This window comes from Anolis carolinensis, chromosome 2 (assembly GCF_035594765.1).
Source record: "Anolis carolinensis isolate JA03-04 chromosome 2, rAnoCar3.1.pri, whole genome shotgun sequence".
Taxonomy (NCBI): domain Eukaryota; kingdom Metazoa; phylum Chordata; class Lepidosauria; order Squamata; family Dactyloidae; genus Anolis; species Anolis carolinensis.
Genome location: NC_085842.1, coordinates 323,736,689 through 323,808,777, shown reverse-complemented (window position 1 = coordinate 323,808,777; position 72,089 = coordinate 323,736,689). Strand labels below are relative to the sequence as shown.

At 43.9% G+C, this 72,089-nt stretch overlaps 2 protein-coding genes across 2 annotated transcripts in view; one reads left to right on the top strand and one right to left on the bottom strand.

The window, feature by feature from the left end:
* LOC100559690 (C-C motif chemokine 21) overlaps positions 1-942 on the bottom strand; it is a 10,335-nt gene extending 9,393 nt beyond the window's left edge. The window contains exon 1 of the mRNA XM_003227940.3: positions 770-942. Coding sequence (XP_003227988.2) covers positions 770-836 — 67 coding nt within the window. The 5' untranslated portion in view covers positions 837-942. The remainder of the gene's footprint in view (positions 1-769) is intronic.
* A 34,530-nt stretch (positions 943-35,472) lies between these two features.
* LOC103280943 (uncharacterized) lies at positions 35,473-66,566 on the top strand. Its single transcript, XM_008121360.3, has 9 exons — positions 35,473-35,609; positions 47,625-47,671; positions 48,215-48,278; positions 49,360-49,537; positions 50,611-50,766; positions 50,855-50,929; positions 60,397-60,513; positions 63,858-63,939; positions 66,413-66,566. The coding sequence occupies exons 1-9, from the start codon at positions 35,479-35,481 to the stop codon at positions 66,442-66,444; spliced, it is 882 nt and encodes a 293-aa protein (XP_008119567.2). The 5' UTR covers positions 35,473-35,478; the 3' UTR covers positions 66,445-66,566.
* Positions 66,567-72,089: the final 5,523 nt, after the last annotated feature.

Sequence of the window (72,089 nt, the reverse complement as noted above, 5' to 3'; positions counted from 1 at the left end):
TGAATTTTTATATCGCCATTTGTTCAGATATATATATATATATATATATATATACACACACACACGCACACACGCACACACACATACAGTAGAGTCCCACTTATCCAAGCCTCGCTTATCCAAGCCTCTGGATAATCCAAGCCATTTTTGTAGTTAATGTTTTCAATATATCATGATATTTTGGTGCTAAATTCATAAATACAGTAATTACAACATAACATTACTGCGTATTGAACTACTTTTCTGTCAAATTAAGCACCAAAACATGAAGTTTTGGTGCTTAATTTGCAAAATCATAACCTAATGTGATGTTTAATAGGCTTTTCCTTAATCCCTCCTTATTATCCAAGATATTCACTTATCCAAGCTTCTGCCGGCCCATTTAGCTTGGATAAGTGAGACTCTACTGTATATACTTTAGCTCTGTTTTTGGGTTTTTTTTTCTCTCTCTCTCTCCCTTTTTGATCCTTTTTTAATTGCAGTTTTCCTACTTTCTATACAATCAAATGTTCTCACTCTTTTGATGTTAATTTACCCTATCTTATAAGGTAAAACTTCAATAAAAATATATTTTAATAATAATAATAATAATAATAAATATTAATATTCCCACCTTACTTGAGAGGAAGACTCAAAGCTGTTTCCTTGGGGAAAAAGCAGCATCCAATTCAAGCACACAAATAGATGAGCACCGGAAATCAGCCTTGCACCAAGACAGGCACATTCATTTGCAAAGGATATGCCATGGATTTGCAAGAGGCCACCATACCTTGGGCTTGGAAGATGCAGAGGCTGGTAGCCAGGAGGCAGCAGAAGAGCAGCGGATGGAGAGCCATGCTGATCTCTTAGGAAGTCAGGAGCGGATCTGCTCTCTCTTAGGAAGTCAGGAGTCTGGAGAGAGTGCTCTGGCCTGCCTTTGCTGACCCCGATATATATCCCTCTCCCGGGCCTTTCACTTTCTTTTCTGCAGGGGCTTTTTGGCAGATCACCGCCCCTTTCCTGCCAGGACATGTTTGGAACAAGCCTTGGGAGGGTGGGTGTCATTATGTATGTGTATACGGGGAGGATTCCCGGCACGTCCTGCTCTTTTTGTGGAAAACCAAGTCCTGCAACTTGGACCCTGGCCCAAAACAGGCTCGGCTGCATCAACCTGTTGGTTGGAGTTTGCAGCATCTTCCTGCTGCATTTTGCCGTGCCATAGAGTGTCAGGACCCAGGCTGCAGAGCACCAATAACCATGCGCAGAGACCAGATTCTATCTAATATCTTTATTAAGGGAATATATGAAATCAATAAAAACAAGTGTAGAATATAGTTCAGAAGTAGTCCTTTCAGGAAAGGTCAAAATTAGTCCAGGAAAACAATGTCCAATATGTGATATTAGAGTCCAAAATTATAATCCAATAACCGAAACACACACTTTGCCAAGCAAAGTGTGGGGAAATGACAAGGTCCTTTAGTCCAATGGAGCTTGACAACAAGGCTGAGAGCAAACTAGATTCTTGGCGACAAGGCTGGATACGTGGCAACGAGAGGCAAGAAACAAGAACAAGGTCCGTGGAAACAAGGAAAGCTGGATGCAAGAACGAGGTCCGTGAAACAAGGCTTGGAACTTGGTCCTGGAGGCGAGGGCTGGAGTAGCGTAGTCCACACACGATCTCACTCCACAAGGTGACGAATTGACTCCGCAAGGATTTCTTTGCGGGCAAACACCTATATAGGATCTTGTTTTCCCGCCAAGGAACACTTTCCCTGGGGAACAAGAAACGAAACCTATACTGTGTCCAGATGCATGACTCCTTAAAGTTTCCCAAGGGAAACAGACTTAATCAGCTAATTGTCTGGCAGCTATCCTGGCGCTCCTGCGAGTCGCCTCCCGAACGCTTCTATCTTGATTATAATAATCCCGGCGAGAAAATGGGGGAGATTTCTGCTCAAGGCTTGTTTGGCTGACTTCTTGTGGACAAACATCTCGCAGGTGCAAGGGCTCCAATTCTGGCTGAAACGGTTGGAAACCCAAGTTTTCCTCTTCATCAGCCACAATAGTACTAGGAACGGGACTACATGGCCCATGAGTCATCACATAGAGTGCCATTTTCACTATACAATGAATGCAGGTTGAAACCCCTTAATGATGTGGAATCCTGTGAAATACAGTTTAGTGAGATGTTAAGGATGCATCTGCGCCAGGCTGGGCAAACTTGGGCCTTCCGGGTGTTTGAGACTGCAACTCCCACCATTCCTAACAGCCTACTGGCTGTTAGGAAAATGAAAATGAACAAAAATGAACATGAAAATGAACAAAATCTGGCTACCAGTATTAAAAAAACTCAAAAATCAGAACAGTAGATGGGAAGCAACACTCTGAGGGCAGAGGAGCCCCAAGGACAGCTAATGACTCTGAACAAAGGATGCCCCCCAGGCAAGAGACGAACCTTTCCAATGCTAATTAGAGTGATTAACTGCAACATTCACGCAACATTCCAACTGACAACTCTTCTCTTTATGAAACCTGTCCCCACTGGGTTGCTTTTAATTACTCTGATTTTATCTGCTTGGATTTTAATGTATTTGTCCATTATTTTATTTTGTGTATTGTTGAAATGTTTTAAGTTTATGTTAAATATGTTGTTGTTGTTCGGGCTTGTCCCTGTTGTGAGCCGCCCCGAGTCCCTTGGGGGAGATGGGTCGGGATATAAAAATAAAGTTTATTATTATTATTATTATTATTATTATTATTATTATTATTATTATTATTATTATTATTATTATTCTCACACCCTGGACTTCCCACAGATATCTATTAACCTTCCTTGCCTAGTTTATCCATGCCTCATAACCTCTGAGGATGCCTGCCATAGATGTGGGCAAAACATCAGGAGAGAATACTTCTGGAACGTAGCCATACAGCCCGAAAGACATACAACAACCCTGAGATCCCGGCCATGAAAGCCTTCGACAACACAGCCTACCGGCTGTTAGGAATGGTGGGAGTTGCAGTCCAAAACACCCGGAGGGCCCAAGTTTGCCCATGCCAGAATAAATTCATAAACTAGGACCCAGTGGAGCCATGGCTTCAAATTTCAGGAGAGGAGATTCCACCTGAACATTAGGAAGAACTTCCTGGCTGTAAGAAGGGCTGTTCATCAGTGGAACTCTCTGCCTCGGAGTCCAGAGAGGCTAGATGGCCATCTGTCAGGTGTACATTGATTGTGCCTTTCCTGCATGGCAGAATGGGGTTGGACTAGATGGCCCATGTGGTCTCTCCCAACTCTATTACTCTATGATTCCAAGAAAACAGTTGAAGCACTCCTGAAAGATGTCCACTGGGCCTCTGTTTAAAGACCTCCAAAGATGGAATATCCCCCCCCCCCAAATCACCCAAGACAGTAGATTCCAGCTCTTACAGTCTAGAAGTTCTTTCTAAATTTTGTGTTGGAATTTCTTTTCTTGCAATACATAGATTGCTCAACACCTTTCTTTTAGTCCAGCTTAATCCCAAGCAGGAGGTGTATGACATTAAAAGCAGTTCAAGTGGCATCAAAATGGATCAGTTCTACAGTGTAGAGCAGGGGTCCTCAAACTTTTAAAGTGGAGAGCCGGTTCACGGTCCCTCACACGGGCTATGATGAAATAGTCCAAAATTAGGATTGTTGTTGTTGTTGTGTGCCTTCAAGTCAAGTGCCTTCAACTTTCTGAAAAGAATTAAAGACGTGGATGTTCCGTTGTGCTTTCAAATAGACAGCCCTTCAGATAATTAGCCCCAAATAGGGCCAAAAAATCTATCCATGCCTTTGTGATGACTCATGGGCCATGTAGTCCCGTTCCTGGTACTATTGAGGCAGATGAAGAGGAAAACTTGGGTTTCCCACCGTTTCAGCCAGAATTGGAGCCCTTGCAGCTGCAAGATGTTTGCCCACAAGAAGTCAGCCAAACAAGCCTTGAGCAGAAATCTCCCCCATTTTCTCGCCGCCTTTATTATAATCAAGATAGGGGCGCTCGAGAGGCGACTCGCCGGAGCGCCAGGATAGCTGCCAGACAATTAGCTGATTAAGTCTGCTTCCCTTGGGAAACTTTAAGGAGTCATGCATCTGGACACAGTATAGGTTTCGTTTCTTGTTCCCCAGAGAAAGTGTTCCTTGGCGGGAAAACAAGATCCTATATAGGTGTTTGCCCGCAAAGGAATCCTTGCGGAGTCAATTCGTCGGCTTGGGGAGTGAGATCGTGTGTAGACTTCGTACTCCAGTTCCCAGATCCCGGATCAAGTTTCCAGCCCAGCCTTGTACCATGGACTTCTATGGACTCAGTTTTTGATTCATGTTTGCCTTGTTTCAAGTTTGATCTTGCCAAGTTTCAAGTCTTGCCTTGCCTTGCGTTTTAAACCACGGACCTTGCTTCTTTGATTCCAGCCTTGTTTTCCAGTTTCCTTCGGATTTACCTTAAGCCTCAAAGACTATGGACAGTTCCCCACACTATTGCTTGTCGAATAGTGTGTGTTTCGGTGAAGTGGATTATAACTTTGGACTTTAATATCACATATTGGACATTGTTTTCCTGGACTATATTTGACCTTTCCTGAAAGGTCTACTTCTGAACTATATTCTTCACTTGTTTTTATTGACTTTATATATTCCTTTAATAAAGATATTAGATAGATTCTGGTCTCTGCGCATGGTTATTGGTGCTCTGCAGCCTGGGTCCTGACAGCCTTTTATCATTGCCCTTATCTGCTACCATATGATTATGCACTTTATTTATCAGCCTATCCTTTATTGCTGCAACTAGTCCACATGCCCGTGAATGCAACAGAAGCTGTAATCGGTTGCTGGTCGATGCTTTTATTATTGTTATAATGTTGTTGTTTTATTTTGTTTACAATGTGAATTCCATTTTTGCATTTGCAATTGCATTTTTGTTTAATTACATTTTAACTGTGTTGTCGGGCTTTGCCCCAAGTAAGCCTCCCTGAGTCCCTTTCATGAGATGGAGGCGGGGTACAAAAATAAAGTTGTTATTATTATTATTATTGACACAACAACATAGTATGACACAGCAAACAAGATAGATATGCTGGATTTCGTATCACAAAATCACAAGTCAAAACACTTCCCAAGCATTTAGGACTGTGTGATGTATTATTATTATTATTATTATTATTATTATTATTATTATTATTATTATTATTATTTTATTATGACACAGCAAACAAGATAGATATGCTGGATTTCGTATCACAAAATCACAAGTTGAACACTTCCCAAGTGTCTAGGACTGTGTGATGTATTATTATTATTATTATTATTATTATTATTATTATTATTATTATTATTATTATTTTATTATGACACAGCAAACCAGATTGATATGCTGGATTTCATATCACAAAAATCACAAGTCGAACACTTCCCAAGTGTCTAGGACTGTGTGATGTATTATTATTATTATTATTATTATTATTATTATTATTATTATTATTATTATTATTATTATATTATTATTATTATTATTATTATTATTATTATTATTATTATTATTATTTTATTATGACACAGCAAACAAGATAGATATGCTGGATTTCGTATCACAAAATCACAAGTTGAACACTTCCCAAGTGTCTAGGACTGTGTGATGTATTTTCGGATGATGTGTGCAGACATCAATGATCCAGACCTTGTTCTTTTCCACAACTGTGATGTCTGGTGTGTTGTGTTCCAGAACTTTGTCAGTCTGGATTCGGAAGTCCCACAGTGTCTTTGCGTGCTCATTTTCCAATATTTTTGCAGGTTTGTGATCCCACCAGTTCTTTGCTGCTGGGAGGTGGGACTTGAGGCATAAGTTCCAATGAATCATTTGGGCCACATAGTTGTGCCTCTGTTTGTAGTCTGTCTGTGCAATTTTCTTACAGCAGCTGAGGATATGATCAATAGTTTTGTCAGCTTCCTTGCAGAATCTGCATTTTGGGTCATTTGCTGTTGTGGGGGGGGGGGGGGGGCTTGACTGCTCCAATGAGGGCTGTGCTGGCAGAAGTGTAACTACCGGCAGGTCCAACCAAGCCAGAGAGGCCTCAGCTGAGGAGCAGAACTAAGAGCACCTCACCTATTAACCCATTAGCATTATGGAGAATCAAACCCAAACGGTCGTCACCCAGGATAAAAAGGACCGCGGTGGATGCTGCTGATTCTGGACAATCCATTGACAAGTGGGGTATGGAATCAAAATACAAATGAACCGTCACAGAAGCGGCAGAAATATACAATGCCAGAAAACCGCACTATTATTATTATTATTATTATTATTATTGAAGATCCCATAGCAGCCCCCCCCCCAAAAAAAAACCCAATAACAATACCCCTTCCCTGCCTCCTTAAGGGAAGCTGATGGCAATGGAAGGGTACCTTAAAAATGTGATTTGGGGAACGGAGTGGAAGACCCCTAAGCCCCCCAAACAACAACAATAACAATAACAACAACAACAGCCCTTTCTTGCTACCTTAAGGGAGGTTGATGGCAATGGAAGGGTACCCCAAAAATGTGATTTGGGGAACGGAATGGAAGACCCCTAAGCCCCCCAAACAACAACAACAACAACAACAACAACAACAACAACAGCCCTTTCTTGCTACCTTAAGGGAAGCTGATGGCAATGGAAGGGTACCCCAAAAATGTGGTTTGGGGAACGGAATGGAAGACCCCTAAGCCCCCCAAACAACAACAACAACAACAACAACAACAGCCCTTTCTTGCTACCTTAAGGGAGGTTGATGGCAATGGAAGGTACCCCAAAAATGTGATTTGGGGAACGGAATGGAAGACCCCTAAGCCCCCCAAACAACAACAACAACAACAACAACAACAACAACAACAACAACAGCCCTTTCTTGCTACCTTAAGGGAGGTTGATGGCAATGGAAGGTACCCCAAAAATGTTATTTGGGGAACGGAGTGGAAGACCCCTAAGCCCCCCAAACAACAACAACAACAACAACAACAACAACAACAACAACAACAACAACAGCCCTTTCTTGCTACCTTAATGGAGGTTGATGGCAATGGAAGGGTACCCCAAAAATGTGATTTGGGGAACGGAATGGAAGACCCCTAAGCCCCCCAAACAACAACAACAACAATAACAACAACAACAACAACAGCCCTTTCTTGCTACCTTAAGGGAAGCTGATGGCAATGGAAGGGTACCTTAAAAATGTTATTTGGGGAACGGAGTGGAAGACCCCTAAGCCCCCCAAACAACAACAATAACAACAACAACAACAACAACAGCCCTTTCTTGCTACCTTAAGGGAGGTTGATGGCAATGGAAGGGTACCCCAAAAATGTGATTTGGGGAACGGAGTGGAAGACCCCTAAGCCCCCAAACAACAACAACAACAACAACAACAACAAGAACAACAGCCCTTTCTTGCTACCTTAAGGGAGGTTGATGGCAATGGAAGGGTACCCCAAAAATGTGATTTGGGGAACGGAATGGAAGACCCCTAAGCCCCCCAAACAACAACAACAACAACAACAACAACAACAACAACAACAACAACAACAACAACAACAGCCCTTTCTTGCTACCTTAAGGGAGGTTGATGGCAATGGAAGGGTACCTTAAAAATGTTATTTGGGGAACGGAGTGGAAGACCCCTAAGCCCCCCAAACAACAACAATAACAACAACAACAACAACAACAGCCCTTTCTTGCTACCTTAAGGGAGGTTGATGGCAATGGAAGGGTACCCCAAAAATGTGATTTGGGGAACGGAATGGAAGACCCCTAAGCCCCCCAAACAACAACAACAACAACAACAACAACAACAACAACAACAACAACAGCCCTTTCTTGCTACCTTAAGGGAGGTTGATGGCAATGGAAGGGTACCTTAAAAATGTTATTTGGGGAACGGAGTGGAAGACCCCTAAGCCCCCCAAACAACAACAACAACAACAACAACAACAACAACAGCCCTTTCTTGCTACCTTAAGGGAAGCTGATGGCAATGGAAGGGTACCCCAAAAATATGATTTGGGGAACGGAATGGAAGACCCCTAAGCCCCCCAAACAACAACAACAACAACAACAACAACAACAACAACAACAGCCCTTTCTTGCTACCTTAAGGGAGGTTGATGGCAATGGAAGGGTACCCCAAAATGTGATTTGGGGAACGGAATGGAAGACCCCTAAGCCCCCCAAACAACAACAACAACAACAACAACAACAACAACAACAGCCCTTTCTTGCTACCTTAAGGGAGGTTGATGGCAATGGAAGGGTACCCCAAAAATGTGATTTGGGGAACGGAATGGAAGACCCCTAAGCCCCCCAAACAACAACAACAACAATAACAACAACAACAACAACAGCCCTTTCTTGCTACCTTAAGGGAGGTTGATGGCAATGGAAGGGTACCTTAAAAATGTTATTTGGGGAACGGAGTGGAAGACCCCTAAGCCCCCCAAACAACAACAACAACAACAACAACAACAACAGCCCTTTCTTGCTACCTTAAGGGAGGTTGATGGCAATGGAAGGGTACCTTAAAAATGTGATTTGGGGAACGGAATGGAAGACCCCTAAGCCCCCCAAACAACAACAACAACAACAACAACAACAACAACAACAGCCCTTTCTTGCTACCTTAAGGGAAGCTGATGGCAATGGAAGGGTACCCCAAAAATGTGATTTGGGGAACGGAGTGGAAGACCCCTAAGCCCCCCAAACAACAACAACAACAATAACAACAACAACAACAACAACAACAGCCCTTTCTTGCTACCTTAAGGGAGGTTGATAGCAATGGAAGGGTACCTTAAAAATGTTATTTGGGGAACGGAGTGGAAGACCCCTAAGCCCCCCAAACAACAACAATAACAACAACAACAACAACAACAGCCCTTTCTTGCTACCTTAAGGGAGGTTGATGGCAATGGAAGGGTACCCCAAAAATGTGATTTGTGGAACGGAATGGAAGACCCCTAAGCCCCCCAAACAACAACAACAACAACAACAACAACAACAACAACAACAACAACAGCCCTTTCTTGCTACCTTAAGGGAGGTTGATGGCAATGGAAGGGTACCCCAAAAATGTGATTTGGGGAACGGAATGGAAGACCCCTAAGCCCCCCAAACAACAACAACAACAACAACAACAACAACAACAACAACAACAACAGCCACAACAGCCCTTTCTTGCTACCTTAAGGGAGGTTGATAGCAATGGAAGGGTACCTTAAAAATGTGATTTGGGGAACGGAGTGGAAGACCCCTAAGCCCCCCAAACAACAACAATAACAACAACAACAACAACAACAGCCCTTTCTTGCTACCTTAAGGGAGGTTGATGGCAATGGAAGGGTACCCCAAAAATGTGATTTGTGGAACGGAATGGAAGACCCCTAAGCCCCCCAAACAACAACAACAACAACAACAACAACAACAACAACAACAACAGCCCTTTCTTGCTACCTTAAGGGAGGTTGATGGCAATGGAAGGGTACCCCAAAAATGTGATTTGGGGAACGGAATGGAAGACCCCTAAGCCCCCCAAACAACAACAACAACAACAACAACAACAACAACAACAACAACAACAGCCACAACAGCCCTTTCTTGCTACCTTAAGGGAGGTTGATAGCAATGGAAGGGTACCTTAAAAATGTGATTTGGGGAACGGAGTGGAAGACCCCTAAGCCCCCCAAACAACAACAACAACAACAACAACAACAACAGCCCTTTCTTGCTACCTTAAGGGAGGTTGATGGCAATGGAAGGGTACCCCAAAAATGTGATTTGTGGAACGGAATGGAAGACCCCTAAGCCCCCCAAACAACAACAACAACAACAACAACAACAACAACAACAACAACAACAACAACAGCCCTTTCTTGCTACCTTAAGGGAGGTTGATGGCAATGGAAGGGTACCCCAAAAATGTGATTTGGGGAACGGAATGGAAGACCCCTAAGCCCCCCAAACAACAACAACAACAACAACAACAACAACAACAACAACAACAACAACAACAGCCACAACAGCCCTTTCTTGCTACCTTAAGGGAGGTTGATGGCAATGGAAGGGTACCCCAAAAATGTGATTTGGGGAACGGAATGGAAGACCCCTAAGCCCCCAAACAACAACAACAACAACAACAACAACAACAACAACAGCCCTTTCTTGCTACCTTAAGGGAGGTTGATGGCAATGGAAGGGTACCCCAAAAATGTGATTTGGGGAACGGAATGGAAGACCCCTAAGCCCCCAAACAACAACAACAACAACAACAACAACAACAACAACAACAGCCCTTTCTTGCTACCTTAAGGGAGGTTGATGGCAATGGAAGGGTACCCCAAAAATGTGATTTGGGGAACGGAATGGAAGACCCCTAAGCCCCCCAAACAACAACAACAACAACAACAACAACAACAGCCCTTTCTTGCTACCTTAAGGGAGGTTGATGGCAATGGAAGGGTACCCCAAAAATGTGATTTGGGGAACGGAATGGAAGACCCCTAAGCCCCCCAAACAACAACAACAACAACAACAACAACAACAACAGCCCTTTCTTGCTACCTTAAGGGAGGTTGATGGCAATGGAAGGGTACCCCAAAAATGTGATTTGGGGAACGGAATGGAAGACCCCTAAGCCCCCAAACAACAACAACAACAACAACAACAACAACAACAACAGCCCTTTCTTGCTACCTTAAGGGAGGTTGATGGCAATGGAAGGGTACCCCAAAAATGTGATTTGGGGAACGGAATGGAAGACCCCTAAGCCCCCAAACAACAACAACAACAACAACAACAACAACAACAACAACAACAACAGCCCTTTCTTGCTACCTTAAGGGAGGTTGATGGCAATGGAAGGGTACCCCAAAAATGTGATTTGGGGAACGGAATGGAAGACCCCTAAGCCCCCCAAACAACAACAACAACAACAACAACAACAACAACAACAACAACAGCCCTTTCTTGCTACCTTAAGGGAGGTTGATGGCAATGGAAGGGTACCCCAAAAATGTGATTTGGGGAACGGAATGGAAGACCCCTAAGCCCCCCAAACAACAACAACAACAACAACAACAACAACAACAACAGCCCTTTCTTGCTACCTTAAGGGAGGTTGATGGCAATGGAAGGGTACCCCAAAAATGTGATTTGGGGAATGGAATGGAAGACCCCTAAGCCCCCCAAACAACAACAACAACAACAACAACAACAACAACAACAGCCCTTTCTTGCTACCTTAAGGGAGGTTGATGGCAATGGAAGGGTACCCCAAAAATGTGATTTGGGGAACGGAATGGAAGACCCCTAAGCCCCCCAAACAACAACAACAACAACAACAAGAACAACAACAACAACAGCCCTTTCTTGCTACCTTAAGGGAGGTTGATGGCAATGGAAGGGTACTGATAACCGAAACCCCGGCTTTTAAATTAATTTGAAATCGCAGCGGGGAGTTCCGCAGATCAGCCACCAAAGGAACGGAGCGGGACCGCAGCAGACTATTATTAAAAGATTTTTTTTCTTTCTTCACTTTCCCCTTCCCTGAACTATGTAACAAATCCCCCCAATAAAAGTAGCATTTATTTTAACAGTAACACTCTCTATCTGGTTATTTTGTGTCATTCTCTGACTCCTTCCTTTGCATGCAATCTCTCTCTCTCTCATTAACCCGTCTGATCTTTAAAAACCCTAGCGGAGGTTTCTCCGCCATAGATTAATACGGCGGACGATATAAATTGGCTCATATCTCTATCAAAATTACCCCTAGAACGCTCCTCTTTTAGTCCTAACCCTTTCTAAGGCTCCTGACTCGAAGACCACCAACGGAACCGAAATCGGTCCAGTTTTCGGCACCTCAACAGCTGACTGTCAAACGGGACCGACTGCTCTTTTCAAGCCAAACTGCTGCCTTATCCCGGACTTTCCTCTCCCCGCGACCCGCGGAATGGTTTTAAGAGATCCCTAGCCCCTTTCTGTGAACTGGGGATGGGGGATCGCTCTCCCGCTGGGGAGACATAGATCTCCAAGAACCCTTACCCTCTCTGCCGCTGCCAGGGGGTGCCCGGACGGGTGCCCTCCACGTTTCATTCATACCTTCGTAATTTTATGAAGGAGAAGAACACTCCTCCCCAGACCTATCCCTGGACTTATGAAATCTTATACTTCCAAAGACTACAACCCACATGTGCCCCTTCCCCATGCCATCTTTATGAATTCCTTATGAACTCTTTTTCCTCATGTATCCGTGAATTTTCATATTCTATGTACTTGGACATTCTCATGACTCACTATTGTATGAACTTCTAATCGTTGGGCAAACTTCATGAATTGTGAAATCATGCTGCTAGAACTCCACTCCTATGACTTTCCATATTGGGTTCCCCAGATGTTGTAAACCTCGTTCTTATCAAATGTTTTCAATTGTTTATATCATCCATGATTCCCCTTTATGCAATGTAACCCCCTCTATGGATTCCCCCTTTTACTTCCTTGAAATCTGTCTATCTGCCTATATGTATTTGTACTCTTTGGGATCCCCGGAAATTATGTGTTTTTCCTAGCTGGGTTTATGTTCCAACTTTATTTTATTTTTCATTTTTATCTCATATAATTGTCAAATCATGAAATCAAATGGGAAATATTTTGACCCCAACATGAACCCTAGCCCCTATGACCCAGGCCTCCCTTCCCAAAAACAAAAGGATAATCTGCTACAGCTTAACCCAATCTAATTCAGATTGCATGGACAATATAAGGCTGAGTCACCAAATTCGGAGTATAGTCCTAAAGGTGATTCAGCCCCCAGGGCAAACATTGTCATATCTCAGGAAATTCCAGGACGCCCCACGTTGAGCGCCCTGTGGAGCCTGTCAATTTTGGCTCATCAACACCCATCACCACTTCCCGTCTGACACCCCAAGGCATATCTAAAGTCTGTGAATGTGACAGGACCCCGGACATCCTTGATGGGTGCCATTAATTCCTTTAGAAATCGGCCGGGCAAGGATTAATCTGATATTTCCTGTCCTGTCACTTCATTGTTTCAATAGCTCCCGCCTCCTCCTCTCTGATTGGCCCGAGTGGGGACAAAAAGCGGCTCCCCATTGGGCCAGCAGAGCGAGGCGGGAAACGAAAGTCCGCCTCGTTCAGCCTCCCAGCCTATCCGCGATCAGATGGGCGGGGGAGCGGGGCGGGAAATTCAAGGGGCTGTCAGACTGAAACATTGTATAAATATGGCTTTATTTTGGATATATGGTACGCTAGTAGATCGAATGATCGCTATTAGCGTCCTTTTCAGCTGAATTGCTCAATAAAGACTCCTTGGCGGATTTTCTTTCAACTTTGGCGGACCTTCTTCATTTCGGCTTCAGGTTGTATTGCGGCTTATATTCTCCTTTTGGCTTCGCCAAGGTCCGTTCCCTCCGGACCGGGTCGGGTCTCTCCTTAAGGGCCCGATCCCCTAAAACGCGGTCGACAACAGTACCCCAAAAATGTGATTTGGGGAACGGAATGGAAGACCCCTAAGCCCCCAAACAACAACAACAACAACAACAACAACAACAACAGCCCTTTCTTGCTACCTTAAGGGAGGTTGATGGCAATGGAAGGGTACCCCAAAAATGTGATTTGGGGAACGGAATGGAAGACCCCTAAGCCCCCAAACAACAACAACAACAACAACAACAACAACAACAACAACAACAGCCCTTTCTTGCTACCTTAAGGGAGGTTGATGGCAATGGAAGGGTACCCCAAAAATGTGATTTGGGGAACGGAATGGAAGACCCCTAAGCCCCCCAAACAACAACAACAACAACAACAACAACAACAACAACAACAACAACAGCTCTTTCTTGCTACCTTAAGGGAGGTTGATGGCAATGGAAGGGTACCCCAAAAATGTGATTTGGGGAACGGAGTGGAAGACCCCTAAGCCCCCCAAACAACAACAACCCCTTCCTGCCTCCTTAAGGGAAGCTGAAGGGACTCCGGCTGGGTCGGTCGTTGCCTTTCCTGCTTGCGAAACCCTCCTCCGCCGAGCAGAAACGAAAGCATATCCTCGAATTTTTAAAAAATAAACCTATTTTCCCGAGTCCCAGGACTTTGGGAAAACGGGGAGCAGCATGGGAACCGCTGGGGAAATCAAATTCGAGGGGATTTCCAGCCTTTTGCCTCGCAATCTGGGAGCCGCAAACCCCCACCCGGTCCATTCCCATGAAGTTGAGTGACAGCCGCGTCTGTGGGATGCCGGAGAAGGCTGCGCCTTGCAGCATCCAAGCCCATTCTGCCAAGAAGCAGGAAATCGCATTCAAAGCACCCCCGACAGATGGCCATCCAGCCTCTGCTTAAAAGCCTCCAAGGAAGGAGCCTCCACCACAGCCCGGGGCAGAGAGTTCCACTGCTGAACAGCCCTTCTCACAGTGAGGAAGTTCTTCCTGATGTTCAGGTGGAATCTCCTTCCTTTCCTGTAGTTTGAAGCCCTTGTTCCCTTGTGTCCTAGTCTGCAGGGCAGCAGAAAACAAGCTCCCTCCCTCCTCCCTATGACTTCCCTTCACGTATTTGTACATGGCTCTCATGTCTCCTCTCAGCCTTCTCTTCTGCAGGCTAAACATGCCCAGCTCTTTAAGCCACTCCTCATGGGGATTCTTGTTCTCCAGACCCTTAATCATTTTAGTCGCCCTCCTCTGGACGCTTTCCAGCTTGTCAACATCTCCCTTCAACTGTGGTGCCCAAAATTGGACACAGTGTGATTCCAGGTAACGTGGTCTGACCAAGGCAGAATAGAAAGAGGGGGAGCAGGACTTCCCTGGATCTAGACGCTATTCCCCTATTGATGAGGCCAGAATCCCATTGGCTTTTTTAGCAGCCGCATCACATTGTTGGCTCATGTTTAACTTGTTGTCCACGAGGACTCCAAGGTCTTTTCCACACACACTGCTGTCAACCCAGGCCTTGTCCCCCATTCTGTATCTTTGATTTCCATTTTTTCTGCCGAAGTGAAGTATCTTGCATTTGTCCCTGTTGAACTTCATTTTGTTCGTTTCGGCCCATCTCTCTAGTCTGTCAAGATCGTTTTGAATTCTGCTCCTGTCTTCTGGAGTGTTTGCTCTCCCTCCCAGTTTGGTGTCGTCTGCAAACTTGATGATCGTGCCTTCTAACCCTTCGTCTAAGTCGTTAATAAAGATCCTGAACAGAACCGGGCCCAGGACGGAGCCCTGCTGTTGGCACTCCACTCGTGACTTCTTTCCAAGATGAAGATGACACATTGGTGATCTGTCATTGGTGAAGCGACCGAACCCAAAGGGTGCTTCTCCCCAATGATTCCGCTTCACTTTGGAAAGGATTCTTTGGGTGCCATCAAGAAGGTTCCGTCCTGGACCCAGTTATGTTCAACGTCTTTATTCATGACTTGGATGAAGGTTTGGAGGGCAGGCTGAACAAGTCTGCAGATGGGGCCAAATGAGCAGGAAGAGCCAATACTCCAAAGGACAGGGTCAGGATGTGTGATGACTCATGGGCCTTGTAGTCCTGTTCCTATTACTATTGTGGCAGACGAAGAGGAAAACATGGGATTTTCGCCGGTTCAGCCAGAGCCGGAGCCTCTCCACCTGCAGGATGTTGACGTTTGCCCACAAGAATTCAGCCAAACAGGCCTTGGGCAGAACTCCCCCCCGTTTTCCCGGAGGGAAAATTACTCCAAAGATAGGGGAGCCAGGGAGGCTAATCGCAGAAGCCTGAGAATCGCTGCCAAACAAATGGCTGATTAGGCCTGCTTCCCTTGGGAAATTCTAAGGAGTCATGCATCTGGACAGAGTTGGGTTTCGCTTCTCGTTCTCTAGGGAAAGAGTTCTGTTGGCGGGAAAACGAGACCCAATATAGGTGCCTAGCGCCAGGGATACTTTGCGGAGTCAATCGATCAGCTTGAGGAGAGAGATCGTGTGTGGACTTCGTAATCCCAGTTCCTTGCTTCCCGGATCAAGTTTCAAGCCTTGCCTTGTCTCACGTTTTGCCACGGACCTTGTTTCATGCTTCATGTTTGCCTCGTTTTAAGTCTTGGATCAAGTCAAGAATCAAGTTAACTCCAGCCTTGTTGTCAAGCTTCATTGGACTATAAAGACTCTGTTGTTTCCCCACACTATTGCTTGGCAAAGTGTGTGTTTCGGTCAAGTGGAATAAAACTTTGAACTCTAATATCTTATATTGGACAATACATTTCTGGACTATATTTGACCTTATCTGAAAGGTCTGCTTCTGAACTATATTCCTCACTTGTTTTTATTGACTTTATATATTTCTTTAATAAAGATATTAGATAGATTCTGGCCTCTGTGTAAGGTTATTGGTGCTCTGCAGCCTGGGTCCTGACAGGATGCAAAAAGACCTTCACAGATTGGAGAGATGATTGGCCAAGACTAACACAATGAAATCCAACAAGGAGAAATGTAAGATACGACGCTTGGAGAGAAAAAATGAAATGGCAAGATACAGAATGGGTGACACTTGGCTCGACAACAGTCCATGTGAGAAAAATCTTGGAGTCTTCGTGAAGAACAAGCTGAACACGGGCCAAAAGTGTGATGCAGCAGCTAAAAAGCCAATGGGATTCTGGGCTGCATCCAAAGAAGTCTAGTGTCTAGATCAGGGGTCCTCAAACCTTTTAAGCAGAGGGCCAGTCCACAATCATTCAGACTGTTGAGGGGCCAAATTATCATTTGAAAAAAAAAATTCCTATGCACACTGCACATGTCTTATTTGTAGTGCAAAAAAAAAACCCCAACAAAAACAATGACATTTTTTAAAAAATTGTTTTTATTGTTTTATCGTTTTATCCCACTCCCACCCTCCCAGCCTCCCCTCCTTGTACATACAATGTATACAACAAGCTACAGAAGTTACATTTGAAATATCAATCTCAATCTTATTTTTTTCAGCTCCAAATCTTGGTACATTATCTAAATAGTCCTTACCTGGTTCCCACGTCCCCTTAATTATTGCAATCTTTTCAATTTTATCTATATTATTCCATTTGCAATTTGTGATTTCCACATTTAACATATCAACTATATACAATTCGTCAGAGTCCATTTCGTTTTATCTTTCCAAGCCCTCACTAAAACAATTTGTGCACATGCTATTAATTTGTCAACCATTTTTTGTATATTCTTCACTTCTGTTATCCTTGCATGTAGCACATTTCTATTAATGATTACTACAGTAGAGTCTCACTTATCCAACATAAACGGGCCAGCAGAATGTTGGATAAGCGAATATGTTGGATAATAAGGAGGGATTAAGGAAAAGCCTATTAAACATCAAATTAGGTTATGATTTTACAAATGAAGCACCAAAACATCATGTTAGACAACAAATTTGGCAGAAAAAGTAGTTCAATACGCAGTAATGCTATGTAGTAATTACTGTATTTATGAATTTAGCACCAAAATATCACGATATATTGAAAACATTGACTACAAAAATGCGTTGGATAATCCAGAACGTTGGATAAGCGAGTGTTGGATAAGTGAAACTCTACTGTATTTGTAGATTTAGCATTGATTTCTCCTTCAATCATTCTCCAGTATTCTTGCACTCGATCGCACTCCCATATAACAACAATGAAATTACAATACAATATTTAAAAATAAAAACTATTTTAATCAACATAAACCTATCAGGATTTCAATGGGACGTGTGGGCCTGCTTCTGGCCAATGAGATAGTCAAGTTAAGTAGGATTGTTGTTGTTGTGTGCCTTCAAGTCATTTCAGAATTTGGGCGAGCCTAAGTCTAAAACTGAGGGCGGGGGCCAGGTCAATGACCTTGGAGGGCCGCATCCGGCCCCCGGGCCTTAGTTTGGGGACCCCTGCAGTAGAGTCTCGCTAATCCAACATAAACGGGCCGGCAGAACGTTGGATAAGCGAATATGTTGGATAATAAGGAGAGATTAAGGAAAAGCCTATTAAACATCAAATTAGGTTATGATTTATTTATTTATTTACAGTATTTATATTCCGCCCTTCTTTCTCACCCCGAAGGGGACTCAGAGCGGATTACAATGAACACATATATGGCAAACATTCCATGCCAACAGACAAACAACATACATTAGACAGACTCAGAAGCATTTTTAACATTTTTCCAGCTTCACGATTCCAGCCACAGGGGGAGCTGTTGCTTCACCGTCCAGTAGTGGCTGTACTTCCTCATTCCTTTCCTCGTGTTTTGCTGGCAGTTTTATGGTGTTGTAAATTAGCCTCCCGCATAAAGCATCCCTAAATTTCCCTAATTAACAGGTGCAACTGTCTTTCGGGGCTGCATAGGTCAACAGCAAGCCGGGGCTATTAATGGTCGGAGGCTTAACCCGACCCGGGCTTCAAACTCATGACCTCTCGGTCAGTAGTGATTTATAGCAGCTGGTTACTAGCCAGCTGCGCCACAGCTCGGCCCCCGGGCTTAATTTTACAAATTAAGCACCAAAACATCATGTTATACAACAAATTTGACCGAAAAAGTAGTTCACTACTCAGTAATGCTATGTAGTAATTACTGTATTTACGAATTTGGCACCAAAATATCACGATGTATTGAAAACATTGACTACAAAAATGCGTTGGATAATCCAGAACGTTGGATAAGTGAGACTCTACTGTACTACCAGGCCATCTACTTTCAGGATAATGCCGATTCCATAATACACCACAACCAAACCCAACTGCAGGTTTATGCATGGTGAGATAATTTCAAACTATAGTTGAGCTGATTTCTAAAAGAAATTTCACATTAGGCTGTTCTAGGGATTTGGCAGAAACAAGCAGAGAAAGTAAGCTGTGCCCATGTAAAATGTACAGAAGAGACAAAAGGGGAACAAGACAAATAAGACAAAGAAAAATCAGGTAGGCCATCTTGCCTCAGCTCACACTTAAATGACTTGTAACCCACCACCCATCCAATGCAACTCGGGCCCCTTCTACACTGCCATATAATCCAGTTCAAAGGGTGTCATAAAGAGACTAGGATTAGGAGCTGTGGGTTCAAATTACAGGAAAGGAGATTCTATTGAACATTAGGAAGACGTTCCTGAGTGTAAGAGCTGTTCAGCAGTGGAACTCTCCGCCTCAGAGTGTGGTGGAAGCTCCTTCCTTGGAAACTTTTAAACAGAGGCAGGATGGCCATCTGTCAGGGCTACTTTGCTTGTGCTTTTCCTGCACGGCAGGAGGTTAGACTAGATGGCCTAACTCTATGATTCTATGGTATTACCCTGTTTCCCCTAAAATAAGACATCCCCAGAAAATAAGACCTAGTAGAGGTTTTGCTGAATTGCCAAATATAAGGCCTCCCCTGAAAGTAAGACCTAGCAAAGTTTTTGTTTGGAAGCATGCCCGCCAAACAGAACACCACAACATACAGGATCAGTAAATGTACCTACCATATACATGGAAATAATGGTAGTAATTAAAAAAATCTTGATAGGATTCAGAGTTTGTCTAGTTATGCTGGTTTGTGATGACAACTACTGTACAGTATATAATAAATGTTCATTTTTTTGTTCAACAATAAATGTGAATTCTTCTTCATGGAAAAATAAGACATCCCCTGAAAATAAGACTTAGTGCATCTTTGGGAGCAAAAATTAATATAAGACACTGTCTTATTTTCAGGGAAACACGGTATGATCCGTCCCTCATACATGCACACATACCATTCTCCAAAATCATCACGACTATTGCAGCTTGCATTGAGCTGCACATCTGCAATGCTAGAAATTTGGAGATGAAGGGAAAAGTTCACTTGCAGGGTAAAAAGTTTATACCAAGAGCAAAAAAAGGAGCATCTACTCCTGCTTCCTCCAGGTCATACAAACAGGAGCATTTATCTCAGGAATAGGCATGAAGAACGACATGGAGGAGGAAGGGGCCAGCTTGTTTCCTGTTGTTCCAGAGATTGGGACACAATGGAGCAGTGGATTCGAATGGCAGGAAAAGAGATTCCACCTCAACATTAGAAAGAACTTCTTGAACTCAGATGGTGGTAGAGTCTCCTTTTCTGGGGTTTTGAAGCAGAGACTGGGTGGCCATCTGTCAGGAGGGCTTTGATTGTGGCTTTTATTGGATCACTTCCAACTCTAGCAAAATATAGATTGCCTAGGAGCCCAGTGGAGTCTCCTTCTCTGGAGGTTTTTTAGTAGAGGCAGAGTGGTCATCTGCCGGGAGTGATTAAATTGTGCCTTCATGCAGAGCAGAAGGAAATTGGGCTGGAGGGTCCTTGGGGTCTCTTCCATGATTCTATGATTCTGCAGCTGGCTGTTTCTCTTTTTCTCTGCATCTTTTTACAGGCTAAAAACTGAACCACATCCCAGTCTCCAACATCATTGTGAGACATTACGGCTTTGCTGAGCCGTCTGCCAGGTGTGAATTCCCCTTTTGCTCCCCAGAACAATCCATCTTTTCCCTCCCTCCCCAGTTCAACCCAGAATATTTTGCTTCCTCTGGTTCCAAGTGACTAATGTGCTCTTCTAGACATGCAGCTGCGCCTTTGCCATTTTTTCTCAAGTGTCTTCTCAACATATGAGTGAGAAGAAGAGCAAGAAATACTCCAAACAGGAAAGTGATGGGCTTGCAGAAGGATGCCTTCCAGCATCAAGGATTGCTAGTTCAGAAAGTACCCTCAGACAGGATGAGGTTCATCCCAAATCCCCGGGTGCTCTTCTGCAGAAAAGGCCACCAGTCCTGATGCGAGATGCACACAGGTGCACGGGACTGGGATAGACTTCTATGGTACACAAAGAATTCTGACTCATAGCACATACAGCTGAGTTCTTACCAGCTTGTGACACCTCAGGCAGCGTGAGCACTGAGAACCAGACACGGCCAATAAACAATCTAATATCTTTATTAAGGAAATAAAAGAGTCAACTAAAAATAAGCAGAGTATATAGTCCAGCAATAGTCCTTTCAGAAAAGGTCAAATATAGTCCAGTAATGTGAAAGTAGATGTCCAGTATTAGAGTTCAAAGTTTTAAATCCAATAACCGAAACACACTCAAACTTTTAGGCTGTTTGAGTGGGGATTAAAGCAAGATCTGTCAAAGAGCTCCAGGGTTCAATTCCGAGGCTAGGATACAAGGCAAGGCAAAGTTAGTCGTGATAAAGCTGAATCGCTGTCCAGGCGTGACAGGGAGACGAGATGCAACGCCGGTCTACTCGAGAGTAGCGCGCTGCAGAACTAGAGTCGATGTGAATTCCTCAACTGACACGTTGAACACCGCAAAGGTCAGTCGGCGCCCAGAACTTTTATGGGACTACAATCTCCCCTCCAGCCAGGTGTCTGAACACTCTTTCCCAAGGGAAAGTGGACTAAGTCAACAACTTGCCAGCTGCAATCCTCCTGGGAAACTCTCAAGGGAACCAGCTTAATTAACGCTTGCTCTCTCCGCTAATCTAGCGCTTCTTCTCAGATTCTGCTTCTCCGAGCAAGATGTTTCCCAAAACAATCTGCGGTCAAAAGGAGCGCTCTCTGGAGAACCGGGCTGTGAGTCAAGGCCCTTTTTAATTAACTGTGGGCTAAAACTGTCAACAGGGGACATCTTTATCTTTATTCTTTATCTCCCATATCTTCGTTAACCATTGGTCTGTGGTTGGTATCTGGGTTGATCTCCATATTTTGGCAAAAACAATTCTTGCTCCTATGACTAGATAGTTTAGTATCTTTTCCTCGTTTTTATTTAACTTCAAGTTTGTTAGACCAAGGAGATATAGTTCTGGCCTCATTTTGAATTTCTTTTTCATTATTTTCTCGCATTCTTTATGTATTTCAATCCAGTACACCTTTGACTCCAAGATGTTTCTCACATGGACAGGTGTTAAGTCAGGCATCACCAACTCTGTATCTTTGCATTTTATTTTTTCTGCCTGCATTTTATTTGTCTTCCGTGGCTCTGGAGACCGGGAGCAATGGATTCAAACTGCAAGAAAAGAGATTCAGCTGAAACATTAAGAAAAACTGAGAATAATAATAATAATAATAATAATAATAATAATAATAATGAAAAGCAGAGGGGACAATGGCTCACGAATGGGACCCTGAAGAAGGAGACAGAAGGCCTGATCCTTGCAGCCCAGGAGCAAGACATCAGGACAAAGGCAATTAAGGCCAAGATCGAAAAATCAGCTGATGACCCAAAATGCAGACTGTGCAAGGAAACCGACGAAACCATTGATCATATCCTCAGCTGCTGTAAGAAAATCACACAGACAGACTACAAACAGAGGTACAACTATGTGGCCCAAATGATTCATGGGAACTTATGCCTCAAGTACCACCTCCCAGCAGCAAAGAACTGGCGGGATCACAAACCTGCAAAAGTATTGGAAAATGAGCACGCAAAGATACTGTGGGACTTCCGAATCCAGACTGAAAAAGTTCTGGAACACAACACACCAGACAAAAGAAAAAGGTTTGGGTCATTGATGTCGCCATCCCAGGTGACAGTCGCATTGACGAAAAACAACAGGAAAAACTCAGCCGCTCTCAGGACCTCAAGATTGAACTTCAAAGACTCTGGCAGAAACCAGTGCAGGTGGTCCCGGTGGTGATCGGCACACTGGGTGCCGTGCCAAAAGATCTCAGCCGGCATTTGGAAACAATAGACATTGACAAAATCACCATCTGCCAACTGCAAAAGGCCACCCTGCTGGGATCTGCACGCATCATCTGAAAATACATCACACAGTCCTAGACACTTGGGAAGTGTTCGACTTGTGATTTTGTGAAACGAAATCCAGCATATTTTTTCTTGTTTGCTGTGACATAATAAAAATACTTTATTTATACCCCACCACATCTTCCCACGGGGACTCGGGGCAGCTCACATGGGGCAAAGCCCCATGTTCACAAAAGTAACAACATGAATACATTAGCACAATATACACAGGTTAAAACACAATAAGATAATAAAACAAGAGTTAATACATCAGTAATAATATCAAACAACCACCAATACAATTCAGTCAACTTCATAGGTGGGGGAACTGCAGCAGCAATAATAAGAAGGACTTAGTAAAATTCAGAATAGAATTATAACGAGGCTGGACATCCAGTGACTGTCTCCCCAAAAGCCAACCTAAACATCCAAGTTTTCAGTTGTTTCTTAAAGGAGGATAGATGAGGTGATAGCCATTGTATGATATAGACCAGGGGTCCCCAAACTAAGGCCCGGGGGCCGGATGCGGCCCTCCAAGGTCATGTACCTGGCCCCCGCCCTCAGTTTTATAATATAATATTTTTATATCAGTTTTAATAATATAATATATTGTATATACATGTAATATTGATAATAATATTATGTTATACAATATAATACTAATAGTAATCTCATATAATAATAATAATTATATGTTATATATTACATATTATATAATAGTATAGTGGTATAGTTCAGTATAGTAATATATAATGCTAATATTGTGTTATGCTAATAATATAATATATTGTATGTACATACAGCTGCTTTGAGTCCCCTTCAGGGTGGGAAGGGTGGGATATAAATCTAGTAAATAAATGCAGTAAATAAATAATTAATTTTAGACTTAGGCTCAGCCAAAGTCTGAAATGACTTGAAGGCTCACAACAACAACAATCCTAATTAACTTGACTATCTCATTGGCCAGTAGCAGGCCCACACTTCCCATTGAAATCCTGATAGGTTTATGTTGGTTAAAATTGTTTTCATTTTTTAAATATTGTATTGTTTTTTCGTTGTTGTTGTTGTTGCACTACAAATAAGACATGTGCAGTATGCATAGGAATTTGTTTTGTTTTTTTCAAATGATAATTCGGCCCCTCAACAGTCCGAAGGATTGTGGACCGGCCCTCTGCTTCAAAAGTTTGGGGACCCCTGATATAGACAGAGGTCCAACCTGCACCGCAACCAAGTGGGTCACAATAATATGTTGAATTACACCTCTGTAATCCACTAAGAAGATACCAACTTTAGTCCAAACTTCCTTCACTCTTATTTGAACCCATGGGGTCAGGTCCCTTGCTCTGGAGATGTAGGAAAGAAGTTTATGTTCCCAGAAAAGAGCGACTACAATGTCCAAAGCTCTGGAAGTTATGAATTCCCCCTAGGAATGGCCAAGGTAGCTTTAGCTTCAATAAAAGAAAGTAAAGAGAAGGGGACATGGAGGCCATGTTTAACATTGTAAAATGTGTGCCATTGAGGAGGAAGGGGCCAGCTCGTTTTTTGATGCTCCGGAAACTTTGACGTGGAGCAGTGGATCCAAACTCCAGGGAAAGGGATCCCACCTTAACATTGACTGCAAAGGCTGTTTGAGGGTGGAATGAGCTGATTCGGAGGTTGTTGGGCTCTCCTTCTTTGGAGGTTTTCGCCTCCAAAGTTGTTGCTCTTGGTGGCATGGGTTCATCCCCAGGCCACCCTGTTTGCAGGTCGGCCCAGATGTTCTTCCCAGAAAAGAAGCCCGTTCTCATCTCTTCCCTCCTTCCGTTCCATGACGAGTCCCGACGTGCGCCACCCTTGACATCATGTGCTGGTGAAGACACAATGGGGACCTTTGCCCTTCCCAGCTCCCTCTCAGCCTTGCTCTGACCTACTTTCAATTCCTCTACTTCTCCTCAAAAGAGAGGAAAGGATCCATTTCGTGCGTGGAAGGAAAACACCTGGCGGGGAGCCAAGGAGAGAGATGAGCAAATATGGGAAGGCGGAGTTCTGGGGTGGAGATTTGGCAGCGCTGACAGGTGCCAACATTGGGTTCGATTCTGAGGAATTGTGGTATTCAACCTTTGGAAGGAGCTGGCCTCCTCCTTGGTGAAGAAGGCCAAAGCCTCCAAGTGTCTCTATTTGGCAGGGAGATTTGGAGGATGGAGACTCGCCAGCCCTCTTGGCAAAGAAGGCTCAAGTCCTTGGGAAAATTCCAGTTGCCAGGATTCCATAGCATTGAGCCATGGCCGTAGAAGTGGTGGCATGTCAAACTGCATTCAGCCTATGATGTTGATGCACCCTGAGGGAAAGGAAGAGCTGTGGAACTCCACCAAAACCACAATTCAAAGTGTCCAGTCCTGCCAGAAAGGCCTCATCCATGCAAAGCTCAGTCTGCAAACCAAAGAGTGTCACCCACCTGCCTGGGTCCCAGTGGGCTTCCTTGCAAAAAGGCCACAGGTGTGTCCATGTTGTGAGAGTGGCATGCGGGAAAGAATGGCATCAGGACTTTAGAAGCATAGTCTCCTAGAGTTAAAAAGGGCTCCCAAAGGCCATCCAGTCCAACCCTAAAACACCATCCAAGCCCTCCCCACAGATGCCCATCCAGCCTCTGCTTGAAAACCTCCAGAGGAAGAGACGGCTTCACCTGTCAAATCCTGGGGGTGGGATCTCGAGTTTCCTTGGCAACGAGTGACAGAAATCAATCAGACCCAGGTGAAGCAGAGAGTGTAAATGTGCAACTGAAGGGTAAATTGTGCAAACCTAATGCAAAGGATTATGGATTCACAGAATTGGAAGGAAATCCCCACAGCTGCCCAGTCCACCCTTCTGCTGCAAGGCAGGAAGACACCATCAAAGCCCTCTGAAAAGATGACTTCAAGAAAAGGAGGCTCCACCTGTTGTACTCCAGGGCAGGAAGTACCCCTGTACTTTAACCAACACACCCCTATCCAAGTTAAAACAACAAAGGAGTTCAGCAAAAATAGTAAAAGTGTCACAGTCTAAATGCATACAAAGTCCATAATATTCAAGGTACAAGAGTTGTTTCAAAATCCAAGACAAGACATCCAGCATAGAATACAAAAAGGCAGCATAAAAATCCAGTACCGAAATCCATGAATAATCACTTAAACTTGAAAGCATGAACATGAAACTAGAAATCCCTTAGCAAGCTTGCTAAGATTTGACCATGGATGTTGCTTCCCAGACTCCAACGTTGACCAGACTGCTGAAAAAACCCTCTGATCTTTCTAATATAGCCATAAAATAATGCAGTCTGCCCTGATAACCTGATAACAGCTTTTTTTTTTGCTAACAAGTGGTTTGACCTTCATAAACTCTGCTGGGCAGCTCTGCATTCCTGAAAAATAGATCTCCTATCTATCCGCTCATTAGACTGTCCCCTTGGTATTTTCTCCTCCGAGCTCATCTCAGCCTCTGACCTTGATTCCCTAGCGAAAGGCTTCTCAACAATATCTGGGCCTGTTTCTGGAATATGGCCTTCACTGGGTACTGGAGACCGAGACAGCTAAGTTTCAGACCTTAAAATTGTTGGAATGCAGAGCCAGGGGTCAGGGTGCATGTTGGGTGGGTTTCTTCAAACACCATTGATCATCTTCTCCAGATCAGCACCCTGAGGAATTGGTGACCTTCTGCCCTCACCAATTCCTCTCCAATGTCAGACTCAAAGACATCTGAAATCCAAACTCGAAGCTGGCATTTTTTCTTTTGCCTCTCGACAGGGCAAAACACAGCTCAACTGATAAGAAAGCACATTCCACAGTTCATGAGTTCCGGCCAGACAGTTCAAACGAAAACTGTGCCCCATAGGTCCTGTGGGCAATCAATCAAGCAGTCTAGTGATTAACTCCTGCACTGCTGAAATGCTTTGCTGGAAACACAGCTGCAAAACACCGAACAGTTTAACTTGATATAACATTTCAACCTCAAAACATTAACACACATTAACAATTCCCCTCCTGAAATGTTACATCTATGTTTTCACACTTAACATTTCAAAGATTGTTATCAAACTCTATCACAATTCCTCTGCTCCTGGAGTTCCACAGGCTAATGTTACATGTTACATATACAGTCTCTATCAATTACATGTCAAATACAGTTGTTCCAATACACTTTCTTTCAATGCATCTTTATTTTCACACTTTTCACATTACACCACAATACCTTACATTTTTATTAACCCATGGTTTTTACAACCTTTGAAGAAATTCCTTTTCACACTTCTTCTTATTTATGAGCGATTCACCCCTTTTGAATCTCTGATTCTAGTGAATCCTCTTCTTTACTTAACTCTGCCAGGCTTCTAAAATTCTACACAGGCTTGTCTGTTAATATTTTCTTTCTGCATGTCTTGAATAAAAAACACACCACAGACCATGCAACTTCCATTGATACATGGCATTCAAATACTTACATTAACACACACTAACAAAAATCTCCTACTGACTCGCAGGCCCAGAATCCACATGAACCACTTCCTCAGTGACATCAGGTGCAGGCACAATCAAGGGCTGAACTACAACATCACAGAATACAAGACAGTCTATATTCTATTAGAGTAGGGTGGGAGCTGCAAAGGCCATCCAGTCCAACTCCATTCTGCTATAAAGGTAGACACCATCGACACCCTCCTGACAGATACCCATCTAGCCTATGCTTGAAAACTTCCAGAGAAAAAGACTCCACTGGACACCAAGGCAGCATATTCCACTGTCCAACAGCTCTTACCAACAGGATGTTAAGCAGAGCCCTCATGGCCCCTCTTCACCTTCTCCAGGCTAAACACCAATATTGCTATTTGGCAGGTACAGAGCAAAACCAGGCAGGTTTCCTTTCTGCTCCATAAGCTTCCTGAAAACCTGCCTCTAGTCTTCAGAGCGGGGTTCTCATTCAGGGACAAGGAAGGAATAACTTTCCCCAGAGCTCTCTGCCCTTTTTTGAAAGCTCTCTGAGCTCTGCCTGGGCTCCTGATGGAGCTTTCGTCCTCCTCTTCAAGGTGGGAGGCCTACAGAAGAAACCACCTGTGAAGGTCCACCAAGACCTCATTGATTCTCTGCTCTGCTTCAATGTGCTCCTAATGCTATATGTTGTGGTTCAGTCTGATGATGAAGGGGGATTTGGGTTCATGCAGGTTGACCAAGGAACTGTTGAAGGCTCTGAATTGTTAGAAAGGCCGCAGGCTAGCAGGGAAGCTGAAGTTAGTGATAAGGGTGACCTTTCACATGATTTAGAACATCAACAAAGTCCAAGTGGCTAGGGCAGCGAGTCAGAGGAGTCTTCCTTAGATATAGACACAAGGTTAAAGTTGAGTTTGTCCCAGGCGTTCTGTGAGAATAGCTAGTAAACACGTGGGAGCCCAAGGTCAGAGGAATGCTTTCTGAGCTGGTAAGCATGGTTAAATAGGGAGAAACAGGGAAATATTTTAGATGAAGCAACGTTGATTTTGGAAGCTTAATTTCCTGCCTTGTTTCTGCTCATGGAAAAAAGATTCTTGCTTTTGTTCCTGCCTAGATTCTGTGTTTGAATTGTATTTTGGAGTTCGCACTACCTTGTTTTTCAGGACTGGTTTGCTATATTATACACTTTGAACTATTTTCTACAGAGACTTTGAACTATATTCTGCAGATTGCCTTTGCAATTTGATTACTGCTTTCGTATTGCTTTTTATTAAGATTTTGCTATCTTTTATCAATAAACTGCAAAAACCAAGTCTGCTGTAGTGGAGTGTGTGTTAAGAGCAAGGTGAACCAGTGCTGAGGTGCAACACTATAGTTGTTATTATGGTTTTGTTTTTGTTTTTTGTAATTTTTATTGAAAGAAAAAGGTTTTATTACATAAAAAGTAGAGGAACAATTTTTGTAGAAGTCAGAACAATCGAATAACTTAAAAATTGATTAGAGAGAGAAAATGGGAGAAGAGAGGAAAAAAGACAAAGAGAAAAAAGAAGAAAAAGAAAAGAATAATCTTAGGATAATTTAGGGTAATTTGGTCTTCCGTTCTTTGTTCTTTTCATCGTCATCCATCTATTAAATTCATTTCTTTACCTTTTCTAGACTCTTCCAAGTCGTTATGTCGGGACTTTAGTTAATTTTCTAAATTTTTGCTTTCTTTTTGTATTCTTCATATCCCTTCCAATCTGTATATCTTGAAATTCTTCCATTATTTTCTTTTAAAAGGAAGGTTAGTCTATCCAATTTCGTCTAATTTTACAAGCCAAAGTTCTATTTGTTACGGGTTTGTAGAAAAACAAACTGCGTGCAGTCCTGTCCGGACTTATCCAGTCCTTTGTTGTATCCACAATGAGCAAAAGAAAAACAAGCCACGAAAATGGAAGAGAAAATCAAAAATTTACTCTTAAGTAGCAGAGTCAAAAATCATAATAAAACTTCCAGCAACAAAAACTCACATAGTCTCTTGCATTAAATTCATGCAACTTCATAGTAGGCTCTCAGCAAGTATTCAGTAAGTCCCCAAAAGACATTACAAACATTCCCAGATATACCCCATTCAGGGAGTGGCTCAAGCCTGTTAGCCCTGATTGTTCCAATTACTCAACCATGAGTTGTAATTAACCAGGTGTTTTTCTCTTAACACACACTTACACAAGTAGTGATCCCACAGAAACTTAGTCACATACATGCATATACAGTAATACTATTGTGGGTAATTCTTGTACTATCCAGTATCTTGCAAAAGTCATTCTTGCCGCCGTTGTTATAAATGTTAGTAAGATATCATCATTTCTAGTCAAGTCCAGTATGCTTTCCATTAAACCCAAAAGATAATATTCTGGCTTCATCGGGAAGTTTTTCCCAAGAATTTTTTGAGTCTCGTCATGTATTTGTTTTCAGAATTTGGACGTTTCAGGACAAGTCCACCAAGCGTGGTAAAAGGTACCTTCTTGTTTTTTTGTACTTCCAACAGAGGTTCTGGGCGTTTTTATACATTATTCCAAAAAAATTTGGCATTATATACCAGCAATGGAACATTTTCATCCAATTTTCTTGTAAGTCAGAAGAGTATATATATTTTAATTTCTTATTCCATATTGTTTTGGCCCTCTGGGTGTTTTGGACTTCAACTCCCACAATTCCTGGCCTCAGGCCCTTTCCGCTTAAGCGGCTGGGGGAGGGGGAGGAAGGGTCCTGAGGCCAGGAATTGTGGGAGTTGAAGTCCAAAACACCTGGAGGAAGGGCTGAAGTTTACCCATGTCTGGTATATACCCTCCAACACTTCAGAGGTTGAAACTGGATTCAAGGGTGGCTGAGCAACATCAGAGTATGGTCCAGACTATATGAGTCTACACTGCCATATAATCCAGTTTAAAGCAGATCATTTGTATTTTATGTGGCAGTATAGAAGGGGGGCCCAAGTATCCTTGGGAGGCTAGATATGGGAGGCTAGATAATTTAACTAATCTACAACACCATAAAACTGCTCACGAGGAAAAGAAGAGGAAGAACAGCCACCAATGGACGGTGAAGCAACAGCTCCCCCTGTGGCCAGAATCGTGAAGCTGGAAAGATGTTAAAAAAATGCCTTTGTGTCTGTCTAAAACTGAATGTTGTTTGTCTGTTGGCATTGAATGTTTGCCATATATGTGTTCATTGTAATCCGCCCTGAGTCCCGTTCGGGGTGAGAAGGGCGGAATATAAATACTGTAAATAAATAAATAAATATGGACTCCTCCCCCCTGCATTCCAGCTTCTATGTAGAAGATGCCACCGAATGCATGGTTGGGAGCCAAGCCGCTCTGTGAGTTAGCATTGACTGTTCAGAAAGACTCACAACTTAAGCATTTGCAGCAGGCTCTCTGCAAAGTTCCCAGATGTGCTCAATAAAGTGAAAGAACAGACAGACGGAGACGTCAAACTGGTGCAATCTTACCCTGGAATGATTTATCACTTGGATCTACATGGCTGACTAGCCAGATGTTTAGCACAGCTGCCGCATCCAGCAATTGTTCCATGATAGTGGAGCATGGGATTTACTCCGAAGTTTCCTCCAAGCTCCAGAGGGATCCTTCAGAGACAGAGGTGTGGGCAGATAGATTGGATAGCTGTTGCCTTCTCACCTTCTCCTTCTTCCCCTGCTTTCCTCTCTCACACGAAACTCAAAGTAGCTCATGGCATCAAAAACAACCCTTGTCCTGTTCTAAGTTGCATCAACAAGCACATATCGCCCAGTTCAAGGGAAATAAGAGCAGCTCTCTCTTCTGCTTGGGCCAGACCTTGCTTGGAATTATTAGAGCACCGCAATTCAGGAAGGATATTGACCAAGTCATAGAATCATAGAATCACAGAGTTGGAAGAGACCTCATGGGCCATCCAGTCCAACCCCATTCTGCCAAGAAGCAGGAAATCGCATTCAAAGCACCCCCAACAGATGGCCATCCAGCCTCTGCTTAAAAGCCTCCAAAGAAGGAACCTCCACCACAGTTTGGAGCAGAGAATTCCACTGTTGAACAGCCCTTCTCACAGTGAGGAAGTTCTTCCTGATGTTCAGGTGGAATCTCCTTTTCTGTAGATTGAAGCCAATGTTCTGTGTCCTAGTCTGCAGGGCAGCAGAAAACAAGCTTGCTCCCTCCTCCCTATGACTTCCCTTCACGTATTTGTACATGGCTATCATGTCTCCTCTCAGCCTTCTCTTCTGCAGGCTAAACATGCCCAGCTCTTTAAGCCGCTCCTCATAGGGCTTGTTCTCCAGACCCTTCATCATTTTAGTCGCCCTCCTCTGGACGCTTTCCAGCTTGTCAACATCTCCCTTCAACTGTGGTGCCCAGAATTGGACCCAGTGTGATTCCAGGTGTGGTCTGACCAAGGCAGAATAGAATAAGGGGGAGCAGGACTTCCCTGGATCTAGACGCTATTCCCCTATTGATGCAGGACAGAATCCCATTGGCTTTTTTAGCTGCTGCATCACATTGTTGGCTCATGTTTAACTTGTTCCCCACGAGGACTCCAAGGCCTTTTTCACAAGTACTGCTGTCGAGCCAGGCATTGTCCCCCATTCTGTATCTTTGATTTCCATTTTTTCTGCCGGTGAAGTATCTTGCATTTGTCCCTGTTGAACTTCATTTTGTGAGTTTTGGCCCATCTCTCTAGTCTGTCAAGATCGTTTTGAATTCTGCTCCTGTCTTCTGGAGTGTTGGCTCTCCCTCCCAGTTTGGTGTCGTCTGCAAACTTGATGATCGTGCCTTCTAACCCTTCGTCTAAGTCGTTAATAAAGATCCTGAACAGAACCGGGCCCAGGACGGAGCCCTGCTTGTGGCACTCCACTTGTCACTTCTTTCCATGATGAAGGCGACGCATTGGTGAGAATCACCCTTTGGGTTCGTTCGCTTAACCAATTACAGATCCACCTAACCGTAGTTTTGTCTAGCCCACATTTTACTAGTTTGTTTGCCAGAAGGTCGTGGGGGACTTTGTCGAAGGCCTTACTGAAATCCAGGTACGCTACATCCACAGCATTCCCTGTATCGACCCAACTCGTAACTCTATCGAAAAAAGAGATCAGATGAGTCTGGCATGACTATTAGCAATGACCACATTTGTTTCTAAGTGTTCGCAGACCACTTCCTAAACAATCTTTTCCAGAATCTTGCTGACTGGACGGCAATTGTTTGGGTCGTTCTTTTTTCCCTTCTTGAAGATCGGGACCACATTCGCCCTCCTCCAAGTGTCCGAATGTGTAAATTACTCAGCATTTCTTGGCCATTAGCTCTGCTCCCATTTCGTCATCGTCTTAACTGCTTTCAGGGGAGCCACCGGCTTGGTTTACAGTTGGATTTTGGAAGGAATCTGAGCAACAGGATGGCGCCCATGTGTTCTTGTTTATGATCAGAAGCCGCGTTCACAAATGAAATGATTAATTTTCCGCTCAGGCGTCCCATTTCCCCTTACGGGACCCAATAAACCGGCTGCCCCCGGTTTCTTTTCCAAAATATTCACAGATGAACACTGCTCTAAACTTCTTTCTGTAACAAAAAAAATGAATCCCCTTTTTAAAGCTGTACCTGTTAACATAGTAAAATAAGTGGATCATTTATATCAGGGGTCCCCAAACTAAGGCCCGTGGGCCGGATGTGGCCCTCCATGGTCATTTAACTGGCCCCTGTCCTAAACTTAAGATTTAGGGTTGACCTAAGTCTACTTGGTCTTTGGAGGTCACTTTGCTTAGCTACGGCCTTATGAGACCGTCTAGATGGTCTTTGGAGGTCTCTTTCCTTACCTATGGTCTTATGAAACCATCTAGATGGTCTTTGAGGGTCCCTTTCCTTACTGATGGTCTTATGAGACCGTCTAGATGGTCTTTGGAGGTCTCTTTCCTTACCTATGGTCTTATGAAACCATCTAGATGGTCTTTGAGGGTCCCTTTCCTTACTGATGGTCTTATGAGACCATTTAGATGGTCTTTGGAGGTCTCTTTGCTTACCTGTGGTCTTGAGATCATCTAGATCAGGCATCCCCAAACTAAGGCCCATGGGCTGGATGCAGCCCTCCAAGGTCATTTACCTGGCCCCTAACCTTAGACATAGGGTTGACCTAAGTCTGAAACGACTTGAAGGCACACAACAACAACAATCCTAATTTTGGACTATTTCATAGTCCGGCCCCCCAACAGTCTGATGGACTGTGAATTGGCCCTCCACTTTAAAAGTTTGAGGACCCCTGATTTATATGTTCCATGGGTTGCTTTTCCTATTGGCTCTTTGCATCGAAAACATCAGCAGCCGTGGGCAAAGGCATGGCCTCAGAAACCGTATGTGTTTCTTTGGTCCTTGGTTCCTCCGGCCATCCTTCTTCCAGTTGGAAAACCAGGTGAATTCTCTCTCCCAGGATACCCATCCACCTTTAAAATAGCACTCCTTTTCAATGTTTTAACAGTTGTTCAATGTTTGTATAAGATTTATTTTAATTGGTTGCTGAGAGTTTTCCAGGCTGTATGGTCATGTTCCAGCAGCAACCTCTTGTGACGTTATGCCTGCATCTGTGGCTAATGGCATCTTCAGAGGTCTGTTGGCAGTGAGGCAAGTGGAGTGTATATCTAACTGTGGAATAATCTCCAGGGTGGGAGAAATAATTCTTGTCTGAGTGAAGCAAGTGTAAATGTTGCAATTAGCAAGCTTGAATAGCATTAATAATAATAATAATAATAATAATAATAATAATAATAATAATAATAATAATAATAAGTTTATTTGTATCCCGCCTCCATCTCCCCCAAAGGGGACTCGGGGCGGCTTACAGCAAAATCAAAATACAAACAATGATAAAATATAAAACATCAGGACAAAAACAAAACCAATAAAAAATATACACAATAAGTTAAAAAACACAACGCAGAATTAAAACATCAGGTTAAAAACAATGAGGTTGCAATAGTGGATAAGCAAAGTGTACAGTGCACATTATGGGTAACAAATTCATAAATAGATAAAGACCATTAGAATCATTTAAGCATTGAGTAGCCATGAAGCTGCAAAGTTAATCAGTGAGGGTATCTGTATAGAGGTAGCCTGGCTTCTGTTGCCTGGAGTCATCCTCTGTTTGGGAGGATGCCTCCAGGTAACAGAGGCCAGGCTTCCTCTATGCAGATGCTCTCACTGAATGATTTAGCAAGTGCAAGGCTATTCAAATTTGCTAATTGCAACATCCACACTTGCTTCAAACAGACAAGGGTTCTTTCTCCCACCCTGGACATCATTCCACAGGTGTGTGTGTATCATGTCAGGAGCGACTTGAGAAACTGCAAGTCGCTTCTGGTGTGAGAGAATTGGCCATCTGTAAGGATGTTGCCAAGGGGACGTTGCTCAGATGTTTTGATGTTTTGACCATCCTTGTGGGAGGCTTCTCTCCTGTCCCCGCATGGAGCTGGAGCTGATAGAGGGAGCTCATCTGTGCTCTCCCCGGGTTGGATTCAAACCAGTAACCTTCAGGTCAGCAACCCAACATTCAAACATCAGTCCTGCTGGCACAAGGGTTTAACCCACTGCACCACCAGGGGCTCCCATATATATTATACACACTTCACTTGCTTCACTGCCAACAGAACCTCTGAGGATGGCATTAGCCACAGATGCAGGCGAAACGTCAAGAGAGAATGCTACAGCAACCTACTGATTCTGGCATGAAAGCCATTGATGACTCATTCATTTTAATGTTTTTAAGCAGTCTTAAGTTCCAGCCTTGGGGAAAAAGCAGGACACAAATGAATAGTATAAAAATAACAAAGGCAACAATAAAAATAGCAGCAGCAGCAGCAGAGAATCACAGAGTTGGAAGAGACCCAAAATACCCTATTTTGTTTTATGAGTCTAAACACCTGCCACTGCTGATCTTGGAAGCTATACAGGGTCAGCCCTAGATAGTTCTTGGGTGGAAGACCACCAAGGAACATGAGCCAGCAGAGTGATGCTGCAGCAAAGGTGGCAAATGCTATTTTAGCCTGCATCAAGAAGCATAGTTTCCAAGTAATAATCCCATTATATTTCCTGCTGGTCAGGTTTCACCTAAAATACTTTGCTAAGTTTTGGGCGAAGCATTTTAAAAAGAGCTGAGACCTTGTATGATCTTGAAAGCTGAGTGGAAGGTGCAAAAGCATGAGGGTGTTGCTTGGCTATAGGTCTGCAAGAGCATTCGAGTAAATACGAGTACATAAGAATTGTTGTTGTTTCCAGGTGGGTCTTGGTTTCCCTGTGGCCCACTCCCCGCCTCTGTGATGTCATCGGCCCAGGCAATGAGGTCATTGTCCGGCCTCCTGGCAACTAGGGGGTCAGAACTAAAGCAGTGGAAGAAGCGGCCACAGCCTCACCTGGACGTCCACCCCAAGGCCAGCCTTTCCCCCTTGAGGTGAGATGCTTTTGAGGGCGTAGAATAGGACGGGACCCCAATACCCCCACCAAAGCATTGAAGAATCTCCCCACATGCAAAGTTTTGGGGATGCTGGGAGTCCGAGTCCCCAAATGTAACTTATCCCAGGCTTTATTTATTTACTAGCTTGAGGACCTGGCGGTGCACGTGTTAGTAGAAGAAGGCATTGTTTGTTTTAGAATGTTAGGTAATATCAATGAAGTTTCATCCAGATCCGTCGTTGGCTGGGTTCAACGCTATCTAGATAAGGGTGAACTACAACTCCCACATTCCCAGGGCAGTCACCCCCAAATCCTGCCAATATTCACAGTTGGCCATGTTGGGTCTGTGTGCCAAGTTTGGTCCAGATCTGAGGTCAATGTTGCAGTTCAGCACTGGTTCGCCTTGCTCTTAACACACACACTCCACCACAGCAGACTTGGTTTTTTCAGTTTATTTATAAAAGATAGCAAAATCTTAAGAAAGCAGTAATCCAATTGCAAAGGCAATCTGCAGAATACAGTTCAAAGTCTTTGTAGAAAATAGTTCAAAGTCTCTAAAATAGCATATCAGTCCTGTAAAACAAGATAGCATGAGCTTCAAAATACAATCCAAACACAGAATCTAGGCAGGAACCGAAGCGAGGATCTGTTTCCATGAGCAGAGACAAGGCAGGAGTTAAGCTTCCAAAATCAACGTTGCTCTGTCTGAAATCTTTCTCTGTTTCACCCTTTTTAGCCATGCTTACAAGCTAGAAAAGCATTCCTCTGAGCTTTGGTTCCCATACGTTTATTAGCGATTCTCACAGAACGCCTGGGATGAACTCTTAACCTTAATCTTGTGTCTCTATCTAAGGAAGACTCCTCTGCCTCACTGCCAGAGCCACCTGAACTTTGTTGATGTTCAAAATCCTGTGAAAGGTCACTCTTATCACTAACTTCAGCTTCCCTGCTAGTCTGCGGCCTTTCTAACAATTCAGAGTCTTCAACATTTCCTTGGTTAACCTGCTGAAACCCAAATCCCTCTTCATCATCAGACTGAACCACAGCAGTCAACTGGGTTCAGTGTTATCTGGATGCAGGTGAACTATAACTCCCAAACTCTAGGTCCATTCCCACTAACCCATGCAGCATGTTCAGTTGGTCATGGGGCTTCTCAGTTTGGTCCCAGTCCATTGTAAGTGGGGGTCCCAGTATCAGTGAAGGTACTGCAAGTCCCATTATCCATGGCAACTTTGATCCAAATCCATCGTTAGTTGGGTTCATAGTACTCTCTGGATGTAGGTCAAGTACAACTCTTGTAAATCATGGTGAATTCTCCCCTAACCTCTTGTTCAGTTGCTGGTCAATTCCTCTGTGAACTGTATAGCCCGGGGCTGTGGCGCAGACGGGAGAGCAATGAGTCACTGACCAGGAGGTCATAAGTTCGAGGCCCGCTCGGAGCTATGTTGTTTGTCTTTGTCCTGTGTTAAAAAGGCATTGAATGTTTGCCTAATATGTGTAATGTGATCTGCCCTGAGTCCCCTTCGGGGTGAGAAGGGCGGAATATAAATGATGTAAATAAATAAATATATAAATATAATAGGAAAGGGTTAAGGGAGAGGCAGTGGGCAGGGTCATGCAAATGAAGGAACCCTGGGATGTCCATTCTGGAGGAAAAACAGAACATCTAGGAGGAAATGGTCCCCGCAGGAAAGTCTTTACTTGGGTGGGGGGCAGAATGGTGTTTGTGGAGGACTCTGACATGGTGTGAGATACATATTCATGGCACTCACCATAACCTGCATGTCAATGGCGGGAGGACCATGGGTGTCTCCTGCTCATAGGAACTATGGCTGTTTGTGGAGCTCCAGAGTGTTTAAAGGAGGCACGGGCAAACTTGATTATCTGGATTATCTATATCAGGCATGGGCAAGCTTGGGGCCTCCAGGTGTTTTGGACTCCAACTCCCACCATTCCTAACAGCCTCAGGCTTAAGCGGCTGAGGGGGAAAAGGAAAGGGCCTGAGGCTGTTAGGAATGGTGGGAGTTGGAGTCCAAAACACCTGGAGGCCCCAAGTTTGCTTATGTCTGCTTCAGACACAAGTGGAGCCAAACAGTTCTTCTGCATTTGGGATCTCCAGCGTTAAAAGGGAGCCAGTTTTCCACCCGTTGGCTTCTCCAAAACGCTTGCCTGTCTGCATTTGGGGAAGTGCGGAAACCCCCTTGCAAGCGCAAACCCACAGGAATACAAACGCTTGCTTCTCTCCCATTGAACACCTGCTGCTTTGGACAGCTCCCAGTCCATTACGTGGACCTCTTCCACGATTCTTGTACACTTCCCTTCCAGCTGCTTCGACGTGTTGTTTACATTTCATGTCCTTTTTGTTCACCCCAATTATTTCTGTTCTTTGGAAACTGTTTGAAACTGTTTGCACGGACTTTGCAAACCAGGTATTTAAATGTGGGCTAGGCAAGGGTACTTGTTAAGTGGATGGGGAACTGGGGAACTGGCCGAATCAAAGGGTGATTCTTTCCAGTGGCTCCTCTTCACAACAGACAGGCTAGGGGAGGCAAAAGGACCCATCTACACTGCCATATAATCCAGTTTCTGAATTTATTTATTTATTTATTTATTTATTTTGCCGTACAGTGTTCCTTCACTTATTGTGGGGGTTAGGTTCCAGGACTACCCACAATAAGTGAAAATCCTCAAAGTAAGGATGCTAAATATTTATACATTACTAGCTTTGCCCGGCCACGCGTTGCTGTGGCTTATGGGGATCATTTGTTGGCCAGGTGTAATAGCAGTGAATAGCCTTGCAGCCTCAAAGCCTGGGCGTTTTCGGGAGTAGCTGGAGTCGCACCCTCAATCAAAGAGCCACTGTGAAGCCTGGCTACTTCCTTTGTAGGGGAATCCTTGCTTGGCCAGCATGAACTGCACTGAATAGTCTTGCAGTTTAAAAGCCTGGCCGCTTTCTACATAGGGCATCCTTTCTAGGCCAGTTTGAATGGGATGGAGTAGCCTCGTGGCTTCAGAGCTTGGGGGTTTTCTATCTAGGAGAAATCTTGGTTGGCCAGGTTGAATAGCACTGAATAGTCTTGCTGCTTGCAAGCCTGGCCGCTTTCTACCTTGCGGAATCCTTGGTTGGCCAGGTTGAATAGCAATTAATAGTCTCGGTGTGGCAGGTATGAATGCTGCAATTAGCCACCCTGATTAGCATTTAATGGCCTTGCAGCTTCAAAGCCTGTCTGCTTCCTGCCTGGAGGAATCCTTTGTTGGGAGGTGTTAGCTGGCCCTGATTGTTTACTTTCTGGAATTCCCAATTCCCCTGCTTTCAGAGTGTTGCTCTTTATTTACTGTCCTGGTTTTAGAGATTATATTGTTCTGTATTATTATACCACAGTAATTATTTCATATTAAAGTAGAGTCTCACTTATTTATTATTATTTTTTTATTTTATTACATCACTTCTACCCCACCCTTCTCACCCATCAGGGGACTCAGGGCGGCTTACAATATAAACATACACATTAAAAACAGTTGTCATCAAATTTAAAAATCCATCAAGATTAAAAATTACAATAAAATTAAGACTATCCATTAAAATATACATAATTATACATTTAAATATACATTTAAGGCGCTTTCCATGTTCATGTGGGGTCTGTCAGTAGGTCATATGTTCTTATCCAACAATCACTTAGCCAATGTTCTGGATTATCCAACGCAATCGGCCTTTTAGTAGTCAATGTTTTTGTAGTCAATGTTTTCAATACATTGTGATGTTTTGGTGCTAAATTCGTAAATACAGTAATTAATACATAGCATAACCACGCATTGAACTACTTTTTCTGTCAAATTTGTGGTATAACATGATGTTTTGGTGCTTAGTTTGTAAAATCATAACGTAATTTGACATTTAATAGACTTTTTCTTAATTCCTTCTTATTATCCAACATATTCGCTTATCCAAGGTTCTGCCGGGGTGTTTATGTTGGATAAGTGAGACTCCACTGTATATTTATAACCTTATATTGTCTGCTTAGAACTGGATTATCTGAGGCCCCTTCTTCACAGCTGTATAAAATGCACACTGAAGTGGATTATATAGCAGTGTGGACTCAAGATAATCCAGTTCAAAGCAGATAATATAAGATTATAAATGGGTAATATAGCAGTGTGGAAGGGCCTTTGTTGTCGACCGCGCTTTAGGGGATCGGGCCCTTGAGGAGAGACCCGATCCGGTCCTGAGGGAACGGACCTTGGCGGAGCCAATAGGAAAATATGAGCCGCAATACAACCTGAAGCCGAAATGAAGAAGGTCCGCCAAAGTTGAAGGAAAATCCGCCAAGGAGTCTTTATTGAGCAATTCAGCTGAAGAGGACTCTAGTAGCGATCATTCAGTCTACTAGGGTACCACATAATCAAAATAAAGCCATATTTATACAAAATTTCAGTCTGACAGCCCTTTGAATTTCCCGCCCCGCTCCCCCGCCCATCTGATCGCTGATAGGCTAGAAGGTTTCGTTTCCCGCCTTGCTCTGTTGGCCCAATAGGGAGCTGCTTTTTGTCTCTACTCGAGCCAATCAGGAAGGAGAAGGTGGGAGTTATTGAAACAATGAAGTGACAGGGCAGGAAATATCGGATTAATTCCTGCTAGACCAATTTCTAAAGGGATTAATGGCAGCAATCAAGGATGTCCGGGTTTCTGTCACGTATACAGATTTTAGATATGCCTTGGGGTGTCAGAGGTGGAAGCAAAGATGGGTGGTGATGAGCCATATTGTCAGGCTCTGCAGGGCGCCTTCCTGAGGTGTCCTGGATTTTCCTTTGGGTGAGATATGACAATGTTTGCCTTGGGGCGAATCACCTTTAGGTCAACACTCCGAATTTGGCGACTCAAGCCCTATATTGTCCATGCAATCTGAATTTGATTGGGTTTAGCGGTGGCAGATTATCCTTTTGTTTTTGGGAAGGGAAGCCTGGGTCATAGGAAATGGGATAGGTTCTGGGGTTCAGGTTGAGTTCAAAATGTTTCCTATTTGATTTCATGACTTGACAATTATATGAAATAAAATGAAAAATAAAATAAAGTTGGAATATAAACCCTGCTGGGAAAAATACATATTTTCCGGGGATCCCAAAGAGTACAAATACATATAGGCAGACAGATAGATTTCATGGAAATAAGGGAGAATCCATAAAAGTGAGTTACATTGCATAAAGGGGAATCATGAATGATATAAACAATTGAAAATATTTGATAAGAACAAAGTTCATAACATCTGGGGAACCCAATATGGAAATTCATAAAAGTGGAGTTTTAGCAGCATGATTTTACAATTCATGAAGTTAGCCCAACGATTAGAAATTCATACAACAGTGATTCATGAGGGTGTCCAGGTACATAGAATATGAAAATTCACGGATACATGAGGAAAAGAGTTCATCTGTGGTGGAAGGAATTCATAGAGATGGCATGGGGAAGAGGCACATGTGGGTTGCAGTCTTTGGAAGTATAAGATTTCATAAGTTCAGGGGTAGGTCTGGGAAGAGTGTTCTTCTCCTTCATAAAATTATGAAGGTACGAATGAAACGTGGAGGGCACCCGTCCAGGCACCCTCCTGGCAGCTGTAGAGAGGGCGAAGGTCCTTGGAGAAGTATGTCTCCCCAGCGGGAGAGCGATCCCCCCATCCCCAGTTCACAGAAAGGGACCAGTGATCTCTTAAAACCATCCCGCGGGTCGCGGGGAGAGGAAAGTCCGGGATAAGGCTAGAAGAGAGCAGTCTGGCTTGAAAAGAGCAGTCGGTTCCGTTTGACAGTCAGCTGATGAGTGCCGAGAACTGGACCGATTTTGGTTCCGCTGGTGGTCCTTGGGTCAGGAGCCTTAGGAAGGGTTAGGACTAAAAGAAGAGCGTGCTAGGGGTAATTTTGATAAAGATATGAGCCAATTTGTATCGTCCGCCGTATTAACCTATGGCGGGGAAGCCTCCGCCAAGGTTTAAAGGTCGGACGGGTTAGAGAGAGAGAGAGGGGGGGGGATTGCGTGCAAAAGAAGGAGTCAGGGAAAGACACAAAATAACCAGATAGAGAGTGTTACTGTTAAAAATGAATGCTACTTTTATTGGGGGGATTTGTTACATAGTTCAGGGAAGGGGAAAGTGAAGAAAAAAAGATCTTTTAATAATAGTCTGCTGCGGTCCCGCTCCGTTCCTTTGGTGATGGATCTGCGGAACTCTCCGCTGCGGGTTCAAATCAATTTGAAAGCTGGCGCCACGGTCATCACCTTGAATCTACATTGCCATATAATCCAGTTCAAATCTGATAATCTGTATTTTATAGGCAGTGTGGAAGAGGCCTGGTTGAAGAGGCCCTGGGCACCATTAAATGGCTGAGTGGGTTGCTAGGAGACAAAGTGGGTGGAGCTTAGCCTTCTAACCTGCAGCAATGGGAAAAAACAGTTATTCCTCTCCCTCTAATTGGGACTTTATTTTTCTTGTTTTTTTTTTTAAATGTAAAAGCACAGACTGGATAGCTATGTCTTTTGTGGCCAAGTTTTGTGGGTTTTAGGTGTTTAGTTTCGCTGTTTACTTTAAGGCAGAAATGGTCAGAACATTTATATATATATATATATATATACTAGCTGTGCCCGGCCACGCGTTGCTGTGGCAAAGTCTGGTGCTATGGGAAACAAAGTATGGAGGAATTGGTGGGAGTTAAGGTAAAGGGTCAAGGTTTTCCCCTGACATTAAGTCCATTATAAATGGGTTATAAGGCTGTGTGGAAGGGCCTTGAGTCTACACTGCCATATAATCCAGTTAAAATCAGATAATCTGTATTTTATAGGCAGTGTGGAAGAGGCCTAAGTGAGGCCTAACTCTGCCTGTCCCCTGGGCTGAGTGGGTTGCTAGGAGACCAAGTGGGCAGAGCTTAACCTTCTAACTGGCAGCAATTGGATAAAAACAATTATTCCTCTCCCTCTAATTAGGACTTTATTTTTCTTTTCTTTTTGTTGTATGAACGTAGAGGCATGGATGAGGGGTTGTGCTGCCAAGTTTAGTGTTTCTGGGATGTGCAGTTGTTTTGTTGTTTTGTCCTAGGCCGAAATTTCATTACCCTTTTATATATATAGATATATATATATATAGATTTTATTAGTTATACACTATTTTAAGTCTTTATCAACCAATCGTGTGTTGATAAATCGCCTTCTTCTCCTCCCTTTGCCACTTGGGCTCCTTTTCTCTCCCTTCCTTAGGCTATAAATTGCAATTTTTATTATTATTCAAAGTGCATGACATGCTCAATATAGAACAAGCCTGTGTTTCTTATCCAGAAAAGTGCTCTTTTCCCGCCATCTGCTGGAAGCCCATCATACTGTTTTTGAAAGAGAATGATAGACTGACCCTTCGTGTTTATATGGTCCAAAAGAAACATGCTCTGCTTGGACCTACTCCAAGCTGTCCATGCAATGCACAGCTGGTTCTGCAGCAGAAGTTAACCTTTGAATATTTTTCTTTTTAAATATTTTCCCAAAGGGTATGGTAGGGATACGGGGAGAGGCAGGAGTGTTAGGATAGGTGTTAGTCAATTAATAAATCTTAACAAATATCTAATAACTCATCAAGAGAGAGGAAAGTGGTATGGAGGGCAAGGGGAAAACATTACAGTAGAGTCTCACTCAGGGGTCCTCAAACTTCTTAAGCCGAGGGCCGGTCCACAATCCTTCAGACTGTTGAGGGGCCGGATTATCATTTGGGGGGGGGGGGGGGGAATGAACAAATTCCTATGCACACTGCACATGTCTTATTTGTAGTGCAAAACAACAATAACAATGAAAGAACAAAACAATATTTAAAAATGAAAATAATTTTAACCAACATAAACCTATCAGGATTTCAATAGGAAGTGTGGGCCTGCCTCTGGCCAATGAGAGAGTCAGGTTAATTAGGATTGTTGTTGTTGTTGTGTGTCTTCAAGTCATTTCAGACTTTGGGCGAGCCTAAGTCCAAAATTATTTATTTATTCATTTACTACATTTATATTCCCTTCTCACCCCGAAGGGAACTCAGAGCAGCTGTATGTACATACAATATATTATATTATTAGCATAGCACAATATTAGCATTATACTATATTGAACTATACCACTATACTGTAATATTATATGCAATATATAACATAATATTATTATATGGTATTATTGTTAGTATTATATTGTAGAAAATGATAATATTCTTATCAATATTGTATGTATATACAATATATTATATTATTAAAACTGATATAAAAACATTATAAATGAGGGCGGGGGCCAGGTAAATTACCTTGGAGGGCCACATCCGGCCCCCGGGCCTTAGTTTGGGGACCCCTGGTCTCACTTATCCAAGCTAAACGGTCCGGCAGAAGCTTGGATAAGCGAATATCTTGGATAATAAGGAGGGATTAAGGAACATCCTGCCACACCCTGGACTCTACACAGATATATATTCTTTTCTTTCCTTACTTAGTTTATCCATACCTCACAACCTCTGAGGATGCCTGCCATAGATGTGGGTGAAACGTCAGGAGAGAATACTTCTGGAACATGGCCACACAGCCCGAAAGATATACAACAACCCTGTGATCCCGGCCATGAAAGCCTTCGACAACAGATTAAGGAAAAGCCTATTAAACATCAAATTAGGTTAAGATTTTACAAATTAAGCACCAAAACGTCATGTGATACAACAAATTTGACAGAAAAGTAGTTCAATACGCAGTAATGTTATATTGTAATTATTTTTGAATGTATTTATGAATTTAGCACCAAAATATCACGATATATTGAAAACATTGACTACAAAAATGGCTTGGATAATCCAGAGACTTGGATAAGCGAGGCTTGGATAAGTGAGACTCTACTGTATATATCATTTTACTGTAGAACATCCAGTTTTTAATCTCTGTTATCCTAACATCCATTGCTTAAACTACTAATTCCCCACCCTACACTTGATTTATCTTCTATATCAGTGGCTCCCAAGCATTTTTTGACCAGGCACCACTTTGACCGGGGACCACTTTGAACCTCTCTCCAACATTAGTACCAAAGGGTTACAAATCAGTTTTGGGTCAACTTTAGATTCGGTTTGGTAATTTGTGGTACTGATTCAGAAAACTACATTGGATTTGTTTGCCCTCATCCCGACCATCACAGCTGCCAGGCAATAGTTCAGGACCTGAAAAGCCTCCTTAGCGGTTGGTGGAAAAGAGTGATAGATTTATTTATTTTAATTATTTATTACAATATTTATATCCCGCCCTTCTCACCCAACAGGGGACTCAGGGTGGCTTACAATAAAACGCATATATAAACATTGTACAATCTATATATATAAAAGAGTGATGGCATCACGGCGACCCACAAAACAACAAAACTACAGGCCCCCAACCTCGAAATTTGACAACACAACCCATCATCCACGCCTCTAGGTTGATACAACAAAAAGAAAAGAAAAATAAAGTCCTAATTAGAGAGAGAGGAATAATTGCTTTTATCCAATTGCTGCCAGTTAGAAGGCTAAGCTCCTCCAACTTGGTCTCCTAGCAACCCAATAAAAAATAATAAAAAAACACTAAAAATTAATACAATAAAATACTATAATAACAGAAAATAACTAAAAATAATACAAGAAAATAATAAAATATAATAAATAAAAATATAACTTACAATAAAATTAATAAAAAATTGCAAATAACGTCAAATAAAAATTACACAACAATTTTTAACCAATACCACCACCACTTTGCCACAGCAATGCGTGGCCGGGCACAGCTAGTACACTATAAATCAGTTAAAAAATTAATTCAGTTAAAAAATTAACTGCATACAGATAACACTGTACCCCGAAACTCTGGATGATCTCCCTCAGCAGCTTCATGTAGATGTTAATATAGCTAATATGTGTGTGTGTTTGTGTGTGTGTGTGTGTTTGGCTGGAGTTAGAAGACAGGAGCAGAATTCAAAACGATCTTGACAGACTAGAGAGATGGGCCAAAACTAACAAAATGAAGTTCAACAGGGACAAATGCAAGATACTTCACTTCGGCAGAAAAAATGGAAATCAAAGATACAGAATGGGGGACGATGCCTGGCTTGACAGCAGTGTGTGCGAAAAAGACCTTGGAGTCCTCGTGGGGAACAAGTTAAACATGAGCCAACAATGTGATGCGGCTGCTAAAAAAGCCAATGGGATTCTGGCCTGCATCAATAGGGGAATAACGTCTAGATCCAGGGAAGTTATGCTCCCCCTCTATTCTATTCTGCCTTGGTCAGACCACACCTGGAATACTGTGTCCAATTTTGGGCACCACAGTTGAAGGGAGATGTTGACAAGCTGGAAAGTGTCCAGAGGAGGGCGACTAAAATGATTAAGGGTCTGGAGAACAAGCCCTATGAGGAGCGGCTTAAAGAGCTGGGCATGTTTAGCCTGCAGAAGAGAAGGCTGAGAGGAGACATGATAGCCAGGTACAAATATGTGAAGGGAAGTCATAGGGAAGAGGGAACAAGCTTGTTTTCTGCTGCCCTGCAGACTAGGACGCAAGGGAACAAGGGCTTCAAACTACAGGAAAGGAAGGAGATTCCACCTGAACATCAGGAAGAACTTCCTCACTGTGAGAAGGGCTGTTCGACAGTGGAACTCTCTCCCCGGGGCCGTGGTGGAGGCTCCTTCCTTGGAGGCTTTTAAGCAGAGGCTGGATGGCCATCTGTCGGGGGTGCTTTGGATGTGATTTCCTGCTTCTTAGCAGGGGGTTGGACTAGATGGCCCATGTGGCCTCTTCCAACTCTACTATTCTATAATTCTATGATTCTATAAAAAACGTACCTGTTCTGAGTTACATACAAATGCAACTTAAGAACAAACCTACAGAACTAGTCTTGCTCGTAATGTGTACTTAAAAGTTAATCACACTGGGTATGTGTGCCCAGTTCATTCCAGATCTATCATCGGAGGCCCTGACATGGGTCTCTGGATGTGCATGGACTCCAACTTGTATCCCCTTCAACACCATCTGTATTTTACCCCCTCGATGGATTGTCACCTTGACGTGGTGAGGGGGCTTGCGTGTTCCAATGAACCTGTGGGCACAACCACAGGAGTCACACACTCCCAGGAGTGGCCACAGGGGAGGACCCAGACCAGGAACAATCTGAAGACCCAAAGACCTCAACAGTGGTGGAGGATAACATGGTCCATTTTACAACGGCTGTGAAGGCGGAAGAAGGCTGCAACAAACAGATTGAGAAGCCACTCTCGTTGTGTTAATCACACCACTGCTGGGACCTCAATCTGTGGACTGTGTGTTGACCGGCCGTGCACCGACCTCCACACATTAAAAAAAATCATGCACAGGCGTCTTCCAAGAAATGGAGGACCATCATCCTCGAACTACAAGGGATTACCTAAGTAAGATGTTAAACAACATGGGGGACAATACTAAACCCTGCAGGACCCACAACACAAGGGCTGTGGGGCTGAGCAGGTCTCTGATTTGCTACGAGTTGAATGCCGTAAGCACTCTAGTCACTGTTTCACATGCTTCATAACGGCCAGTTCTTCGTTAAGCTAAAGAGCTGATTTAGTTCTGTTATGTGAGAGGGGACATTCCAGAGCAATTGTGTCCATTGCCCTAGTCATCTCCCCATTCCAGAGAGTAACCAAAGTATTGCCAGGATCCCTTACCAAGGTAGCGGGAAACTCCCCAAGAGCCATCAGAAATCCGTCCTGATCCATAATCTACACCAGGCATGGGCAAACTTAGGCCCTCCAAGTTTTTGGACTTCAACTCCCACAATTCCTAACAGCCGACAGTCTAGAGATTTAGCCCTTATTTGGGATCCCACATGTTATGTGCACCAAGTCTTGACTGTGCATTATAAGTGCAAATAGAAAAGTGTCGCCTCCAATAATGCAAAACATCATAGTGCCCCGGTAAGAATGGCCAGCTGTCACTCAAAATCTCCTTTTTGCTCTCCTTTTATCTTTTCCAGCCTTCATGTCATGGAGAACCGGGGCCCTCTCTCCCCCAGCCTCCCAGGTAAGAGCAATTTTATATTATATTATATTATATTATTTATTTACTGAATATGAGACTTGAGCAGCCACAGATTTCGGCATCCGCTGGGGGGCCTGGAGCCCAACCCAGCAGATACCGAGGGCTCCCTTTATAAGAGTGGTGTGTTTGTGTGTAGAAAATCTTTAGGTATTCTGATTGTAGGCTGAGAAGGTGGTTAAAAAGTATTGAAAGAAAAATTAATCTTCAGTAGGTGGTTTTTAAGTATTTTTGGCAACTGACATAATATTATGTAGAAAGATTTCAATGGGAGTCCATAACTGCATGTTGAAATATGTAAATACTGCAGTACTACATATAGTTGTCCTCCATCAACAGATCTGAGCAAGTCTCTAGACAAAATCAACAGTCCTTCATGCAACCTGCTCACCACTAGTCCTGTGGGTTATAAACAGACTACAATATACAGGGATGCCTCAATTAACAAAGGCTCTGGCAAAGAAGCTCCTTTCCCCAAATCTAGATCCCTCTGCCCCGCATCCTGACCCTTTCCTCCCTTTCTCACAGAGCCTCGGTCTTCCATGACTGACATCCCCAGTCATGTGGACGAAGAGCTGGATCAGGACACGGTGTAAGTATCTCCTTAAGGGTTTGCCGGATGTGTTGCTGTTGATCTCAGGTAGCCATGCCTATTGCGTTTAGAGCCAGAAAAACAATCTGGCCCTGTGTTGTCAAAGGCTTACATGGCCCGGATCACAGGATTGTTGTGTGTAAAAAATGGACTAAGCTGTGTAGAAAATGTATAGCAGTAGCAACAACAAGCAAACTGGGTCCTGCCTTCCAACCAACTCCATTCTCTGGAGCAATTTCCAGCTTCCCATGGCCTTCTATGAGGATTGTGGGTAACCATTTCGGCCACTGCAAGAAAGAGATGCCACCAAAACAGATAGCCTGGCCCAGCAGGACTTTCTGGCCACAACCTTCTATGGTCCAGTTGAGTAGAGTCCTTCTTTACATGGAACTATTCTACAGCTGGCCATCCGCTAAGCCCTATACCTAACACAGAGGTGCTGAAACATCCTCTCCATGGCTGCCAATGCCTGGTGAGAGAATCAGAGAGACTAGAGAAGAATGTGGTTCTGTCTGCATCACTAGATGAAAAATGGTTATTTCTTCCACCATGATCCATTTGAGGTTCTTCAGAAATCTCAGCAGAGAACCGTCTCCCTCTGAGCATATTGTCTACCAAGATCCATTGAGGTTCTCCAGCAGATGACCATCTTGCACTGAGGATATCTTCCACTGAGATCTGTTGAGGTTCTCCAGAGATCTCAGCAAATGACAGTCCTCCACTGAGATCTGTTGAGGTTTTCCAGAGATCTCAGCAGATGACCACCTCCCACTGAGAATATTGTTTACCAAGATCCATTGAGGTTCTCCAGAGATCTCAGTAGCTAACTTTTCCACTGAGCTCTATTGAGTTTCTTCAGAGGGTTCAGCAGATGAGCAAACCAGGAGCTTCTCTGATTCCTCATCATTCTCACCAGGCATGGGATGACAGTAGGATTGGGGGGGGGGGCTTTGTGATGGGAGGAAGGGGCTACTAATCTCCTCTTGGCCTATGTTGGACTTTTGAGATGGCACTCTCTTGATGTCCTTGAATGCTGGAGGGTTCCTTGCCAAGCCAAGCTTAACATGGCACCTCTTCTCAGGAACTTCATCTCCGCCTTGTACTCTGCTCTGGGGCCCCTCCTGCCAGAAGTGACCCAACTGCAGATCCACCAGGACCCCCCAGTCCACCTGATGGTTGACATGAAGGCCAAGTTGAGGGAACTGGGCTCCAGCGTCTCCGATGCCAGGAAGAGGCTGCTGAGGTACAACATCTACCTGGTGAGTAGCCTCCCCAAGTATTGGTTGCATGTATCCAAGGAAGCAGACTTTGGGTACGCCTGCACTGAAGAATGAATAATGTTTGATATCATTTGAACTACCATGTCTCAATGCTTTGGGATCACAAGAGTGGACTACTGCTATTTTATAGCTCCTTTGTTGTGGCTCAGTCTGATGATGAAGGGGGATTTGGGGTTTTGCAGGCTGACCAAAGCAATGCTGAAGAGAGAAATCTCGAAGGCTCTGGTGCTGGAAATTGTGAATTGTCAGGGAGGCTGCAGGCTAGTGAGGAAACAGAAACTAATGATATGGGTGACCTTTCCCAGGAGTTCGAACATCAACTAGTTCTAGGTGTTTCAGGCAGTGACTCAGAGGAGTCTTCCTTAGAGATTCAAGGTTAAGATTAAAGGTTCGCCCCAGACTTTCCCTTAGAATAGCTGGCAAATGCATGGGAATTCAAGGGCAGAGAAATGCCTTTTTAACTTGTAAACATGGGTAAATACAGGAGGAACAGAGAGAGATTTCATACGGAGCAACGCTGATTTCTGGAAGCACATCTCCTGCCTTGTCTAAGGATTCTCATATATGCTCATGCCTAGAATCTGTGTTGGGATTTTACGCTGAAGTTCATGTTACCTTGTTTTCTGGACTAATTTCCTATATCCTATCAGAGACTTGGGATTATATTCTGCAAATTGCTTTTACCTCTGGATTATAGCCGTTTGACTGCCTGCCTTTGCATATGAATATTGCTTTTTACTGACTGCCATTGCATTTGGATGTTTGCCTTCTTTACTGCTTTTTATTCAGACTTTGCTATCTTTTATCAATAAACTGTCTAAACCTAGCCTGCTGTGGTGAAGTGGGTGTTAAGAGCAAGGTGAACCAGTGCTGAGGTGCAACATCCTTTTCTACTGCTTTCTTAATAAACTGCTGTAGTTAATACTACTGGACTCTGGTGTAGTGCTGGGTGAAAAGGTGTCTCAAGGCTAGAAAGCAACAAGGTCTTCATCGCCCCAAATTGTGTCTCCTGACCACCCTTTTTGGGGGGTTTCCTGCATTCCTCCTTGCAGAAGAAGAGGCTGGCCCGGGCGCTCCAGGAAAAGGCGGCCTGGAGGGAGCAGCAGGCACAGTTGGCACAGATGGCACAGGTGGCACAGATGGTACAAGTGGCGCAGATGTCACAGGTGGCACAGGCGGCACAGATGGCAGATGCTGGCACCCAGCAGGTAGGCCATACCACCACCTCCCAATCCCCCGTGGCAACCCAATTCCCCTCTGCATTGCGCAGACCCTCTCTCCTCTCTTTCCCCACAGCCCCCAATGCCGAGGGGGGTCAGGATGGAGATGGCGCCAGGGAAGTCCAGCGCTGGGGTGGAGAAGAACATCCAGGTGAGTGACTGGGTACCTTAAATTTGCTAAAAAGCCAACAAGTAAGCAAATGGTTGACCAAACTACTAAACTTTGCAGAATTTTGATAAATGGACTTGTCTCCTTAGAAATAAGACAATACAATGTTTTCAAAATAATAGGAAGCCTTTTGCAGAATATATAAGTAGAATATCTAAAGCCTTGTCCATAATGAACTGGGGGGGTCATTCTCACCCAGTTATGTCCGCCAAGTTTCGGGGTGCACCAGCAGGCCAGGTCTAGGGGGCGGGGAGGCGGAGTTGCGGTGGTCTATCAGAACATCACCCCCTGGTCAGATGCCCCATTCCACAATCTTCTGGGTTTGATTGTGTCCATTTTAGGGTGGGTAACCGGACCAGGTTGGGGATTCTGCTTGTGTACTGACCACCCTGTGTCACAGCAGTCTCTCTGCCAGAGCTTGCTGAGGTGGTCTCTAGCCTGGTGTTGGAGTCCCAGCATCTGGTAGTGCTGGGGGACTTTAATATCCATGCAGAGTCTACCTTATTGGGTGCAGCTCTGGATTTCATGGTTGCCATGACGACCATGGGACTGTCCCAAGAGATTTCTGGGCCCACCCACAATGCAGGACACAAGCTAGACTTTGCACATTTTACATATATACATTTATAAATATACATCACTTGTTAAGAGCTTTGATAGGACAAAATATTGTAAAGTTCTATCCCAGTGTAGGGTGAGGAAGCCTTCTTTCAAATAGGATACATGTGTTTTACTATTATTAGATGTGATAATAAGATTACTGATAATTGGTGGCCTTATATATCAATCATTATGCTATAATGTGTGCACTTTGGAAATAATAATTATATATGAAAAAAGAAGTCAACATAGAGAATTGTATGGTACTCCACTTAGGCAATGAAAATGAAATGGAAAGTTAGAGAGCTGGCTTGGAAAGAGTTAATGGAAAGGGATCTAGGAATCGTCGCCGAAAGTGAGTCAACAGTGTGAAGTGGTGGCTCAAAAGGCCAACGTGATTCTGATCCATTGGAGTCTAGTGTCTAGAAGCCCTAGTCCCGCTCTGTTCTGCTTTGGTCCGTCTTTCTCCCCTGGAGTACTAGCCCTGTGTCCTGTTCTGGGCAAAGCAATTCAAGGAGGACATATGGACAAGCGGGAAGAGGTCCAGGGAAGGGTAAACCAAGTGACCAAAGGTCTAGAAGCCACAAATGAAGAACAGTTGAGGGAGTGGAGTATGTTTAGCATGGAGAAAAGAAGGTAGGAAAGAGACAATCCAAACCCAAATGTTTTTTAATTGCCTTAAATTGTTCATTTATTTGTCTGTTTTGAATAATTCCACCATTAACTCCTCTCTCCCCTTTAATTTATATTGATCATTATCGGGTACCAAGGAATGCTCATGAATCATTCAGGAATTTCTCTTCTTCGTGCGGAGAGAACCACAAAGGCATCTTTGGATAAAATCTATTCTTGTATCTATTCCAAACTTCCAACAGTCATCTCCTAATGAATTGGTTTATTAACTTGAATCTGCTGTTATTTGATTATTCCACTTCAATTTTGTATGTGATGAAACATTTCCATTTGGCTCGCTCAGATCTCTTCCTAACGAACGCCAAGTTTGGGGAAAGTGGATTCTTCACGGAGAGTTTAAAGAGATTTCCAGCTAATGGAACTGAGGTCGAAATTTAGGTTGCAAAAGACCACGGATAAGGAGGGCTGCCTGGCGAGTTCTGCTAACCGCCAATGTTCCGGAACAGAGATCAGGACCCACCAGTTGAAAGCAAACGACAGAGGCTTTATTCGGTTTGCAGAAGGGATGCAATGCATTGAAACAGATGCCAAAATGTACAAGCATAAGCAATAAAAGGCAAGATTCAACTCACGAGTACGGAGAATTAGATAAAGACGAAGACCAAGATGACTGGGACAAGGATAACCCCGAAGGAGGAACAGGAGAATCAGGACTGGGCAATGAAAATGAATAAGATGAGGATGGATTAACAAATAAAGTGTCTATCTTTGAATGTGAATGGATTAAATTCGCCAAATAAAAGGAAAAAAATATTTAACAACCTAAAACGAGGAAAGTATTATGTAATTGCCATCCAGGAGACACATATCTCCCAGAAACACGTAGCTCACTTAGTAAATAAGAGAATTGGCAAGAAGTACTACTCCTCTTACGAGAGAAAGAAGAGAGGAGTTGTACTATATATTAATGACGATATTCCTTCTGAGCTTAGATTTAAAGACCAGGAGGGAAGATACATAGCAGCTATAATAACATTGGGGACCCCAAAAATTTATTATGTAATATATACGCTCCCAACGGCCAGAAGAAAAATGTTGTAAATAAGTTAAGGGAGAACTTACTTAATACTGAATTTGATGAATTGATCCTGCTAGGAGATTTTAATGGAGTCTTGAACAGCCATCTGAAGATACAGTCACTTCTATACAGAAGAAACACCATGCATTAAAACTGCTAAGTTTTGACATTTCCTCCCCTGTACCTGACTGGCCTCCTCTGTTCCTGATTGAAATTTTGGAAACAATGAATGTCCAGGTGTGAAAATGATGGTATTAGTCAAGATAATCACATGATGGAATTAGGCAAGACGTTAGAAAGATAATATCCGGGTGATAATTGTCCTTGCTGTGCCTTTTGCTTAAGGTGTTGGAAGAAATTCCAAGAATGTAGACCTAGCCCGGGGATGAGGGGTTGAAATAGTTCATTGAAGTTTGCCTTCTATTTAATATATTTATAGGAATGCAATGGAATAAAATTAAAATGGAATCAAGCCTAATTCATAGTCAAGGAAATAGGGGAGAGAAGCAAGGGTCTGCGGGAGTCAGAATGGCTGAACTGTAGTCATGCATGAGAAGGTTAGAAGGGCTACTTCCTTTCTCATTTATTTTTCTGACCCCTGCGCATGTGCACATACTCAGAGAAGGAGAATGGAGACATAGGACAGAGCCAGGTTGGAGAGAGTTGTGAAGCTCTTGAAGGAAGATACACTGAAGCATCAATGGGGTGCACATTTCAGGAGTATTCCCGGTGAGCATGTGCTGATCCAGATCAGCGAAGATTAAAGAGTTGGATCAAAAAATGGAAAAACTGAACAGATTAACTTTCGGGAAGTTTGGCCTGTTGGGGGTCCATGGTGAGTGAGGAAAGACCATAGAGAGGGAAGGGAACCGCTGTAATTCATTTTGTTCCCCTACCATTGGAGAGCTATAAATCCCTTTTTATTAGGGGTGCTCGATAACAGAATCAGAAAATATTACCCAAAATACAGATTGAGTTTCCCTTAGTGTCGGCCAGGGGGTCCGGTGGAGTCTCCTCCCTTTTCTGGAGGTTTTTAAGCAGAGGCTGGGTGGTCATCTGTCAGGAGGGATCGGATGGTGCCTTCCTGCAGAATGGGGTATGGCTGGATGACCTCTGGGGAGGGGATCCCTTGCAACTCTATGATTTTATGATCTTACTAGCTTTGCCCGGCCACGCGTTGCTGCAGCGTATGGGAATCCTTTGCTGGCCAGGTGGAATAGCAGTGAAAAGCCTTGCAGCGTCAAAACCTGGCTGTTTTCTTCTTATGGGAATCCTTGTTTGGTGATTTAGAATGCAACGGAAATGGCTTGCTGCTTGGAAGCCTGGGCACTTGCGTTTTATTTATTTATTTATTAGACTTGTATACCGCTACTCCCAGTTTGGCTCGGAGCGGTTTACAGAAATAGATTAAAACAATACAATTAGCTTTAAAACAACAATAAAAACAGCAATAAAAACCACAATAAAAACAACAATAAAACAGCAATAAAAACCACAATAAAAACAACAATAAAAACAAACATAGCCCCGAGTTTTAGGGGAATTGTTTTTTGGGCTGCTAGAATTGCAATGAATATCCTCGCTGCTTCAAAGCCTGGCTGCTTGCTATCTAGGAGAATCTTTAGTTGGCCAGCTTCAAAAGTACAGAGTAGTATCGCTGCTTCAAAGCCTGGCCATCTTCGGCCAAGGTTAATCCTTTGTTGGTCTGGTCGAATTGCACTGAATAGCCTTGCAGCTTCAATGCCTGGCTGTGTTATACCTAGGCCAATCCGTTTTGGTTTTTTTTTTTTGGGAGGGGGGTATTGAGTGAAAGGCATACCTTGGATGTGTTGGTGTATTGTGGGCAAATTTGGTGTGATTTGGTCCAGTGGTTTTGTTTTTTACTCATTCCTACAAACGTACATTACATTTTTTTATCTATAGAAGAAGATAGTATAGCACTTGTTTGCCGAGAGCCTCTCTTCCAGCTAGCACTACACGCCTTGCTCTCATTAGGCTCCATGTAACGCCGTTAAGGGGTAAATTAGTCATGAAGAGCAATTATCTTTCGCAGGCAGGAAGCGCAGCTTGCCTCCATCAGGCTTGGCAGGCCCGCCGAGCGGTGCAAAATAGCATACGTATGCAGCCTTTGCTGGAAGCAGGAGGAGAGACGTGAACAGGATGGGCCTCCAGACAAGCAAACCCTGATCCCAAACCTCAGCTTGGGGCCCTTGAAGGCTCTGGGAATCTCTTTCTCGCATCACAGCCTTTACTGAGGATAATGGGCATCCTCTGCTTGCTGAGTCCCAGTTTGAGGAGACCCATGTGGCCGGTTTGAACCCTCTCTGTTGCCCCAAATTAATGAGTCCAGCCTGCTGTTCGTAGGGCATTGATTAAGTAGTTGTTTACTTATTAGAGACATGTCTGCCCCTCCCTCTGCCTTAACATCTCAAGGCTTTGCACAATTTGGCAATAGAAACCACTCAAAGCAATCTATATGTATAAACATGTAATGTGCATAATTAGGACCGAGTAAACAACAAAAGCACTGCGCCAAATCACACCAAAATTTGGCCACAATACTCATCACTTTCCAAGGAGTGACCTTCGAGCTTCAAAGCCTGCTTCATACCGAGGGGATTCCATTGTTACCCAACTTGAATACCATTGAATGCCCTTGCAGCTTCAAAGCCTGACTGCTTCATACCTAGCGGACTCCATTGTTACCCAACTTGAATACTATTGAATAGCCTTGCCACTTCAAAGCCTGGCTGCTTCATACCTAGGAGATTCCATTGTTACCCAACTTGAATACCATTGAATGCCCTTGCAGCTTCAAAGCCTGACTGCTTCATACCTAGTGGACTCCATTGTTACCCAACTTGAATACTATTGAATAGCCTTGCCACTTCAAAGCCTGGCTGCTTCATACCTAGGAGATTCCATTGTTACCCAACTTGAATACCATTGAATGCCCTTGCAGCTTCAAAGCCTGGCTGCTTCATACCTAGCGGACTCCATTGTTACCCAACTTGAATACCATTGAATGCCCTTGCAGCTTCAAAGCCTGACTGCTTCATACCTAGCGGACTCCATTGTTACCCAACTTGAATACTATTGAATAGCCTTGCCACTTCAAAGCCTGGCTGCTTCATACCTAGGAGATTCCATTGTTACCCAACTTGAATACCATTGAATGCCCTTGCAGCTTCAAAGCCTGGCTGCTTCATACCTAGCGGACTCCATTGTTACCCAACTTGAATACCATTGAATGCCCTTGCAGCTTCAAAGCCTGGCTGCTTCATACCTAGCGGACTCCATTGTTACCCAATTTGAATACTATTGAATAGCCTTGCCACTTCAAAGCCTGGCTGCTTCATACCTAGGAGATTCCATTGTTACCCAACTTGAATACCATTGAATGCCCTTGCAGCTTCAAAGCCTGGCTGCTTCATACCTAGCGGACTCCATTGTTACCCAACTTGAATACCATTGAATGCACTTGCAGCTTCAAAGCCTGGCTGCTTCATACCTAGCGGACTCCATTGTTGGCCAACTTGAATACCATTGAATAGCCTTGCAGCTTCAAAGCCTGGCTGCTTCATACCTAGGGGAATCCTTTCTAGGCCACCTTGAATGCCACAAAGGAAACCCCACTTAGGACTACGCCACAGCAACGCGTGGCCGGGAACAGTTAGCCCCAGATAAAAACAGTGCATTGTTTCAAAGGGAATAAAAAGCAAATTACGTTGCATGCATACAGTTTGGCATCACTTTAACTTCCGTGACTCAAGGCGATGGAATTGTCTGATTTGGAGGTTGATCCAGTACTCTTTTGGAGAAGGCTAAAGATCTTGTAAAACTACAACTCCTACAACTGCTTCCATTCCAAAGCATAGATGCACCCTCCACTGTGACTTTGATGCAAAAGGAAAGGCACAGAGTCTGGGAGATGTAGATTATCAAGGTCTTTAGCCTTTGTGTTGTCGAAGGCTTTCATGTCCGGAATCACTGGGTTGCTGTGAGTTTTCCAGGCTGTCTGGCCATGTTCCAGAAGCATTCTCTCCTGATGTTTCTCCCACATCTCTGGTAGGCATCCTCAGAGGTTGGGAGGTCTGTTGGAAAATTATGTTTATAGATCTGTGGAAGGTCCAGGGTGGAAGAAAGAACACTTGTCTGCTTGAGGCAAGTGTGAGGCCTTTTCTAGCCAAGAGTAATGGTGCTTCAACAAACTACACATCCCAGGATTCCATAGGCTTGAACCATGGCAGTTCAAGCGATATGAAAGAGCATTCATTCTATGGTGTAGATGCACTCACAGAGCTCAAAATGTCCCAGAGGGTGTAAGCAAAAGCAGTTCTTTCTTATCTAGAGAAGAGGGGAAGCTGAAGACCCATTTAAGGTAGAATCAGGTGTCAAGCAGGGATGTGTCATTGCCCCTACCTTATTTTCCATCTTCATCGCTATGATACTTCACCTTGTTGATGGGAAGCTTCCCACCTGGAAATCATCTATTAGACAGATGGCAAGCTATTTAACCTCAGCAGACTGAGAGCCAAAACCAAGGTCACCACAACATCTGTTATAGAACTCCAATATGCTGATGACAACGTAGTCTGTGCACATTCTGAAGAAGACCTACAAGACACTCTAAACACCTTCGCAGAAGCAGACGAGAAGCTCGGCCTCTCATTGAACATCAAGAAAACCAAAGTGCTCTTCCAACAGGCACCAGCTAATCCATCTGCAAAGCCAGGAATACAGCTTAATGGTGAAACAATAGAAAACGTTGACCATTTCCGCTACCTTGGCAGCCACCTCTCTACAGAAGTCAACATTGACACTGAAATCCATCACTGCCTGAGCTCTGTGAGTGCAGCATTTTTCTGAACGAAGCAGAGAGTGTTTGATTATTGGGACATCCGTAGAGAGACCAAGGTGCTTGTTTACAAAGCCATTCCCCTCCCAACCCTGCTCTACGCCTGCGAAACGTGGACGGTCCACAGATGTCACACCCAACTTCTGGAGCGTTTCCATCAGCGTTGCCTCAGAAAAATCCTGAAAATCTCTTGGGAAGACAGGCGGACAAATGCCAGCGTGCTTGAGGAAGCAAAGACCACCAGCATTGAAGCGATGCTCCTACGCCATCAACTCCGCTGGACTAAAGGCCACGTTGTCCGAATGCCCAAAGATCACCGTCTCCCAAAGCAGCTCCTCTACTCTGAACTCAAGAATGGGAAACGGAATGTTGGTGGGCAGGAAAAGAGATTTAAAGAAGGGCTTAAAGCCAACCTTAAAAACTGTGGAATAGACACCAAGAGAGAACTGGGAAGCCCTGGCCCTTGAGCGCTCTAACTGGAGGTCAGCTGTGTTCAGCAGTGCTATGGAATTTGAAGAAGCATGAATGGAGGGCGAAAGGGAGAAACATGCCAAAAGGAAGGTGCATCAAGCCAACCCTGACCTGGAACGCCTTCCATCTGGAATCCAGTGCCCTCACTGTGGAAGAACATGTGGGCCAAGAATAGGCTCCACAGTCACATATGGACCCACTGTCAGGACATTACATTTGGAGGACCATCATCCTTGGGCTACAAGGGAGTGCCTAAGTGAGTAAGTATTGCACCAGTCGGGACGTTTCATTTGTTGTTCCCAACGTAATCTATCATTTGGAAGTATCGCACCTCAGGTTAGCTTCACCTTGCTAAATACACCAGACTGCACACAGGCTGAAGTCTTTTGTAGTTTATTAGAAAATAGAAGATAAAAAGTTCTTTAAAAGCAAAAGTGAAATTCCAGAAGATCATTACAAAACAAAGCCTTAAACTATAATCCAAGAAATCACAAGGAATAAAACAAAGTCCCAATAACATGAACACAAAGGCTGCAAGATAATCCAGGAAATGAGAGCTTGCTTCTTAGTTAAACAAAAGTTGCTTTGACAAAGGTTTGTCTCCAAACACTCTGCTTTAATACCCTTTGCCAAGCATGAAAGCATTTCTTTGGCCTCTGACCTCCTTCTTATTTGCTATTCTGACACTCCTTCGAATCCTGAATTCCAAACGGTCAGCTCGATCCAAAGATTCCATTTCATCAAGGTCAGCCTGCTCGTTAGCATCAGCCTGCTTGCTATCAGACTGAGAACTATCCTCCTTTTCTGAGTCAATTTGCACCTGGCTAGTTTCTGTATCATCAACTGTGGGGAAAACTCTGTTCCTCATCTTCTACAACAGGGACATTTTGAACCTGATTTTGAACCTGAATCCCATAATCCCCATCAGAGTCAATCTGAGGTTACAGCTGAGTCACAACAGGAAGGGCCTGTCTCCCAGGTGCAGGTACTTCCTTATTTGTACTGATAGAGAGGTATTATTTATTTTATTTATTTATTTCCAGCATTTATACCCCGCCCTTCTCACCCGGGGGGACTCATGGCGGCTTACAACAGTTGGCAACATTTAATGCCAAAAACATAATAATAAAACAAAAATAGTACATATAATCAATTAAAACTACAAAAATACATCATTAAAATACATTATAACAATTAAAACATATGTAAATTAGATCCATTTGTCTAACAACCTCATGCTTCAGCCTTCAATCAGACCATGTCAACGTTATTGTATTACTCATTAAAAGCTTGTGCACACAGCCATGTTTTCACAGCCTTTCTGAAAACCAGAAGAGTTGGGGCTTGTCGGATATTTGTGGGGAGGGTGTTCCACAGCCGGGGAGCCACCACCAAGAAGGCCCTGTCCCTCGTTCCCACCAGCCGCGCCTGCGAGGCAGGTGGGAGTGAGAGCAGGGCCTCTCCAGATGATCTTGGGGATCTAGCTGGCTCATAGGAGGAGATACGTTCGGATAAGTAAATTGGGCCAGAACCGTTTAGGTATCCTTGCTGCCTCCAGTTCATCAGGTTGCAAAGCTAATTTCATAGATCAACAGTTCGTGGCTTCGATTGCCAAAAAGCCTCCATACCATCATGCATTGTGGTTCTCCATTTGTTTTTCTTCTTTCTTCAGCTTTCCAGCTCAAATGCTCATATTTGTCACAAGGGCATCCAATCCAGCCCATTTCAAGGCATTTAAGGGTGGCTCTATCAAGGGCTTTAAAGAAACCCTGTCTGGTCTTTCTCATGCGGTGTCTTCCTTCCCTGCAGGAGGCCCCGGCCCCAGAGTTCCCACGGATCAAGCCCCCCGAGAGAGTACATCGGCGGACCGGGAGCCTGCAAGACCCCCGTTTTGCTACCGTGGGGCAGGAAGGCATGAGGGGACACGTAAGGGAGCAGCTTGGCTGAACAGGAGACCTAGTGGTCAAGGGGTCAGGACCAAGGGTCCCGAGGGTGAAGCCTCCACCATGAGGCATCCCTCCGGAGTCCAAAACCTGCTAATGCTGGATCCACACTGCCATGTAAGGCAGTTTCAGTGGAAAGTATGGCAGTGTACATGGGCAAACTTCAATCCTCCAGGTGTTTTGGACTTCAAAACAGTGCAATAAATGTATGTGAAGTTCAAAACACCTGGAGGATTGATGTTTGCCCATGCCTGGTGTAGACTCTGCCATATAATCCAGTTCCATGCAGTTAATCTGCATCCTGAAACTGCATTACATGGCAGTGTAGATCCAGCCTGAGTCTATTTGCAGGCTGGTTGTGAAAAACAGAGCGAGAGTGTTCTAAAACATTACTGATAACACTATAGGTTAAAGGTAAAGGTTTTCCCCTGACGTTAAGTCCAGTAGTGTCCGATTCAGGGGTTTGGTGCTCATCTCCATTTCTAAGCTGAAGAGCCAGCGTTGTCCATAGACACCTCCAAGGTCATGTGGCCACGGGCATGACTACGTGGAGCGCCGTTACCTTCCTGCCAGAGCAGTACCTATTGATCTACTTACATTTGTATGTTTTTGAATTGCTAGGTTGTCAGAAGCTGGGGCTCACAGTGGGAGCTCACTCCGCTGTCCAAATTTGAACCTGCGATCTTTCGGTCCACACGTTCAGCAGCTCAGTGCTTTAACACACTGCGCCACTGGGGGCTCCTTTTGATAACACAATGTACAGTAGAGTCTCACTTATCCAACATAAACAGGCCGGCAGAACGTTGGATAAGCGAATATGTTGGATAACAAGGAGAGATTAAAGAGAAGCCTATTGAACACGAAATTAGTTTATGATTTTACAAATTAAGCACCAAAACATCATGTTATACAACAAATTTGACAGAAAAAGGAGTTCAATATGAAATGCTGTGTAGTAATTACTGTATTTACAAATTTAGCACCAAAATATCACGATGTATTGAAAACATTGACTACAAAAATGTGTTGGATAATCCAGAATGTTGGATAAGCGAATGTTGGATAGGTGAGACTCTACTGTAACACGATTTTTGTTCCTGGGTGATCAGTGGCATTTCCTAATTGGTTTTATCATAAAATCATGGTAAAAGTTGAATGAACTGCAAAAACTTTATTTTTTGCATGAGAAACATCATCCTGCTATTGCACATTTTGCAATAGTTTTTCAATGAATATCCTCATTGAGCCTCAACCAATTTAACATAGTTTGTGGCACGAAAAATGAACAACTATTTTCAAAGGACCAGACAACGAAACAGGAATAACAGTTTCAAACCAGGAAATTTTGTTACATAGTGTAATGCTTAGCAATAGGGACCTTGGGTTCTCCGAGCTCATCCAGACCCAAAGCTTGACCCCACGTGTCTACATGGACCAAAACAAACATGGATTGTTGTGTGGTTTCCAGGTTGTATGGCCATGTTCTAGCAGCATTTTCTCTTGATGTTTTGCCTGCATCGGTGGCTGGCATCTTCTGAAGATGCCAGCCACTGATGCAGGTGAAATGTCAGAAGAAAATGCTGCTAGAACATGGCCATTCGACAATACAAAACAAACATATTCCTCTCAAACCCGGTGCAAGCAATCCATATGAAGTATAGCCAGTCTGCTGTGCTGCATCTATCTGTTAATCTGTTGCAAGAACTGCAAGTAACTCCAGAGCTTCCAGGAAACTCTGCAGAGACCTGGGAACCGGGGCAGGTCCATTGTCCCTCCAATGTCCAGCATTGTCTGCTCTGACCGGCAGCTGCAGGGTTTCTGAAGGCATTTCTGACCAGTCCTCCAAAGTGCTGCAGATTGACTGGATCCGAAAGGGAGGTCAGAGCAGGATACATGCTAGACCTTCCCTGGGTCAGCATGCTAGACCTTCTCACCTGGAATAATTGTTGAAGGTTGTAGAAATAAATAAATAGAAGCTTTACCGCAGTTTCTGAATCAAGATAAACCCTGCAGTATAATAAAATGTCACTCAGGCTTGTGTAACAAGTAACAGTATCTTTACTTAGAATCATAGAATCATAGAATAATAGAGTTGGATGAGACCTCATGGGCCATCCAGTCCAACCCTCTGCCAAGAAGCAGAAAGTTCAAAAGTTCAAACAGGGCAATAATATATATAACAGTCTCTTTGAATTCACATAGAGAACATATGGAATAAATAGTCCCTTTAAACAGTCTTTAAATAAACAGCCTTGTTTGCCTTATAAATAATCAGGCTTCGGAGAGTATGGCTGCCATTTCCTTCCTGACCGTTTTCAGTCAGCTGTTCTCCTCCCCCTCCGAGATTTTTTTTTTTTTTTTCGTGTCAGGAGCAACCGGAGTTGCTTCTGGAGTGAAAGAATTGGCCGTCTGCAAGAACGTTGTCCAGGGGACTCCCGGATGTTTTTGATGTTTTTACCATCCTTGTGGGCGGCTTCTCTCATGTACCCGCATGGAGCTAATAGAGGGAGCTCATCCGCACTCTCCCCGGGTGGGATTCGAACCTGGCAGCTTGCAGGTCAGCAACCCCACCTTCAAGTCATAAGGCTTTTATCCCCTAGGCCACCAAAGGCTCCTTCTCTCCGAGATGAAAGTGGCAGTTAAGACCGTTTGCCTGAGCACCAAGCTAGAGACAGCAGCCAATCGGAATTCTGGCTCCTGACTGGATCAGCCAATCAGCTGTCAACACATGTCCTTTCCAGTTAACTCACCACATCATGGTGCCTCTTTTACAAACCCTGACAATAATAACCTAATCTTCTGTCCAGTTCTGGGCAAAGCAATTCCAGAAGGAAATGGACAAGAGGAAAGGGGTCCAGAGAAGGGCCGCCCAAAAGGCCAAAGGTTTGGAACCCAAGGCCTTTGAGGAGTGGCTTCAGGGGTTGGCTGCGTTTATATTGGAGAAGAAAAGGCTAAGAGAAAAGGACATGAGAGTCATGTTCAAATATCTAAAAGGAGGTCCCAGTGAGGAGGAATTGGGGGAGGGTAAGGCTTGTTTTCTGGAGACCAGGACACAATGGATTGAAATGACAGGAAAACATATTCCCCCTCTAAGCATTAGGAAGAACTTCCTGACAGTAAGAGCTGTTCAGCGGTGGAATCCGCTGCTGCCTGGGAGACAGTGGAGTCTCCTTCTCTGGAAGTTTTTAAGCAGAGGCTGGATGGTCATCTGTTGGGAGGGATCAAATGGTGCCTTCCTACCTGGCAGAAGGTGGTTGGATGGCTCTGTGATTCTATGAACCTGCTGCCTCTTTCTCACCCACCTCTCTTCCCTTTGTGCCGCCCCAGGACAAGGCGGATGACCACTGCCGGGGGAGCCTGGCCGTCCAGGCGGCGCTCCAGAGAAATGCGGCCAGAGTGGACGCCATGCGTAAGTGCCTCCTCCTCCTTCTCCAGGCCATTAGTGGAATAGAATAGAATAACTTTATTGTCATGGTGTTGTCGAAGGCTTTCATGGGCGGAATCACAGGGTTGTTGTGTGTTTTCCATGCTGTATGGCCATGTTCCAGAAGCAGCATTCTCTCCTGACGTTTCATCCACATCTATGGCAGGCATCCTCAAAAGTTGGGGGTATATAGGAAAAACTAAGATAGCTTTGTTAATTAGCACTGTACATAATGTAAATAAAGTTTCAGTGCCGCTGGCTTCAGCAGATATAAATCAGCGAAGTTGTCGTTCTCGGTCGGTGCCACTTTCACCGTTTGCAAAGTGGTCTGATGGATGGGCACAGGTGAGATCTTGCTCATCAATCAGTCAGAGTTGCCAATTCCCTGACACCACCCGCCTGTTTATGTTGGATAACCAGAACTCTACTGTATTCTGAAATCTGAAACACAGAACGCTTCTGGTCTGAAGGCTTTTGGAAAACGGTGACTCAACCTGCAGCATGTTCTCCGGTGGTTCTTCTTCTGCAAGGAGGACAACTTCATTCCTTTGGTGATGCAGCTTCTCAGTTGCATTTCAAGTCGTGAGGATTCAGTCTCCCCATACGACTGAGGAAGAACATTGCATGGCTCAAGGGAGTGCTGTTGAACGAGAAGAACATTCAGATGTATTATTGTTGTTTTTACTGCACTACATCTATAATTCAGATGTTCGTGGGTGCTATGATTTTTAGCTTTGAATGGATTCAAACTGAATTTTAATACTGTTATGTTTAATTCCATTTTAATGTTTGCATACTTGTATAATTTAAATGATATGGTTATACGTTTAATTGTAAGCTGCTTTGAGTCTCCTTCGGGAGAGATAAAGTGGGGTATAAATAAGCGTAATAGTAGTAATAGTATTCTATTTATTTATATCCATCTTTTCTCTCTCAACTGAGACCCAAAGTAGCTCTCTGGGTGTTTTGGAAAAATAGTTGAACAGAAGTAATTTTTAGGCTTGTTTTAGTTACCGTATTTATTTATTTCAGCTTCATTTCAGAATAGAGAAGGAAAGAGTTATTCAGAAGGTGCTCTACAGTTTCAGTGTTTGGATCTGAGCACAACTGAATTCAAATACTGTATAAATGCTAGCCAGAATTTGACCTTAAGACACATGGGTCGACTTATTCATGGTTCCATGTGAGGTCCACACCTTAACTCTTCACTCTCTCCATTGCAATGTCACTTCTGGCCTTTTTGAATGCCTGACTGGGAAAACATAGGCTTTCTCTTCATGGAATTACCCTCAACTTATCCTCAAATCATAGCAAAATCCATCATTTTGGCCCCAGACCAACCCTTGACTTATCCATGATGTCAACCAATGCATGATTAGATGGGATAGTGAATGGAAATTTACTGAGAAAGCCAATGAAAAGTTAGGGCAGAGGGGAGACGGGGCTGGAGGGACTTGAAAGGAAGAAGGATGAAACTCCTTGCTAGTCGAAACAGATAGGAAAAGGGGGAAATGGAAATGGGAGAAGGTTCAAGAGAGAGGACTTTATGACTCAAAGAGAAGGGAGATGGAGCTTAAGAAGAAAGGGGGAAGTGGCTGGATTGAAGACCAAAAAGAAGGACAAAGAAGCAGAGAAGTAAGAATGAAGAAAAAGCTTGCATGCACATGTTTAGAAACTTTAGAACAGTGGTTCCCAAACTTATTTGGCCTGCCGCCCCCTTTCCAGAAAAAATATTACTCAGTGCCCCCTAGAAAGGGGGCATGGATTAGTGGGGTGGGAGTGGCTCCTGCTCAAGAGGGCGGGGCTGAGCCCCTCCCCTAGTCCAAGATGCAGGGCTGGGAGGGGGAGAGAGGTGGGCGGGGCTACAAATGGGCAGCCAGGACTGGGATGGACGGAGTTAAGAGCTCTGAGGCAGGGCTGAGCTTCTATCCCTGTCCTGCAGCGACTGCAGGGCAGGGGTGGGGCTAGAGGAGGGGGCGGGGCCTCTTCCCAAGTGCCTGACGGGGCTGAACCTCTATAGCCCGCCCCTGTGTTCTAACAAGTGCCTCAGGGGAGGTATAGAGGCTCAGCCCTGTCTCACGCTCTTGGGAAGAGGCCCCACCCACACCCCTAGCCCTGCCCTTTAGTCTTAAAAGGCCTCTCAGGAGAGGTATAGAGGCTCAGCCCTGTCTCAGGCTCTTGGAAGGAGGCCACACCCCCTTCCCTAGCTCCGCCTTCTGTGTCCCAACAAGCGCCTCAGGAGAGGTATACATTCTCAGCTCTGTCTCAGGCTTTTGGGAAGAAGCCACGCCCACTCCTCTAGCTCCACCCCCTGTGTCCTAACAGGCACATCAGGTGCTCAGCCCTGTCTCCGACATTTGGGAAGAGGCCCTGCCCCTCCCCTGGCCCCTGTGTCCTAATAGGTACCGCAAGCTCTGCTCTGAACCCTGACCAAATGTTCCTTCTCTCTTTTCTGCAGCTTCCCGGCCTTTGCAGGACAGAGGCCAGTGAGCCCAGGGTCTGCCCGGTTTGCAAGCACCATCCTCCATAAAAAGCCTGGGACAAGGCTGTGCTATGTGTGTGTGCTCCACATCCAGGCTGCAGCAATAAAACAAGCCCTTCTTCCACAAAGAGTCCCAAGACCTCTCGTTTCTTGTGTTGTTGCGGAATTTTGTTTGGACACAGGTGAAGAAAGCAAACTGACAGCAGAACTTGTCTTCAAGATAGTTCACTTTTGGCCAAGAGCAGGTGACAACGTTAGCTAATGCCCAGAAAACGCAATGCCACACCTTGCCTGTTGTGGCTTTCCATTGTATACAATTTTACACAAGCATGCGCAGAAAGCTAACTGACAATGGAATTTGCTGACGATTATCATCCTTTTGGACATTCGTAGTTGCCTTGTAATTTATATAACTCATTACTCATTGCATCAAGTGAAGTGTCCACAGTTTGTTCCAGGTTTGTCCTCAGGTGACTTGTTCATAGTTCATACCACATATGCATTATCCAGCAAGCCAAATCATTATTGCAGTTTGCATGACCTTACATTGTGAGCAAAAAGCAAATGTCAGATAGAACATGTCCTGTCAACACATTTAAGATTTTGAGTAAGGGTCATCTAGGTAAGGGATTTTCAGGATTTTATAAAGAAAATATTCAAGAGCTTGTGTCTTAGTGTCACCACCCTCACACTGCACTGCAGAGGATTCGTTACAGAGAATATAGAGAACCAGTTAGAATCCTACAACCATCGGATTGGGAGAGACCCCCTCCCAGGGCCACCCAGCCCATCTCCTGCTGCACCCTCTTCCTGAGGATACCCTTTCATATATTTATACATGGCTCTCGTGTCCCTTCTCGACCTTCTCTTCCTCAGACAGATCCATGGTCTCCAGACTTCTGATCAACTTAGTTGCCCTCATCTGGACATCTTCCAGCTTGGAGTCAATCTCTTAAACTGTGGTGACCAGAAGTGGACACTGCATCATTCCAGGTGAAGATGCCTGACCAAAGCCAAATAGAGAGGCACCATGACTTCCCTGGTCACTAGATGTTAGGGATTCATCATCTTCAGAAGCGGAAAGGGAGCAGGAAAGTGTTCAGGGATTAGAGGGGGAGTTGGAATCTGAGGAGGAGATTTTGGAAGTACTCACCTTTCAGGAACGGCGAAAGGAAACAGAGCAGAGATGCCGTTCAGCTAGAATAGCTGGCAGAAACACTAAAGTAATTGGGAACCACCCTAGCAACTATGGTGTGAGGAACTCAGGGCTATAAGTCAGAAGCAGGAGTAGTCAGCTTTCACTGGTAACAAGTTGACTTTAATGCTTAAGCCTTCACTCCCCTTGTGCCTGCTTCGAGTCTGAGTTTGGGAAACGGCTCCTTAGGATTTATTGTTGTTTCTTTGTCTGAAGAAAGACTGCTGCTTGATTTGGGATTTTATCAGAGACTTAAGAACTGCCTCTGCAGTTCTTAAGTTTTACTGCTCGGTTTAATGTTTTATCTGATTTGTGCTGTTGTGTCTGGGCATGGCCCCATGTAAGCCGCCCCGAGTCCCTCCGGGGAGATGGGGCGGGATATAAGAATAAAATTATTATTATTATTATTATTATTATTATTATTATTATTATTATTATTATCTGCGTTAAGATTTCTTTGCTTTCTTTTGCATTATACAACTGTGTATGCTGTTCTTTATGTTTTGCTGAAGTAAAGCAGTTTTCATTTACTTACCACGTTGTTTTAAGTCTGTTCTTGAGGGACAAATCAGGACACTAGGCTCCTTTGAATGCAGCCCAAAACCCCATTGGCTTTTTCAACTGCTGCATCACACTCTTAGCCCATGTTCAACTTGTTCCCCACCAAGACTTTAAGATCTTTCTCACATGGACTGTTGTCGAACCAGGCATCACCCATTCTGTATCTTTGCATTTCACTTTGTCTGCCTTGAGGCTTTTTAAACAGAGCCTGAATGGCCATCTGTCAGGGGTACTTTGATTGTGCTTTTCCTGCATGGCAGAGGGGGTTGGACGAGATGGCCAATGCAGTCCCACCTTTATGATTCTATGATTCTAAAGACCAACAGCTCAGGAATCCAAATCTCCCTTCGTCTCTCCTGCCATGCTCCCTTTTGCCACCAGGTGGCAGCAGGAGATGCCTATCTGGTTCCCAAAACATCCTCACCTGTCCTGGACCTTTGGATGGCAAGCAAAGCTGAACCTCTGGCCAGGGGAACAAGGCTGTGTGTGTGTGTGTGTATACGTGTATGCATGTGTTGTGTGTGTTGTGTGAGAGATGCCCAGCTGTTTAATGCCCCATCTACACTGCGATATAAGGCAGTTTCATATTGCAGTTTAACTGCACTCAACTGCATCATATGAGTCTACACTTCCACCATATAATCCAGTTTACTGCATTATGAAACTGCATTATATGGCCATGTAAATGGAGCCTAAGAGGGTTTAATCTATGAGTCGGTCAAGGATCGGTTGCACATTCTGCAGTGCATAGCCAGCATTCCATCAAAACCCACAAGTGAACCTGTTGAGCTTGCTTCCTCCTTTTGAAATCTCACTTTAGGATCACTTAGGAAGCAAAGCGAGGAGCACCGGTGGCGAAGTGTGTTAAAGCGCTGAGCTGCTGAACTTGCAGACCGAAAGGTCCCAGGTTCAAATCCCATAAAAGTTCTGCACTGAGCTTTCCCTATCGCAGTGTCAACGTGACTATTCATAGAAGAACATCGTCTCTTGTTCCTGAGCTTCCAAGCGGCCCTCCGGTGCACTTACTCACGAGTAGACAGGGGTTGAGTTCCACTCCTTGTCAAGTTTGGACTGCGTTTCAGATCCACCACGAAATACCTTGCCTAGCCTTGAATTCTTGCTCTGGACTTTACTTCAAGAATCTCCCTGTGAAACCTTGCTCTTTCCCCACTCAAACTTCCAAAGAGTTTGAGTGTGTTTCGGTTATTTGGATTATAGACTTTGGACTCTAATACTGGACATATAACTTCATTATATTGGACTAATTTTGATCTTCTCTAAAAGGTCAACTGCTGGTCTATATACTCTGCTTATTTTTGTTTAGAACTTTTATTGCTTTAATAAAGATATTAGATTGTTTATTGGCCTCCGTGTTGGTTTCCAGTGTTCGCACTGCTTAGGGGTGTTATAATAAGTAAGCACAAGCAAATAAATGTTGTGACTCAGCTGGAACCTCAGATTGACTTTGATGAGGATGATGGGATTCAAGTTCACAATCAGGTTAAAATGTCCTTGTTGTAGAGGATGAGGAACCGGGAGTGCAAGTTCATTTTCCCACAGCAAGGAATGATGATGTTGATACTGAAACTAGCCAGGTGCAAATGGACTTGGAAAAGGAGGACAGTTCTCAGTCTGATAACGAGGCTCAGCAAACTAACGAGCAGGCTGACCTTGATGAAACAGGTTCCTTAGATCGAGCTGACCGTTTGGAATTCAGGGTTCGGAGGAGTGTGAGAATCGCAAACAAGAGGGAGGTTAGAGGCCAGAGAAATGCTTTCATGCTTTGCAAAGGGTATTAAAGCAATGCGTTTGGAGACAAACCTTTGTTAAAGCAACTTTCGTTCAACCAAGAAGCAAGCTCTCATTTTCCTGGATTATCTTGCAGCTTTTGTGTTCGTGTTCATGGGACTTTGTCATGCTCTATTGGGACCTTGTTTCTTCCTCATGATTTCTGGATTTTTTCCCTATGGCTTTATCTTGTAACCAGTTTTTGGAACTTTACTTCTGCTTTTAAAGAACCTTTTATCTTCTATTTTCTAATAAACTAAAAAGACTTCAACCTGTGTGCTGTTTGGTGTGTATAGCAAGGTGAAGCTAACCTGAGGTGTGATAATAAAGTTCAGAGTCGATAAAATGGGTTTAAATCCACAGGCACAAAGTACTTGAAAATCTTGAAGAAAGAGTCTATGAACGTCACTAACAGAACATAGTCCAAACCAGATATCGAATTAAGTCCCACGAAAGGCATCAAGAATAGTCCAAACCAGGTTCAATTCCAAGGCATGAGTCAAACAGGAAACAGGAAACAAGACTATAATGCAGGATCAAACTCCAAGGTATTTGAAGGTATAAAGTTAATGCTGGAACACAAGGCGAGGGTCTTGGCTAGAGTAGAAATCCAAACGGCAAAGTCACTGAAATGTTCAACTGGATTCACAGACAAAAGCGAGGCTGGGACTTGAAGCAAGATCCACAGCTGCAAGAATATACAGGAACACGGAGCAAAGATCTTTCTCTCTTGAATTGCAAAGTTGCCGCCTCTGCCATGCAGAGAAAACAAGAGATTTTAAGGAAAATCCAAGGTCTTTCTTTCATGAGAAAACTACTCATTAGAGCGCTTCAAAAGCAATGGTTTGCTTCTCTGCAAACATTCTCGTTCTCTCCTCTGGTGAGTTATCACTCTCCTCCTGTCAAACTCATTATCCTCCTCTAAACTAGAATGCCCGTCTGGCACCTGGAGATCTGGCCTTGACTGCTGGGTGGAATGTGGTTCACAATGCCTGCTTGCAACCATTCGGTCTCTGGTCCCAGAATCCACTGGGACAAACTCTGACTGTGTATCAGGCCCAAACCCAGAGTCCTTTGGCAAAGCAGGTGCAGAGACAACCACTGTCTGAATAGGCCCAATTTCAGGCTCAGGCTGAGCTACAAAATTGTTGAAGTGGGAATGATTGTATATAGAGTTGTTTAAATGTAATTGAGTTATAGTGTTGCAATGTGAGCTGGAGATTGCATCATGCTGTCTGCTGTCCACTATGCGAGTGTGTAAAGAGTTAACTATGTATTGCATCAGACAGCAGAGGTGGTTATAAATAGCTCCCTGTGTTATCTGTTCTTCCCTCTGCCCTCTGCTCGCTGCCTATTTGCACTCTGTATGTATATGTCGTCTTGAGAGTTTTCCGTTTGTCAGTAAATCTTTTGTAGAAAGCCAAACAGGCTTCAGCCTCTTTATTGGTGCCAGTGATTCTTCGTTGATCTTCCGCTGCATGTGTGTTTCTCCAAACTGCGCGCTCTGACAAAAATCGCTTCTTCCCACTTCCCCTCTTTGTCCTCAACCTTGCTTATATTGCTGTAAATGGGGTTCAAAGTGCCAAAACACAGAATAATAGAATCATAGAGTTGGAAGAGACCTCTTGGGCCATCCAGTCCAACCCTATTCTGCCAAGAAGCAGGAAATCGCATTCAGAGCAGTTTGCATTTCATTAACTTCCCAGTCTGCGCAGGCAAAAGCAATCTGCTGCATCCTCTTCCAACATGTCCAGTGTTGGACTACAACTCCCATCACTCCTCCCCTGCCCAAAGGCCCAATGGTACGTACAATGGTGTCCCTATGGGTGAGAAGGAAGCAGCCGCAGGAGGCAACCTTGCCACCGCTTCATGCATTGCCAGGTGGATGGACGCATTGGAGTGGTGGGAGCCAAGATCACTTCCCTTATATATCACAGGATATATAGACAGACAGAGATTGATAGGTAGACAGGCACATGCACATGTAGTGGTTTTCCATTGTACCCAGAACGCATGTACTTGATGAAGATTCTGCTCTTTTGTTGTGTTTAATGGTGCTTTTCTGACCATGAGCTGCTTTTCTTTTCTTGATCTGGAGTGCCTCTCTTA

Excerpts from the sequence above, each read along its gene's own strand:
- LOC103280943 (XM_008121360.3), top strand. The coding sequence starts at position 35,479 with ATGTCATCGGCCCAGGCAATGAGGTCATTGTCCGGCCTCCTGGCAACT. Across the intron at positions 48,279-49,359 it reads GAGCTGGATCAGGACACGGT|GAACTTCATCTCCGCCTTGT; the intron begins GTAAGTATCTCC and ends ACCTCTTCTCAG. Across the intron at positions 50,767-50,854 it reads CAGATGCTGGCACCCAGCAG|CCCCCAATGCCGAGGGGGGT; the intron begins GTAGGCCATACC and ends CTTTCCCCACAG.